General features: G+C 47.5%; 4 protein-coding genes and 1 long non-coding RNA gene across 12 annotated transcripts in view; 4 read left to right on the top strand and 1 right to left on the bottom strand.

The window, feature by feature from the left end:
• The first annotated feature begins 4,575 nt into the window (after positions 1-4,575).
• On the top strand, positions 4,576-22,151 carry HNF4A (hepatocyte nuclear factor 4 alpha). 3 transcript variants are annotated; one of them, XM_075022561.1, is made up of 10 exons: positions 4,576-4,810; positions 8,542-8,716; positions 10,586-10,680; positions 13,152-13,258; positions 15,809-15,964; positions 19,277-19,364; positions 19,889-20,044; positions 20,328-20,564; positions 21,243-21,365; positions 22,009-22,151. In XM_075022561.1, exons 1-10 carry the CDS (start codon positions 4,690-4,692, stop codon positions 22,149-22,151), a joined length of 1,401 nt encoding a protein of 466 aa, XP_074878662.1. In that variant the 5' UTR covers positions 4,576-4,689. The 3 variants fall into 3 exon arrangements, with proteins under 3 accessions (XP_074878662.1, XP_074878660.1, XP_074878661.1); XM_075022559.1 differs by having other exon boundaries at positions 21,243-21,369; positions 21,968-22,151; XM_075022560.1 differs by having other exon boundaries at positions 4,619-4,810; positions 8,539-8,716.
• A 10,229-nt stretch (positions 22,152-32,380) lies between these two features.
• Positions 32,381-41,619, top strand: TTPAL (alpha tocopherol transfer protein like). Of its 3 annotated transcripts, XM_075018540.1 has the most exons (6): positions 32,381-32,428; positions 33,686-34,138; positions 34,866-35,059; positions 36,957-37,067; positions 37,812-38,133; positions 40,175-41,619. In XM_075018540.1, exons 2-5 carry the CDS (start codon positions 33,700-33,702, stop codon positions 38,085-38,087), a joined length of 1,020 nt encoding a protein of 339 aa, XP_074874641.1. In that variant the 5' UTR covers positions 32,381-32,428; positions 33,686-33,699; the 3' UTR covers positions 38,088-38,133; positions 40,175-41,619. The 3 variants fall into 3 exon arrangements, with proteins under 3 accessions (XP_074874641.1, XP_074874624.1, XP_074874633.1); XM_075018523.1 differs by having other exon boundaries at positions 37,812-41,619; XM_075018532.1 differs by having other exon boundaries at positions 32,414-32,485; positions 37,812-41,619.
• A 405-nt stretch (positions 41,620-42,024) lies between these two features.
• SERINC3 (serine incorporator 3) lies at positions 42,025-50,904 on the bottom strand. The gene is made up of 10 exons (XM_075018513.1): positions 50,753-50,904; positions 50,032-50,193; positions 49,370-49,563; positions 48,164-48,243; positions 47,308-47,445; positions 46,277-46,446; positions 44,926-45,016; positions 44,376-44,553; positions 43,719-43,946; positions 42,025-42,955 (listed from the first exon to the last, which is right to left on the bottom strand). The coding sequence occupies exons 1-10, from the start codon at positions 50,789-50,791 to the stop codon at positions 42,817-42,819; spliced, it is 1,419 nt and encodes a 472-aa protein (XP_074874614.1). The 5' UTR covers positions 50,792-50,904; the 3' UTR covers positions 42,025-42,816.
• A 6,637-nt stretch (positions 50,905-57,541) lies between these two features.
• LOC142028724 (uncharacterized) lies at positions 57,542-59,147 on the top strand. Its single transcript, XR_012649676.1, has 2 exons — positions 57,542-57,726; positions 58,911-59,147. It is a non-coding gene; the product is annotated as an uncharacterized LOC142028724 (long non-coding RNA).
• Positions 59,148-66,651: 7,504 nt separating this feature from the next.
• PKIG (cAMP-dependent protein kinase inhibitor gamma) overlaps positions 66,652-69,437 on the top strand; it is an 18,363-nt gene continuing 15,577 nt past the window's right edge. Inside the window, exon 1 of one of the 4 annotated variants that reach the window (XM_075018491.1) lies at positions 66,652-66,731. The gene's annotated coding sequence lies outside the window, so the exon portion shown is untranslated. Of the gene's footprint in view, positions 66,732-67,097; positions 67,251-67,336; positions 67,551-69,437 lie in introns of those variants that run through there. The other 3 variants (XM_075018496.1, XM_075018485.1, XM_075018503.1) reach the window with 3 other exon arrangements.

Raw genomic sequence — 69,437 nt, 5'->3', positions numbered from 1 at the left:
GAGGGGGATTTATATTGACTTTAGAAAAAGCTATTCTTTAAAAACAGGAAAAAAGTTCATCCTCGAGCTGTGCAGACTGGCTGCTAGACCCAAAAGTCTTGCGCAGAGGCTTAAAGCCTGCCTGCTAATCTGTAGCAGTTCTGTGTGAGCAAGTCATGCAGTAAACTGCTCTCTGTTAATTTTTTAATGCAGAATAAACAGGTCAAGAAATGATTAGCATGAGAATAAGTTGAGCTTAATTGGGAGAATCAGAAAAGATGAGAGGGAAGAGGCAAATTGGAGTTATCAGTTAACCATACAGAGTGGCTCTGCCTTCACGAGCTCATGTTTCCTCTTGTTTTCCATCCCCTCTGAAGCTGCCTTTTTTTCCCCCTTCCCTAATTTAAATGATGAGCTAAAATTGCTGGTATAAGCACAATGGAAGCCCTTGTTTCTCCTTCTTGTTTTCTATCTGCAATGGCCGCCCAAATGAATTGCAGGTGATAAGGCTCCTACCTGGTTATTCCCGATGGTCCTTCCCATTCCGCGTGGAGAAAGGGAGCTGCTGATGTTAAGGTTGAAATGTGCAAAATCCGCTTTGTGTAAGTGTGAGCACTCTGCTCTGGTGCAAAAATTTCGGTGTGATCCTGGCAGATCCGGAGACTGAGCGGAGGCATCTGTGGGCAAGGGGAAGAGCAGCCCTCAGGACTGCTTGGAGTGGAGTTTGGTCAGTGGTCGGAGATCTATATTCTCAGATAGGCAGGACTTTGTCCACAAACTGGAATTTGAAATTTCAAAGGGGAAAAAAAAAAGGCAGAAGGGACCTTTGCATATGTGGAGATGACTACGCTGGCGATGTTCCCCTGGGACTTTTGTTCTTTATCTTGTAACTCGGCTTCATGCTTCCTCAACAGCTCGCTTGGCAAAACAGTGCTGGGCTGAGCAGGGGCTCTGACCTTGTTCAGGGCTTTCCTGCTCTGGAGAGGTTTCAGAGCTGAGCCCACCTCCGCTTCACTTGCATGCCAAGGAAAAGCTACTCCAGTCCCACAGTAGCCTTGGAGCTGTGAGTGACATGGCAGGAGCGATCTGGAGTCAAGGCTGCAAGGGGCAGCAGTGGCATCGCTGATGTAAGACGAGGTTGCTCCTGCTCGCTCTGGGCACTGGCATTTCTGCTGGGGATTTCTTGAGAGTGCAGAGCTGTAAGAGGGAAAAGCAATGAGCAGGAGGGCCCCAGGCTCCCAGCTGCAGCCTGACCACTGTCCATGCTCAGAAAGTCCACAGGTGACCCCAAACTAGGGGTTTTGGGCAATACGCTGGAGGGCAGGGCTGCCGTTCCACGGCAGGCTGGAGAAAGGGGCCAACCGGAACCACCCGAGTATAACCCACACAGAGGACATCGAGGGGATGGGGCCAGGGTCCTCGCAGCATGCATGGCAGGAGGAGGCGAATGGGCATAAAAATCGGAAAGAGTTTCAGACAGTGTCTAAGACCACAAGGACAGTCAAGCATCAGTTGCCTAGAGAGGCTGTGCAGTCTCCATCCTTGGAGGTGTTTAAGACCCGACAAAATAAAGCTCTGAGCAACCCACGCTGCTCTCACAGCTGGCCCTGCTTCCAGCAGGAGGTTGGAGTAGAGACCCCGAGGTCCCTTCCAACCTCAGTTATCCTTTGATCCTACAAAACCCTGTTCAACCCACTTGATGTGAAGAGCTAGCAAGCACGGTAGCTGATAGCATCCTTATCATAAATGCTGTATTAAATAGTCTATTCCTGATCCTCAATTACTGAGAAGCATGGATCTTCTTTTCAGGGAATCCCCTTTTGCTTTGGATTAATGTGCTAGTCAGGGATATATAGATAAGGCAAAATTAGTGTCATGATGTGCCAGTGTGGGAAAGGATTTACTGCTCAACACATAAAAATTAAATAATTGCTTGGTGCAGAACACTTCATGCCCTGGAGCTCTCATGGTCTCCTTTGCAGCCACCTCCTGGTGTAGGAAACAGTGGGTGGAGGGCACAGAAAATGGGGACAGGAGGAGAGAGGAGAGGGCCTGAAAGATGAACTTCCCCTGAGCATCTGGTCTGGGAACAGCCTTTGCCTACGAGTGGGGGTTTGCCAGCTTTGAGTTGTCTCTCTCTGGAATAAAAATGACAAAACATCTTCTGTAGGACAGAAGTGTTTGAATCAGCCCCACAACCAGCTAACTGCTGACTTGAACATCTCCAACCTAAAACAGCTGCAGGGGTCCTGTTAGCTAGTACAGGCCATGACTACTTTGGGAAGCTGTCTCAAAACCCACCGTGCAGGGACGTCGGAGGGAGACAAGGGCTCCCCAGGCAGAACACCCCCAGGGAGACATCTGTCTCCCGCAGCAGACCATGCCCAGGGAGCAGCCACCGATTTCCATCACAAGCCCACCTCGGGGCAAAGGAAGTGCAGGGTGTCCTTGGCTGGTCTGGTCCTCTACCTCCACACTGAGCCAAGGGATTTGGGAGGGGACACCAGTACTGAGAAAATGACAGTCAACACGACCCCAGGGCGGAAAGCACCATGTCCCATTGACAGTCCCAGCCTCGTGAGCCACCTAATGCTCTCCAAACTTCCCCACTCCTTATCTGCCGCTTTCCCGCACATGCTGCCTCTCCAGTGTCTGTTCCTGGCCCTCTTAATCCTTCCTGCCCAGGGAGCAAATGGCCTTTGCAGCCTTCCTTGCTCAGCAGGCTATTTAAGCAAAAGGTTTGTTTTGCTGAGCAGAGCAAAATGGGCCATGCTTTTACGATATTTTACTAGACGCTGTGGCAAATCCTGCACATATTTGACCTAGTGTCTGTAGCATTTATCTAATCAAAGGGATCACCATGGCTCGGCCAGGACTGGGCTGGAGGTCCCTGGGATGAGGCCACGGAGGGGGCTATGCTCTGCTCTACCTTAGTATCCCCATCCCAGTGTCCACATAGTAAAACCAATTTTTGGCTCAGGACTGTTCCTGCTGAAGGGAAGAGCCACTGGCACATGAGTGCGGAGAGCCTCTGGCCTCTCTCTTGGGAGCACAGACGGGATGACTGTTTTCCCTGCAGCAAAGTATCCTTTATCACCAGTCCCAAGTGAGAAAGCAGGGGCTTTCCCCTGTGCTCAGCTTCACTCCTGCAGACCTGTAGCCTTAGGGTAGAAGAGGTGGTTGGAAGTGCTACATAGGTCATAGTTTTGGGGGGCAAGGACTGCTTGAACAATCCCTTGTGCTCCTAAAATGTGAATAGCAAATCATCGCTAGCATCACTGCCCAAAGGCATGTGCTGCTGTGGAGCCAGAGACCTTGGTGTCACGTTGTGATAGTGATGCCACCGTGGCCAGGACAGCTCAGGGTGCCAGCGTAGCCAGGGCTGCATTGGGGTGCCTGGGAAGCACAAATATGAGCCAGTTGGGAGCCCGAATCAGCAGCGTGTGGACTCAGTCACCCACTGCTGGTTGCGAAATCGGGGGGAATTTTTCACCGCAGAACAAGCTGATACCGAACCATTAACTTCTGGTTCTCCTGTGCCATTCAGCTGATGCCATTCAGCAATCAACTAAATTCCCACTCATTGATCTTGCTGTTACACTGAAAAGTCTCTGTCCTGTCTAAAGCAGAGGAGTGATGTGCCCAGGGTCAGCTGCGGAGGAGAGCACCCAGGTTAGCTAGGAGGAGAGCACAGGCAGTTCTGCCACTTGCTCCGGTCCCCCCTGCCCAGTACCAGCAGGGTCGGACCCCAGGTCTGGGTGAGGTGGCAGAACCCCTGCCAGTGCTGGCAGCGGACAGCTGGCAGTGGCTGCATTTGCAGAAGGAAAAAATCCCACTGCAGCGTAAAGCTCTGCTGCATTGTAAAACGCCTAATGAAAATTTTAAGACGTGTCCGTCAAAACTGAGCCCCTGGGGGTGTCCAGCACAGGGTGGCTCTGGTGGTGGGACAGGAGCAGCCCCGGCAATGCCCAGGGCACCCATGCCACCCCCTGGCCCTGCTCACTGTTTGGGCACAGCTGCAGGGTGGGATCTGTTTATAAGGCATCCAGCCCCTGTAAAACTCAGTTTATAGGGAAGTAAAAGCAGTCGTACGTTGTTACTTTGCATAGCAACGTGTAAATTGCCAGGCAGGCGCTGACCTCCTCTGACAGGGAGGGAGAAAAAGGAAAAGGTGTGGGAGGGATGGAGGGAGTGAGAGAAGGGAAAATCAGGGGGAGAAGGCAACCAACTGTGGAGAGGGGAAGGCAATGACTGAAGTGAAGAGCAACCTTGTTCTCCCGGCGGGGTTTTTTCCAGGTTTTCCACCCCAGGTACAATTAAGACCAACGCCGGTAGCTCAGTATCAAGGTCAATAGCCCGGGAAGGTGTTCCCTGGGCGGCGAGTGCCTGCTCCCGCGGTCCTGCCTGCGCCTGGGAGCCAGGATTGGCAAAGCACCTCGAGACTCAATAACAGTCAACAAGAATCACTGCTGCTCCACCAAAAAAAAAAAGCTTAGCAGCGATCCGCAGTGGGCGAGATGATTAAAGATTAACCCCCTGCCTCCTGCCTCCACCCCTCTGGGGAGTATAGGCCTTGAGGCTCAGCAAATCCTTTCAGAGAAATATTTGAAATAAAAGACAACAGATAGGGGACGCAGCGAAGGCAGAGGGAGGCAGAAGGGCCAATAGCCTCGGACAAGGGAATCGGTACAATCTGGCCCGTGTTTGCTGATGATAATGCGCCTTTCCAAAGCCCTAATAGACATGGAGATGGCAGATTATAGCGCAGTGCTAGACCCGGCGTACACCACTCTGGAGTTTGAGAACATGCAGGTGCTGGCTATGGGCAACGGTAAGTCCCCTCCATCTTCTCCGCAGCGGTGGGACAAGCCAGGGACTGCAGGAGGACAAGTCCCCGGAGCAGCCGCTGAAATGCTCCTGGGGTGGGCTGGGGCATGGCGGGGGTGTCAGCTGTGGGGCTCCCAGCGGGGTTTCTGCTTCCCACGGGGAGAAATTGAGGTGGCGGAACAGTGCTGTGCTCAGTGCAGGTGGGATGGTGCCCTGCAGCCCAGACACCTTGGGGACGGGCACACGCCAGGAGCTGGGTGCGATGAGAGGTCCCCACCAGATATTCAGCCCAGGGACCGGGACTGGGGCTGAACACAGGGGGGATCTCACCTTCCTCAGCCTCCAGCCAAGAGAAAAGACCAGCCAAAAGTTTCCGAGTGAAATGCTGCTGGCGGCTCACCAGGCAGACGACTGCCCCTGTGGCTCCAGAGCAGAGAGCCAGTCCCACCCAGCAGCAGCCGGAGCTAGGTTTTCCCAGAGCAGAAAGCCATTTAGCACCTGTCAAGGGCAGAAATCGCTGCAAAAAAGCAATTCGGGCACTGCCCCCGCAGCTGCACTGAGGCCACAGCTCTTCCCCATGCCAGTGCTGGGGTGTGGGGTGGCATCCCCTTCCCTGCGAGTGCTGCAGGGCCAGGAGGCTCAGCCCCCGGGGAAGAGGGGCAAGGGGACCCGGCAAGGATAGATGAGCGTTCCCATCCCCTCAGGAGGGTAGGATCACACTTAACCCACCAGGATTTGCAACACTGGCCCACCCATTTGGGGACCAAGGAGTCCTGGTGATTAAATGCTCAGAGATAACAGGAGATTCCTCTCCAAGTCCCCCCTAAAGTCTCTCTAAATACGAAGTTAATGACTAAACGAAGCACACCACAGAAGATGACCCCCTGAGCCCTTTCCTCCTGCCTGCTGCGTCACCGAGGCTGCCGGGGCACCCCTGTCCCGGGAGGGCTGTGCCAGCGGCACGGGCTCTTCCCTCACAGCCTGTGCAGGTCTTCTCTTCCCAGGGTTATGGCTCTGCTCCGTCAAAGATGTGACACTGCAGTGCTGAAGTGGCTCTGCTGTGCAATAACCCCCTGCTGCCCTGGGTCTCAGCCCTTTCTCTGCTCGTGGGGGCTAGTCCTACCCACCTAGGGGTCTCAGGGCCGAGAGCAGCCCCCCTCAGCTCTGCCGATGCCCACCTGGACCCTCCGTGACAATTCCAGGTCTTGCTACCTCTCCATGCCCCTCTCCCACCCGGAACGCAAAAGCTCCTGCACGGGGGGCTGTGATTCGGCCCCCCCGGACCGAGTGCTTCACGGGGCAGAGGGACAGGATAATTTTATGTGATGAGATCATGTGCAATATGAAATACGCCCTAGGGGTGGATGAGTCACCTGGGTCAGGCAGCACCAACACCTCTCCTCCTCCTCCACCCAGCTCCAGACCAGGGGCAGGTCTTGCCTCCAGGGCTGCTTTGGCACTCCAGCAACTACCCGCACCTCTGCCCGCAAAACCTCCACCTCCTTTTCTGGCAGAGGACTGCAGGAGAGCTCAGCCCCTGCCCCGCACAGCTCTGCAGCTCCAGCCCAGATGTGGCTGCTCAGCAATGACCAAGTTTGCCACTATCGGAGACCAAACAGATCCTGCGTTCAGACAGGCTTGGGGGCTTCTCGAGGTCCTAACGCAAGTCTCAGCTGCGAGGTCTCAAACTTAAAGTCAGTTTTTTTCTTTCCTCCATTTACCTTAACTCCAAAACAATCCAATTAAACCCACTTCACTGCAGCAGCCAGAAGCCCACATTTCTGGCACTACAAAATAAACTTAATTGGAAAATTATCCATTAGGCAATAATTTCATTGTCGGTTGGCTATTAGACTAAGATGTCGTAATTTCTTTGATAATGGTGCCAGTTTTTCCTGTTCTATATTCATCTGATTACAGCATGATATACTGCTAAAAAGAGATTTATCTGGGCTGTCACAGATACGCAAGTAATGTGATTACAGGCAGATCAGCTCTTCCTCTCTTGTGCAAGTCCTATGTGTAGCTGAAACTGGAAATCTAACTTTCCTTCCGGAATGACCTTCATCCAGCTGAGCCCTCAGGATGCATTGCAAAGAAGGATGCTTTCAGAGGCAAGCTGCTCACAGGGACAAAAGACAGCCGGAATGGTCTTGGGAGGAGCTCAGGGCTTTGGAAGTGGAGAGGGGAGCTTAGCACAGGCAGTGCTGCACCCATGGAAATGCAGCTGTGCAACAGGCAGGCAGGAACACAGAGAGGCAGCAAACCATCTCAGAAAGAGATATAGGAGGGATACAAGAAATTAAAAAGACAGAAAGCGGGCAGGGAAATGAAAGGTGCTGCCAGAGCCAGGGAAGGAGCTGGCTCGAGATCCCCTATGCTAGCTCACTGCTGGAGCCACACCAGTTACTCCTGCCAAGGGATGGCACAAGCAGGCTGCACAGCACCTGCTGCAATACCCCTTTCTCTGCAAAATAAATGCTAAAATTGTAGACCTACCCCAGGCAGCATAGCCTTGGCCTCCCCCAACATCCATGCTTCAGCTGCCAAAGGGACCCCTCCTGGGATCAGCCTTTTTATAGCACCCAGCCCCCTTTCTGCTGGGTGCCAAGTGGGAGCAGCTGTGGCCCTCCTGGGGTGAGAGTTAACTGCATCCCTGCCAAAGCCAGAGACCAGGGACCAATGGACTCAAATATTAAAATCCCAGCAGGTTTCTATAGCTTTGTAGATCCTGAGTATCATTTGCAACTGGGATTTCCACTGAGGCAGGGGAATGTGCCTGTGCTGATACAGAAAAATGTACATGGGAGGGGACAATTAGATCAACTGAATTAAGGGCTGATCCCTTCAGCCTTGAGGTTTGTTTGGCTTGCTGGAGGGGTTTTAGTGTAGGGTTTCAAGCCTTTCAGATGTCCTTTCCTACAGAGGCTGCTGCAATTACCCATCCTCCCAAAAGAGCCCTGCAAGTGCCAGCCCCCCTCACTCTCTAAGGACTGTAAGACACATCAGTCTCAGCTGTGGTGCTACCAGACTCTGGAACATACGCAGCATACAGCCTCCTCCCTGATATAGCATCACCCTTTCTTTCTGGGTTAGCTTGATCAGTCCTTCTTTGCATGGGTAGTGTTTGCCCACATGAGTTTTCCAGCTGAAGGAATTTAAGTTTGTTATGCACTTAAAGTCTTGTTCTCCTGAAGAACTGCTGTGCAGGCTGGAGCTCCGTGCCTGGGGCTCTCCAGCAAAGGGAGCTGGTCACCTCATTTCTCTGATAGCGTCTGCTCAGGGCTGTCTTGGGCTTTTTCGGTGCTATAACACAAACACCTCTCTAATAAATCAGCTGCTCACCCTGAGCTGTAATACCTCAGCTTTAACTCTGTACCAGCTTTTTCTCTGGCCACGCTACTGCAGCCCAAAGCATCTGCAAATCCCTGAGGAATTTTGGCTCTGCTTTGTGACTCCTGCAAATGGGTTTCCGCTTTGTCTGAAGGCATCGCTGGAGTCAGGCCTTTGAGAAGAGCTGTCTCAGCCTGGCACACAGGGAGCTTTTGCACACTCAAATTGCAATGACTTAAGACACTTGGAGTACCCATCACTCCTTACACACCTCTCTGACCAGCCCCTGCCGCACAGTCTGGCTGCAGCTGCCTGGTTCCTCCAAAAATTAAGTCTCTCGCTGGAAACTGAGTTAGGAAATGTTGGCTGTCTGTCTCACTGTCTTCTTCCTTCCCCAAGCAGACACATCTCCATCAGAAACAGCCAACCTCAACACTTCCAACAGCATCGGGGTGAGCGCGCTGTGTGCCATCTGCGGGGACCGCGCCACAGGGAAGCATTACGGGGCTTCCAGCTGCGATGGCTGCAAAGGCTTCTTCAGGAGGAGCGTCCGGAAGAACCACATGTACTCCTGCAGGTAAGGACAGAGGGGACAGGTCGTGTGGCTGAGACAAAACAGTCCCTAGGAGCTGAACAGCAAAGCCCTCAAAGCGCAGCAGCATGGTGCTTCATTTTCTTCATTCTCCCTGCATCCTCCACCACCTTCCCTGACCTCACTCCCCGCCTCTGGGAAGGGTCAGAGACCACTCTCACTCTGGGATTGTCCTCCAGTGATCACTGGGGAAAGACCCTGGGAGCTATTGCCCCATTCTTTAGGGGCCATGCACATGCTCTTGCAAATGGCCAACTGTGGATGCGGCTAGCAAGCAAGGTGATGCCAGGGCGGAGAAGCCCTATTACAAGGGCTGAGCACCTTGCTATTCCCTGCTCTGAGTGCAGCGCAAACCCAACTCACTCCCTGGAGGCACTCAAATGGTCTCCCATCCCTCCTCCATCACGAGATGGAAGTGTGTCTGCCATCTACCTAAAATGCTGTCACTGCCTGTTACGTGGTAAAAGAAGATCTAAGGAGCAACAAGCTGGGCAGCGTAGCATGCACGCCTCTGAGGACGAGGCACCCATGTTGCTCCTGCAACTCATGCTCTGCACCTTGTCGTTGGTGGTAGCCCACGGCTCTCCCGTGCCATCAGTGGCTGTGACTTGCCTGCTCCCTGCTCTGAGCAACCCACACGTAGAAAGTCACAGAGGAAACCGAGGAGTCCTCGGCTCACAGTGTCTAAATCACTTGGGCTTTTTGAGTGAGTTACTCCTGATGGCCTGACAGCCACTTGGAGAGTGTGAAGAGCAACATTACTCTAAAATCTGAGTGACAGAAAGAAGCCCCAGGTTTATGAGTGCATGTGAAGCACATTATCACTTGCACCCCAGGGTTATTTAAGCTGGCTGCCCAGGGAGCCCCCTTCCCACAGCTCCAGTGGAAAAGTCAAGGTGCCCAGTTCTTTAGAGACTAGGGCTTTTATATAAGTGCTACAGAAATGCTTAAAAAGCTGCTTCCAGGCATCCATTTGGGCAAATCTTAGCTTCGGGCTTTAAAAAGCACGGTAGAAACAAGCCTTTTCAAAAGCTACAGAACTCGGCATGGCTGGGAGCCCTTTCCCAGCTCTGTATGCCTTTGTCTTTACTTTGCAAACTTGATCAATCCGCAGTAAATTAGAGCAAATTTGCAAGTGAAATTCATGCTGCAAATGGCCACCAGCCTTGTGGTGTATGCAAGAGACACACACATGGGAGATCAGCATTTGCCCCTCCATGTGCGATGGATTTGGTGATACAAGTGTGGAGGGAGCTGGTTGCTTCCCAAGTCCTCTCTGAAGCACAGGTGGCTCCAGAGCTGTTCACACACCAGCGATGCTGTCCAGAGGTCAGAACCAACCTGCCTGGATCCCAGACACAGCCCCGGAGAGATGCAGGGACTTAAACCCACTTCTTAACCTTACTAGCTCAAGAACAACCTTCTACCCTTTTTTTTATTCAGGATAAACGCATTCTTCCTCCCTTCTAACTGGGATCTTACTTATAACAGAGGCTGGCAAGCTGGCTCTGACCCTCCTGGCTCATGCTTTTAACTTTGCTGGTGCTTGTTAGTCCATCACGAGCATCCTATGCCTCGTGGTTAGTGAGTAACACCAGCAGCCTGAACTCCTGCATACAACTGTCAGCTCTAGCCCTTCCTTATTGAACATCCAGAGGTAGAGCAGAGGGCTGAGATGTTCAGTGCAAAGAAAAAACCTCAGGTTAAAGCAAGCGTGGAAATGGCACAGACGGTGGCTCCTTTCTCAGGGTGAGCCTCTGGGAACCTGCTCTGAGTGCATCTTGGAGCTCAGGGCTGTCTTGTCCTGCCTTCAGACTCAGTCTTGCTGCTCCTCACACCTCTCTTTCTTCCCAGGTTTAACAGGCAGTGTGTGGTAGACAAAGACAAAAGAAACCAGTGCCGATACTGCAGGCTTAAGAAGTGCTTCCGAGCAGGAATGAAGAAGGAAGGTGGGTGGCGGCATGGCTTCCCCACACTCCCCCCAGCAGCAGTCACGCTGGCTCCATATGTTTGAGGAAGCCCTCACAGCCCAAGGCCAGTCCCTGCCGTGTACATGCTTGCCCAGCCATCTTAGCCCCTCCACAGTGCTCTCCTGTGCACAGATCCAGACCCCCATCACAGGGGGGTTTAGGGAGAGTTTGGGCCTCCAGTCCTGAGCCCTGCATGTGCCCAACCTGCCCGCTCCCACCCACGCAAAGTCCTTGCAAGCAGCCATTGTTCCAACAGTTGAGGGCAAGGCATGGGGGCCCTGTGTGCTCCCAAATTCAATTTGAGGGCCCCTTCTCAGGGCACCTCTCAAAATGCCAGCAAAGACAAGCCCACAGGAGTGCCGCAGGGCCACGCTTGTGTCTCAGAAGTGCCCGTGCTTGTACACACAGATCACACCCAGGCCTCTTCAGCTCACTCTTGCTCACACTGACACACACATCACCTGTGCTCTCACAGAGCCGGGGCACCTGAGCAGTTTGGGAACACTTCTCAACATCAGTGAGAAGCAGAACCTTCAAAGAAGGCCTGGAAATTTGGAAACACTTTGGGAAAAACTGCTCTAAGTGCTGTTGACCCAGAGTCACCATCAAATCCATAGCTAGACAGGCGAGTCTGGCAAAGGCCTGTCATTCTGCGCTTTTTTTTCCTAATGTGCATATAGGTTCTTGCTGAGCCTCTGCAGAAAGCTGTTTTATCTGATACAGCAGCCGCAGCAGAAAGAACCTAGAGCAAGGTGGAGCATTTTGGCTATTTAATTCCATATGAAACAAGTAAAGATATGCACCCCCCTGCGTGGCCCAGGCTCACCCCACCAACTTCCCTGCCTCTCTGCCTCTGCAGCCCTTCCAGGTCCCCGTGACTCAGACACAACAGGACAGGATTCACCCCTTGTTTAGCCCTGCGTGGTTCTCAGGAGTGTTCACAGTGGCAAGGAAACCTGGGGCTGCTGTGGTCCTGCTGGTGGCCCTGCTGGTGGCCCTGTTGGTGGAGGGACAAACTGCCAGGAGCAAGCAGCCCAAAGAGCTGCCTGGCACCCTGCAGAGCTCACCCCATTGACTTCTGCCAAGGGACAACCAGGATGCATTTGGCCCTGTTGTTCCCTGTAGAGAAATTAAACCCTGTGCTCCCCGCAGTTCACAACCCCTCGAGGAGAAACTTTGGAGAAAAGGGGTCGTTGAAGACAATGGGGAAGTACTAGTGGTTCCTGGGCAGCTTCTCCAGGAACACCAGCCTGCAGGAACACTTCTGAGTGGGAACATTTCTTCCCTGCTAAAGGGGATGAGGTATTGCAAGGAACTTGGCTTGACTTTTCCTGAAGAACATAGGAATCCTCCTCTCCCTGCAGCGTCTGCTCATCCCATGCCCAGAGCTTTGCTGCTGTCTGTTAATATTCAATAGAAGTTACATTAGGTGCATGACCAGCTAATACTGAGCAAACATTTGGAAAACATCATGGCGTGACTGAACTCGGGGGCCTGCTACTGATAACAAGCAGCATAACCTTGAGAGCTCCTATTTACAGCCGCTGACTGCAGGGCTTTTCTTCTGGCCCAGCCTCATTATTGCTTTTTATCAGGCAGATTTATACATTGAGAACGTATCAATCCAGAGAGCCACCAGCCTAAGGCAGGGACTGTTCTGTTTCCCCTGCCATCATCGATACCTTATTTCAGCAGATGGCTTTGACTGGTGTGGCCATGGTGAGTTATGGCCAGCCCACGGCCTCGTGGCAGATAGAGAGGCAAATCCTCCCCCTCAGCACTACTGCTTCTGCTCTGGCTGCTGCCACCTCTAGACTCAAAGCCCAGGTCCTCAACACTAGACCAAGCAGGGAGACACACTGGGGTCAAACCTGACCTGGGACCCTCTTTACAATAAGGTATGAGAGAGCTCTGCTGCTCTGGAGAGATAAGGAGGAGCTGTTCCGCACTTCCTTCCTTGTAGCTTAGATGGAAGTTTTCCAGCTGCACCTATCTGGCGCGAGAGCTTCCCAAACGGAGCTCACAGAAGTCATGTGGACAGACAAAGAAGCCATGCAGATACTCCTCCATTTCACACATAAGCTTTGGGCTGCATGCGTGAGCATGGCCACCGTTTCAGACCCTGTATCTTGAAATTAAAAACCTTAAAAGCCAGATCCTTTGAAAGGAAACCTTCCCATTGAACTCTACAGGCTTTGAACCAGATGCCTGGGTTCTGTAATGATCCTGTCCCAGGAAAGCCTAATAAAGCAAATGTGAAAACAGAACTACCAGATGTAGTCAGCTCTCGCAGGCATCCCATCACAAACCAGACGCAGCTGCACCTCCGCCTGCCAGGCAGGGAAGCTGGGAAACTGCAGCTAAGGAAGGGGAATGCCAAACGTCTGTGCTAGTTTTCAGTGTACAGTGTCACGAACAACCTGCAGCTCAGCTAAAATACTCTCTTGCAGCTGTACAAAATGAACGGGACCGAATCAGCACCCGGAGATCAAGTTACGAAGACAGCAGCTTGCCCTCCATCAGTGTCTTACTGCAGGCAGAAGTCCTGGCACAACAGGTACCTCTTCTTTCTTCTTTGGCAAATACAAAAGCATCGGGCACTATCTGGCCAGTAGAGCAAGTTGAGTATTTAATAGCCGAGTCTTCAAATTACCACCTCTTTTTTAAGTAACTTATCTGCCAACTCAACACTGGTTTTTCAAAGGCATTTATTTGTTACCTGAAACCATCCCTTTAATGCTCTTTGGTCCAGAACCCAGTTGTAATTATATGCAATAATCTGTTCTGCTTTGATGGGACACATGAAGGCTGGAGAGCCTGCTGGAAGAAAATAGGGTAGAATCATTGAAATCTAAGGAGCTGCAGCTGCCTAAGCCAGCCGAGGGGCTGGCCTTGCAGAAGCAGCTTTCCTTCCCCATCGGCTGTTAGGAACTTCGGATTCTGGCTTCTTGCACAGTTTCACAAGGAATCAGTTTCATACTTGTTTTATGCAGATATTCTTTCCAGTGTTTGCTTGAAATTCCCCATTTCCACAAGCATACTGCCAAGACTTATTTCCTAGAGCATTCACCTGAAAAGATGATTGCGATTTAAGAATCTGCATATTGCAAACAGTGCACATCAGATCAGCACTCTCTGGGAGGACACAGGACATGATGGGAGCACACAGGCTGCAGGGAGGATTTGTCTGCAAGAACAAGTGATGAGGATGGGGCTGTGCTGGAGGCAAGAGCTGCCACTCTTCATGGAAGCTGGGAAGAACAGCACTCCTTGTCTCAGGGAAAATGAAGAGGGATTCAAGTTGGCAGTCTATGTTCTTCCTTGCTTCAAGGGTCACATCACCCTGAAGGCTGCCCCGGGAGATGCTCTGGGACAGGACACGCTGTGCTCTGGGCTCCATGCTAGGACTCAGGCTGTAAGCTCCACTTCCCCGAGGAGGGGATATGCCGGTCGGGCCAAGGGCCAATCCTGTACACGAGAAGCATATCCAATCTCATCCCATGCCTCACCTTGTCCTACACAGGCCCTAATATATTTATATACCCTATAAAAATAATACTGGTGCTGCTCCCAGAGGTGTGAGTTAATGGGGTCTCAAGTCACCAGATCTACAACGGAAGGACATTTCTGGGACTCTGAGTCCTGCAGCGGCTTCGTATGCAAGTCTGAAGCAGGGTCTGCTGATAAAAACTACAACCATCGTCAAATCCAGGGGAGCTCCTGCTCTCCCACAGAGCACAGAGCGACTCATTAAACAAGGCAGGCTCCAGCATGGTAATTGGTAACTTTTATGTGCCTAGCTAATTAGAACAAGATACTGCTGAGGAGCTGCCTTCTCCAAGATCTCAGGTCACTCACTCAGAGGTCTTTATTTATTTGCTAAGCCTTCCGGGCTCTCTGATTAGGGTAATACATGGTGAGATTTTTACAATCTTATTTATTCAATAATAGCTCGAGAGCTGGAAAGCTTCCAGGTAATGCAACCTGAAAAAAAAAAAAAAGCAGATGGCATTTGAATTCCACTTCCTTGGGGAGGCTGGCAGGGTCCAAGCTGAAAATGCTGGCAGGAACAGGACAGGAAGAGCTGATGTTGTACAAGAGCAGAGAGGGCAGGCAGAGGGCAGTGATGGGGTTGAGTTAATTGCTTACAGAAGCATGAGGATAAAGTAGTGACTAAGGGCAAACTTTTAGATGAGCTGGGTGAGCAGCTATGCATGAGAACCAGGCAGGAGGTTGGGTGCCTGGTTTAGGGGGACATATTCTTTCCAGCTCTGTGTGACAGTACTTGCAGAGTTGTCAGGCTTGTCCTTCACAAATGAAATGGCCCCATTTGCCTCTGCAATCACAAATAATTCGCCACGCAAAAAATGCGACCTGTGTTGTGGGCATGTTTGCACATGCGAAGTTTTGCCAAAAGGGCCTAAAAGCTGGCGGGAGGTGGGAGGTGGCTGTCTTTAAAGTCTGTCTTTAGCATTTCAAATTGGGTAATGTCAAATATTAATGACCTGGCGCTCACAGAAAGCAATGTCAGACCTGCGAAGCTACCTTCAGCAGAGACTTTTTGTGCTCATGCTGACTCAGACAGGAGGAGAAGTAGAGCCTGTGTGTCTCCTGTCAAAAGCGGACAAGGCAGGTCTGGCCAAGCACTGGCTCTGGAGCAGCATGGAAGGGGGAGCAGTTCTCTGCCCTTTGGTGGGACCAAGTAGCTCGTGCAGCAGCACTGGGTGGATGTGTCCTCTTTACTGGTGAGGCTGACTGCTACACGAGCCCCTCTGTTCCCTCCTGGACCTTGAGTGAGCACATTTGTTCAGTGGGAGGAAGACCTTGGCTTTAGAAACATTCTGCGCTTTCCAGTCTATTTAAGACATGACAGATTACCAAGATGATCCACAGACTCAGCTCTGAAGCATCTCATGTTCACAGATCCCCAAGTTGATCTCAATTTAATTGAGTTGTGCTGGGCCATGTATTCTGGGCGCTGGATGTGCAACAGAAAAAAGTAATCATTGGTGCTGGAGTCTGTATCAAAACAACCTGTGGGCTGGGGATTTTCCTGTCTGTTTCCTCTGTGGCACTGAAAGCTGAAGGATCTCTTTTCTCCTTCCAGATATCATCCCCAGTTCCTGTGATCAACGGAGACATCCGAGGGAAGAAGATTGCCAACATCTCCGACGTGTGCGAGTCCATGAAGCAGCAGCTGCTAGTGCTGGTGGAGTGGGCCAAGTACATCCCTGCCTTCTGCGAGCTGCCCCTGGATGACCAGGCAAGTCCCCCCTTCCACCCCACCTTGCTCCACCCTGGGGAAGGCAGTGGGGAGCTGAAGGAGAGCCAGGCTGCTGAGACCTTCAAAGAAAATGTGCATTGTCAACTCTGTTATCCTGACTGCTGCAGCTGATTGGGAACGGCATCCATACAATGCCAGCACAGGCCATTTGCATGTGCAGCTAATCAGTCGATGAGCACAGTCATGATAACACTGAGCTCAAGTTAGGTACACAATCAGGTGTGCATTTTGTATGGGTCTATCAGTCAATTATTTAATTATAGTTTGTGCAGCACTTTGAAAACCTGAAGTGCTATACAAATACTTAGTGTAATCAGACTTAGCAGGACAGACTTCTAGCCTAAGGTCTGCTCAAGACTTAAAACCAAATCTGCCTATCTTTCTTTCTACTTCTTGCCTGGGGATATGTTTGTATCCATTCCCCTGGTGTTGAATCACTAAAACTAAATACTGGTTTTCTCCCAAGGCAATAAGAAAATCTCTCTTTAGAATTAAAAAACAGAAATATATTTGCATTTGACACAAATTACTAAAATTATATTTGCTGATTCCATAACCGAGACAAGCACAGTGGCTTTGAAATCCTTTGTAAAACTATACTGCAGGATCTCAGGCAGCCTCAAAGAGATACAAGGAGATGTATCCTGTGTAAGTCTGAAGTCTGCAGCAGATGTTGCAGACATGATGTGTGCCCCGCCTTGAACAGCACATGTGGATGGTGAGGAGGCTCCAGAGGGAAGGGATAGCACTTCTGGCAGGGTATAGAACTTCTGGCAGTGGCCCGCACAGGTCCTGTTCCAGGTAGGAAGGTATTTCCAGACTTCCCAGTGTTCAGTCACAAAATCAGCATGGGTCTTCTTCAGCTAGGATCAGTCTCCAGCCCTGTTGATATAGAGATAATTTTTACATCATGAGGAAAAAGGGATATCCAGAAAGTGAGAGCATCCAGCTGATCAAAACCCCCTCAATCCTAAAACTGAGATCTTCAGTAATAACCCAGCAGCACAAAGCCCTGGGGAATTCAGCGCTGTTAACACAGAGCGTATTTCCCTCCTTACTGTGGTGTGTAAGGGCTAAATCATATAAATTGGCAAGAAATCTGTTAAACTCCTAAGGCAAATACAACTCAAAAATTATGAAAAACAAAATGAACTCCAATGGCCGATGACATTTACACAGCAAACAGGCTGCAGCCCAGCGGAGGCTTGGGCAGCTCTGCAATAACCCATTGTATCCTTGTGCCATTTGGAACAGAGGCAGTAAACCTAGATGGTTAATAACTCTGCAAACTACGGCAATTTCCACGTGAGCTCATTTTACATTTGTGGGGCTGCAAAATTTCTCAAAGAAGAAAAAGCCTCATGATGACATTGTCTGAAGGCTGCCTTCCCACAGAGGAGAGGCTGCTCTCAGTAGGCTCCACAGGCTTGTCTCAACTGAAATAGGTCTTCTGTTATGACCAGCCACCCCTCGTCATGAGCAGTTCCCAATCTGTCCCAAAGGGCTTGAGAGGAAAGACTGTGCTGCATTAAAATTAACCAATGAATGCCACCCATGCTTTTGAAGGACAGTACAAGAACAGAGGCAGCAGATACTCAAGGGAGTGCAGGAGGAAGGACAGAAATGCCAGGGAGCAGGAATGAACAAAACTACGTGCAAGCCAGCTGCCCAAGGGTCCTGAGAGTCAGTCAAGACATGTCTGGTGGGAACATTTAATGTTGGGAAACACTGTTACATTGTCATTAAAATATTGCCTGAGAATGAATAATCTCTGCCAACATTTTTAAAGGAAAGGTCATACCCAACCCCTCATTCTTCCTCTGCACCAAAATGTCAAAGTACTGGGTTTGGTGGGGCAAAGCCATTTCATTTCAAATTTAAAGTTCTATTCTGTTGTGCTACAACTTTTATGTTTATCCTAGTTCATAATGAGATGCTGTACCTCAGGTTGATCACTGCAAGAACAAATATCAAATGAGATGGTTTTGCCTTGTTGAAGTAATTTACTTTAACCCTGCTCAGACAAGCAAGTTTTATGGAAACAAAAACAGTGGTTTCAAACTGAGCTTTCTTGAATTTGCATTAGGCAGGAAATTTCTACGTGAGGGCTTTGCTCCGCCTTGGGACTCACAGTTTTTCCATCCTTTTCAAAGTTTCGTCAGATAGGAAAGCTCATTTTTTTGCAGCTCTGGTAATTACAAGCAGCTTGGCTAACACATCCACCCACGTTTGGATAGCGATAGAGAGAGGCTAGGTTTTGGCATACAGATAAAGGTTTCCAGGCATCCTGTGTCCAGTCTTTCTGCAAGGACCACCACTCTCTTTATTTTGCATAACTCTTTTTCACCCTCTGCAAAAAAAATATCCCTCTCTCAGACATCAGCATCTTTTCTAAGCAGAGCTCTCTTCTACGGGCGACACATTGTCCTGGCATTTCCGGTGGGATAAGACTTCTCTTGGCTTTGTCAGATGCTGAGGGATAACACACTGGAAAAATGGACCATTCCCATCAGGACACAGTTTTCAGAATCTCTCCATTAATGTTTAATGATTGTTTTCTCCAGCAGAGGCTCCTGGCTGGACATTAAGAAGCCTCTGTGTCAGGCTGTCCAATCGTTAACTTCTGTTTCTGCCTAAATCTCTGAAATTTTTAACTTAAGGAGGGCAAAAGATTCAGAACATTCTCAGCAGCCACTGGAGGGTGTAAAATGAAACACTTCAATCATTAACATCAGGGCAGAAAAACATCCCTTTGGCTTCCCTGGCCCAAATGCCCATTGCTGCGGAGGGAACAAATGGCCAGAGGATGACCCCGTCAGCCAGGTGGACGTGGGTCCCCATAAGCGTGATTTCAGTGGGAGGTGGGCACGGCCCAGATGGACAGCAACTGTCCCCAGCAGTGGATTGTACTTGTGCCCTCTTCCCAGGCTGGAGCATGGTTCCTGGTTCTGCACTTGGGAGGAGTTGCCTTGTCTGCAAATGGCCTACTGTGAACATGTCCCGCTGCTGGCTTGAGGTCCTGGGACAGTCTAGCATGTTCTTGCTCATGACATGTGCCATGAATATGGGATGTTTCAGGTGCTGTCTACTAGTTCTGCTGGATTTATAGCTGTTTATGCACAGGAGTAAACCACTTTTTGACCTCTTTTTCTGACTGTGACTGGACAGGGGCTCTCACTCCCCACCCTTGAGTGCAGTACAGGAATGCTGGGCTTTCTTTCTTGCTTATGTGAAATCACAGCTTTGTCCGTGTCTCTGCATCACCCAGATAACTTTTCCCTGCCCTTGCAGGTAGCACTGCTGCGAGCACATGCAGGGGAACATCTGTTACTGGGAGCTGCCAAGAGGTCCATGGTGTTCAAGGATGTCTTGCTGCTAGGTAAAGAGTGCACTCCTGCTCCCGGCCCATCAGCTTCTGTGAAGCTTCCCTGCCAGGGTGAAGGAGAGGGTAGTTCAGTGTTTGCAGGCATCGTTTTTGCAGGGTGGTGGCTTGAGCTTTTCTGTATTTTAGCAAGCCTAGCACAACCTCTGGGTGCAGCTAGGCCTGGCTGACATTCGCATCAAGGCCACGACATGTGGCAAAGTTGGGGGACTATCAACATTCACATTGCCCGCCCCTCCCGGTTTGTGTAAGCAGGCTGTGGTGTGATTGAGAAAAAGGCTCTCGCTCCTCAGTCAGCTTTTCCTCGCTTGAGTGACTCCTGTGTAAGGAGAGGCTGCTCTGGCAACACAGATCAGCATTTCTGGCGGGCTGAGTCAGGGAAGGGGCAGAAGGAGGAACTTCTTAAGTCCTCCACCCTCAAAATTATCTCAGCATTGGTTACTTGGGTTTTGAACTCCTTGCCGCCCTTGATAAGTGTTGGGCAATGACAAGGCGATGGTCTCTGTGCTGCTTGTCCAAAGGAAACGACCACATCATCCCACGGAACTGCCCCGAACTGGTAGAGGTGAACCGAGTAGCCATCCGCATCCTGGACGAGCTGGTCCTCCCCTTCCAGGAGCTGCAGATAGATGATAACGAATATGCCTGCTTGAAAGCCATCATCTTCTTCGACCCAGGTATGCTCCAGCTTGGTGAGGGTTACCTTCAGAGGGGACTAGTCTGGGTTATGCCAACTAGTACTGGTCCTGAGTTGTGGAAATGCTGCCTGGTCTCCTCTCTGGGCCAAACTGTTCTTAGAGGGAGGGGAGAAGTCAGCCTAAGAAGAGAAAAAACATCCATTACAGCAGAGGATAGAGAATCAGAGACAGCTCACCTCAGCCTGCGCCCAGACTTGATGCTATTACTGAGGGCAGCTCCTAGGGAAGCAGCCTGGATAGTTGGTTTTGCGGGTTATTTCAGATGCCAAAGGACTCAGTGACCCCTCGAAGATCAAGCGGATGCGATACCAGGTGCAGGTCAGCCTGGAGGACTACATCAATGACCGGCAATACGACTCACGGGGCCGCTTCGGGGAGCTGCTGCTGCTGCTACCTGTGCTGCAGAGCATCACCTGGCAGATGATAGAGCAGATCCAGTTTGTCAAGCTCTTTGGCATGGCTAAGATTGACAACCTGCTGCAGGAGATGCTGCTGGGAGGTGAGTACTTGAGGGTCCTACAAGAGGCCTCTTAGTGTTCCCTGATCACTGTCCCCTTGAGAACCTCCATAGCCATTGTTTCCTACCTGAAAAAGGTGGAGACAGCCTGTATGCAGGTCAGCCCTTGCCTCACACAAAATTATCTCCCCCTATCATTGGCAGTGGCCCCATTGGGGTCCCACATTTCTACTCACCTAAAGAGATGCATTAGTTGTGCATCTATTTACAGAGAGGCATCCCCAGCCCTCTGCGTGCAGACGAGCATTGCTGTGCAACCCCCAAACTCCTATCAGCCAGCCATTTCACTAATCCTTCTCTGTGTCAGAAGGGCGTCATCAAAACAAAAGGGACTGAAAGCTCAGGTTGAAAGTGTCCCAGATTCTCTAGTGGGAGCATCCAATGGGACAAAGCAAATTGAAAAGTTGCCACCATGCTATTCTTTAGATGGAGCTGTGACTCAGGAAGAGAGGAATACGATCCTGTATAAGTGGAAATGCAGGCAGAAGGCAGGGGTTAGTAAGCCCAAGGCATCCATGGAGGAAAACGGGAAGGGTGTGCTCCAATCACATATGCACAAGCTGATCACGCACAAAGCCTTGGACATTTTGGTGCAGTGGGTCTGCCCTTCTGAACTGTCTCCTGCCATTGTGACAACTAATGTCATATGCACGTTTTCAGGCTCATCAAGTGAAACACCGCATGCTCACCACCCCCTGCACCCTCATCTGATCCAGGAGAACCTGGGAACAAACGTCATTGTGGCCAACACAATGCCTCCTCAGATGCACAACGGGCAGATGTGTGAGTATCACCAGAGAAACAGAGAGCTCCCAGGAGAAACCGAGAGCTTTCCAATGTGCCTGTGGAGGTTACTCCTACCACACAAGGAAAACTTCCATGCGAGACAAAGTCTCTGATAATGAGTGTGTGAGAAATTCCTATGCAGAAAGGAGAGAAAGACAAACAGAGAAGTGGGTTAGATTAGATTAGGCTAGACTAACTGATTCAACAAAACGTTCCCTGGCAGACTGTAACTTCTATATAGCCCTTAAGGGGCTGAGTGATCCCATCCAGTGCACACTGAAATCAATGGAAAGGCTTCTTTCCCTTGAATGGTTCAGACACACTTCAGTTTGCCCTCTGCAAAAACACAGGGGAATCTGGTCCATCACCCAGGGCCACCACATGGGGCCACTGCTTCGGAATTTGGGCTGAGATGACCTCAGCTGACCAAAAAAGTGACCAGTACAGGTCCAAATGCCAGCAGCTCCCCTCATTCAATGCTCATTACTGTGGTTCTTCCAGGGCATCTAACTGTGCCTAAGCTATGGTTTTGCTACAGAGCCTCTGCCTTGCTTACACCTGAACTTCGCACAACTGAGGATAGGTCCCAGTGCTATCAGGTCCATGAGGCTCTCTTCTAATTTTGTTTCTCTCTCTGTAGCTACTCCAGAAACTCCACAGCCATCTCCACCTGCAGGCTCAGGACCAGAGCAATACAAGCTGCTGCCGGGAGCCATTGCAACCGTGGCAAAACAGCCCACCTCCATCCCGCAACCCGCCATCACGAAACAGGAGGTCATCTAGCAATCTGCAGACCAGATGGCCTCATTTAGAAGACCGTGTGGGACAAAAGCCCGAACTGACTCTGTCACTGTGAAAAGAGAAGCCATCCAGAGGTCAATGGGTGCAAACACACGGACTTGCTTATTGGACTAGTCCACCACCACCAAAAGCTGTCTTCCTGCAGCTACGGACAGCGTGTGCCATGGGCAGCCCTGAGTCCCAGAACTAAAGTTGAAGCCTTACTGAAACCCTCAGTCTTTGTTAGAAGGGCCAGATTTCTGCCTCCCTCTGTGGGGAGGTTGCAGTGACTGGCTGGGGACAGTGCACCTGGCTGTTCCCCCATTGCCACCTCTCAGCGTTGGTTCAGCACACACCAGTCCCTGCGAACAAGCAATTCCCTGTGCTATGTGAATGGAGGGTTTCCCTCCCGCAGCCATGCCAGCTCCCCAGACAGTCCCCAGTCCAGCCAAACTTGATGGAGATGGAAGCTCCCCCAGGAGCATCACAAAAGGTGAAGCACACGGGTTTTGCCCAGGCAGCACTGGCAGAACCACTCCTCAGCCTTGGCTAGTCCCAGGTCTTTGCATGGTGTCGCCTTCCAGCACACTAACTCCCCCAGCCAGGTCTAACAAATCTTTTCAGCTGATACTGGGGCAAAGTCTGGCCCACCAGGATTCCCCACTACTTGGATCCTTCTGCCTTTGAGGGGTTTTGTTATTTCCGTGCCATGACCACCCTCCCACCACAAGGCTCAAAGAGGCAACCACTGCCACACCCTTCCCTTACACCACTTACTGCCTCCTTGCTACCTGGACTGGGAAGCTGGCGGACCACCGGATTCAGGAGATTTCAGCTAATGGGATGAGGTCATCCCCATACAGGCTGGCAGTGGGCAGCACTGCCCAAAATATCAGTGGCCCCACTATTGCCTCTCAGCTGTCAGAAGACAACCACTTGATGCCTATTTGGAAGGAAGCGGGGGTAAGGACATACGAAGGGGAGAGACCTGTGAGGGTGAGAAAAGCCCGAGCTTCACAGGTTGGACCAAGGTCGTGGGCTGCCTAAGTGTTGGGAGCATCATGACCTAGGATCTCAGTTCAGACCCAGCTTTAATGCTAAAATATGCCATATAACCTACTTGTTCAGTCCAATGCCACTCCTTCAGCTTAGAGTGGTTGATAACAGAGTTATAGGTCTTCATAACATGATAAGAATTCATTATGGCTCCTTCAGACCTCAGAGGGTCTGAGGGCAGCAACCTCAAAACCACAATGCTTTGAGTCCTGCAGAGAAGAACAACAGAGGTCAAGGAAAGACCCTGTCTCACCCAAGCCCCTTGGGTCTGCCCCAGCCTTGGGTCTACACCCGCCTGCCCTGCTCCCCCCCTGCCACAGTCCCCGTTTCTCTGTGCCTGCCTGTGCCAAAACCCTGCAGATCTGACCTTTGGTTTAGAGCTGAAACCAGGAAAGGAGCCTCCCGCTCCCAGCGCATGCCTGTCTGGGTGCCAGCAGGGCTGGAGCTCGCAGAGCCCTGCACAAATTCAGGCTTAGAGTAATTTTTGGCAGCGCAAGGCAATAGCAGCTCTAACTAACCATAGACTATGTGGGGCGCTGGCCTCTCGGGAAGATGAAGCTGGTGGAACCATGGCTGCCGAGAGGTCCCTGGCAGGGATGAATCTGAGCCAGCCCAGCCAGAGGAGCTGCAGGTCTGTCCCTTGATTTCCAATGCAAAAATGAAACACCTCGCCTTGTGCTGATGGTGTCAGAAGTATTGTATCATCTCTCAATGCTGGTGGCATCGTACTGAGTAATTTATTGCAATGATGAATCCAATCATTTTCTGTAAATTATTTTGTAAATCATATTGATTATTTATAATTGGGAGATTAAATGCAAAAAACCCATAATAACCAGGCTGTCTTTTCCAACTGCAGCAACCTTTTTTCCTGTATGTAGACATACTCTGTGGGGAATCCTTTCTGGTCCATTTGCACCAAGCATTCCTCGATATTGTACATTAATTTTTGCTGGTTACTGCCTTCCAATGGAAACAGAGGAATATTTCTTCACTAGAGTTTGTATTCATGAAAAAAAAAAGAAATAAATGCAAAAATATTTTCTAACTTTTCCCAGACAGATGGATTTCTTTCTTCTGGGAAGATTTATTTTAAATCAAGGGGCTCACCTCCCTGTTGGTCTGAGCACAAAGCATATGTGTGTTGGGGAAAAAGCCCAAACAAGTGTTTGATGCTGTCGCCAGCTGTCACTATTTCCTGGCAAGCCTAATGTTAGCTGGTGTCTGTCCTGAAGCCATGTGTGCTGGAATCATAAGATTGAATGACAATCCCAATTTTCATTAAAAGAAAAACAAACATGAAGTGTAAATATTTGCTTTCATGATTCCAGGGAGCTTAAAGACTTGAAGTAACCACACTCCAAAAGCCAAGCAAAGGAAGCCAAAATACGTTATTAGCATTTCAAACATGTTCATTTTTAAGTCCTTCCTGTATTTCAAAGGTAATTTCTGAGCACTTTGGGGTGATGATTCTGCTTTGGTTCACATATAGCCAACGTATTGCTGGCAGCAGGTGCAGCCAAAGGCAGACTGAGCCTACAGGGCACAATAAGACAATAAAGTGAAAGTCAATTTGTCACTGGTTGTAAAGGTGAAGAAATACACTGACAATTAGAGAAGGCTCTTAATGACCTGCTCTTCCGATCACAGGAGCCTGCTCTCAGCTGTAGCATGCCCAGGAAGATAATGGGAAGATGGGAGAGAGGTCTAGATGGCTGTAAAGATTAGGTATCTGGGGAGGAACAACATCCACCATTTTTAGCTCTGATCTGCAGGAGATGCCCCTCATGTTCCCCCATCTCCGGCCATGGGAAATGAGGTAGGCAGTCTCATCCCAGGTATGAGAGATGAGAAGCAGTCTGATTTTCCATCCTGCTTGCATATCTAGTGGCCTCCCAGTGACAGTCACACTGGTGAAAACTGTCAGCATGTATGAGATGCAAGGGTGAGATTCAGACTGTGTTTGAGAACCATGTGGAGACAGCACTTAGAGCCTGCCTCCAGTCTGGAGCCAAGGACCCAGGAGAGTAGGACAGACCTCAAATAACATGTCCTCAATACCTGTGCACCCGTGATGACCCAAAGCCCCAACGCCATCGCTGAATCCCTGAACAAGGTCAGAAAAGGTAGTTGCAGGACCCATGTTATCTCAGATAACGACTGACTGGTTAGTCCAGTCAAGAGAAGGGAAAGGAGTTAGCTTCTTCTCTTTAAACTGGAATAAAAACCAGGACTCCTCTGATTGTCACAGGAACCATGTGACCCATAGTTGGTTTCACCTGGGTATATGCCCTAAAAACTCCATATATGTAATATCAAATCTTTGAAGCAATAAATTCTCCTGGATTCCTTCCCATGAACTGCTCTATCAAGGTTGCCCTTTACCTGGTTAATCTTAAATCAGTGCAGTACCTACAGGAGGTTTCTTATTGCTGGATTCAGCTTACTTAGGAAAAAACCCACAAACTGCCCCAGAGACAGCCTTGTCCTTAAGTGGCGTTCTCGATCCCAACCCTCACCTCTTTTGTCACTCCAGCCTGGAATCACCCTGAGACACTGGTCTTGCCACTCGTGGGCTGCGTTTTATCCTGCTGGGCTCCCTGGAGCCCACAGGCAATGACCCATGTCACATGAGGTGGCTGCCATAGAGACAGCTAGTATCGGCCTTTAAGACACAACTTCTTTACGTTGTTTTTGGACATGAGAGCTTTTTACTGACCTCATCTGTGCTTGCAACCTAGACTAAGGATGATTTCCTGGAGAGCAGTATCTCCAGCTGTGAAATCTTCTCACAATGTCCAACCAAAGATCTGTGAAAGTGGTATTTTTAGGTCCTCTGGCCACTATGAAATGCATTTTTTTCATATTCCTAACATAACCTTCATCTGAAATAACCAACAGGCTTTGGAGCCTTTTCCACAGCTTTCATATCTCAGTGGAAGAAAAAAAAAATGGCAAACGAATTTTATGGCCTGCATATCATCTCTGACAAAAGCAACTACTGCTGCTATTAAACTAGCAAGTACACACACAGGCACAGATAGTGATGAACAAGAGGCAGCAGGGACGGCTCAGCAACGTGGCACTGCTGAGCCAGGCAATTCTGTGTGCCAGGCTGGCCAGTCCCTCAAGGCTGGGTGCAAATATCACCAACCAATTTGGGAATTCAGGCCACACACTGTACAATCCCTTTCCACTCAGAGAGGTTGTAGAAGGAAGGGTAAGGTGTGGGTATGTTTAAAATCCCTCTCCCCATTCCTAATTGAGGTGTGACCCTGATAATCATAAACACACCTAGCACCTGAAAAATTGCCAGCCAGGCCAATAAAAATGGCAATACAGTGTCAGCTTCGTTAGGTGTAGAGTGAGCAGGAGAGCTTGGCACAAACAAGACTGCAGTCATGTCGTTCAGTTCAGTGTCCTGGGTAAGAGACAAGAGGCTGCTGGGGTCAACAAAGTGCTCCCAGTTCAAGCCCAGGGGGAGAAGAGTTCTGAGTTTAACCTGCGTCTTGGGAAGGAAGGTGGTTTGGGAGCTGTATCTCCAAGGCTTACTCTGGCTTTAGACCTGGAGTGATGGTAGGCTTGCCTGGTCACGGCTACTTCATCAGCTTTCAGAGGCCTGAGGCCACCCCTAACTTGGGAGATCAGTTGCAGAAGAAGATATGGATTACACAAACCACAGGGCTCTGCAGGCCATGCTCCATTTCAGTCCCTGGCATCTGGCAGCTCTGCCAGGCTGGGACCTGCAGTCCCTTGTGACCCCACGCACACATGAAGACCAGGGAGCCCTTCTGAGCCTGGGGGACCCCACACCAGATGACTCTGGTCTTGGGAGCTGTTGCGATTCCCTACATCCTCCTAGAAACTGCTATGGGTGCAATAAACAGTGCAAGAGCTGCCTGAGGTACATGCCTGGATAGACACCCACAGCAGAAAACATCGTGATTTGGACAGGAACTGCTCACTGCAGCTGCCAACCCAGGTGTTAGCACTGGCTGGAACATGACATGTTCCCCCTCACTGACCAGGAAAATCATTACAATAAAGTAACTCAATAATACACTTCTCTGTTCCTCTCCAGGATGCCCCAAAACTTTACTGTGCCTTAAAAACACCCATTAATTGATCCTACCAATAGGTTAGTATTACCATTAACCACCGACTTGGAGCGCACTGGTTCATCCATATCCTAGGATCCACTCAGAGCTGATTTGCAGAGGATACAAAGCCTTAAAGGTCCACCTAAATAGACATGGAGGTCCCCAGCTCATGCACCAGCTAAGATGGCAAGCAACTGACAAAAAAAAACTTGAGGGAGAAGCAGCAAAGAGAAACCTTAGTACCAGACTCAGAATCCCTGACTCTGGACTACAGCACTTCTGGCACAGATAAAGGACAACCATGAGGGTCCTCAATTCTGGGTGGGTTTTAGTCCTCTCTTAAAATTACCTTAAGGTGTAGGATTGGAGCAGCATCCTCTCACCTGGGAGAGCACACTGGAGAACTGCTGTGCTGCATGCCCATAGAGGAGGCAGTGGAGACAGCTCCAGCATCGCAGGCTCTTATGTTTCCATTGAAAACCTACTATTTCCAGGCTCCTCACAGCCCACCATGCAGCTGCATTCCTTCACCCCAAGGCTGTGCAAGTGCCTGAGATATTACTTAGGGGTTACTCCAACACCCAACCCTGCTTCACTCCTTCCCACTGATATAAGGGCTTGTGATGGAGACCACACTGAAAGCCCCAAGAGTTAAAGCATCCAGTCCAACCCAGGGAGCAGCAGTGCTTCCCTCATTCTGCCCCTGGAAAGTATCCTATACCATTTACCAACCAGGTTCCTGCAGGAGCAAACCTGAGTGTTTCTAACTGCTCTAACATGCTCAGCAGCGCTGCAGCCATTGCCATGAAGGGGCTGGCAAGGAGTACAGGTCCCTGAGCAGCACCTTCACAGCCCCCCGTGAGGGCTAATCCTGCCAGGGACCCATCCTATCACAGAAACAGCTGCTTTCCTTCCAGTGTGCAAGGGCACCACGAAACGCAATGAAAGACTGGGAAAACACTGGCTCATTTCAGAGTAAATTGGGGATTGGACTAGATGACCTTTAAAGGTCCCTTCCAACCCAAACTATTCTATGATTCTATGAAATTAAACTACGGAAATCCCGTAATATTGAAAACATTCAGAGGTCCTGCCAAGCACATTCCTTGCCAAGCTTTTGCAAAAACATTGCTGCTTTTGAAGCTAGTAAAGCCAAGAAGAGAAGAAGTCTTCTCTCAAAGCCTGGGCTGGGTACGGCTGCATGTCTGTGTCACACCACACGCTTGGCTTCCTGGTGGTCTAACTGCACGTTAGCATGACTTTACATGCCTGGGTGGGGGGTGCCTGCTTGTGCACAGCTGCTTTGGCAGCAGATGCTACAGATTTGTGTGCATTTGCATATTAGTGCCTGTTTCCATAGCTTTGCATGTGGGCCTGGCCTGCCATAACGTGCGTGGGGAGCGCATGTGCAGAGCAGGGGCAGTGCTCTGCAGCACGGTGTCTGCTTCTCACAACTGAGGTTGTCATCTGTGAGATCCCCTCCTCACACCATGACATGCAAGGGTGAGACCAGGCATGGAAGCCTGTCCTGGAGGATGTACACTTCCAGGCTTTGAGACCACGAATATTTATGGTAATTTAGGGCATATTTTCTTAGTCACTTCACCCTTTGAGAGCAGAGGAATAGCTGTTGGATTGTATCACAGCCAAGCGCTCCACGGGTGAGGCTCCATGTCTGGAGCAGGTTTACACCAGCCTGGTGTGGCCTGGCCTGGGAGGATTAGTAGGGTCTGCCATTTCTCTACAGCCCTTTCCATTCTGCTGGACAGGTGCAATAGAAGAAGCTCAGGCTTGAGATACAACACGGCCCCACGCACAGGCAGACCTCGCCCAGCATTACAGGACTAGTGGCTCTCTGTTCTGATGCTGAGCTGCCCAAAAGTGTTCTGTAATTTGTGGGGACCAGAGGTCCCACCTACACCCCAAGTACCAGAGCCCCTCTTGGCCTGAACTGCACATAGATTATCTTTATTACAGGACTGTTATGTTTGCACAGTTTAGAGATTTAATATCAGTTTAAAGCCTTCTCTGTGAGCAATGCTGTTTGAAGTCATGCTGTTTTCAGCCTCAGCTTGCCAAGACTGTAAAATGTTTATTACTAATGGTAGAAAAGCTTAAAGAAGCCAAGATAACTTTCCCAGGCTGGGTACTAAGACTGTTCGGTTAAGTAAATGAGTGAAGAGTATTACATGGACTTCATTAAATATCAACCAACACCAACAGCCATTCATTTATAACACAATGGCAGGGCGTGGGAGCACCCGGGAGCAGAGCTCCTGTATGAATTGCATGTGATAGGAGACATGAACATGAGAAGGGCTGGATTCCCCATGGGGCTTCCAGTGTGGCTCCCAAGGTCAGGCAACACAACTCCTGACTGAAGCTCCTGCAAATACTGTAGATTTGGAGCTGATGAGTGGCAGAGTTGGTGTGGTTCATCTCTCGGCTGGGGAGGGTTGCATGCATGCAGTGCAGTATGTCCTTCTCCCTCCTGCAGCTGTGGGTAAGGACAAAACTCTTCAGCTAGGGGACAACTGTCAGTGCCTGGATGTTTGTTTTCAGTTTTTAGCTTTTACTTCCTTATAGACAGGTTCTGCCTTTACTGGTTTCTAGTCACAGGGTTCCAACACCAGGTAGAGTAAATTACAAAAACTCTTGCTATCGTTCCTGTGATTTCATGTGCCAGTACTTTAAAACTCGCCCTACAACTTGGCTTGGTGCTTGAACCCCTCACTTGCACTCACTACCCACTGCTCAACTTGAGTTCAACATTCCCCACATAAGGAAAACTGAGGTAAGATAGTTACTTCATTTGGAGACCAACCCCAAACTATATTTCACCTCCAATCCTTCTGCACTATGCAGTATTCTCACTTCTACTTTCCTTCCTTATTCTCTCTTACCTGCCTAAGGCTCTTGCTCTTATTTTAATATCCTTTTTCATATCACTCTCAGTGTGATTGCTACTGATTCTCACTTGTTTCCTGCCCTTGTTTCCCAAAGCAGAGCTTCCCTCACATGCCACTCCTTTCAAACATCCCTGCTTATTCCTAACATCCTGTTGCAGCAGCTATTAACCAGGCAGGTCTGCAACTGCCATCTCCCTGCTAAATTTTCCTCGCTTGAGGGGTGCAAATTCCAACCAGATTTTGCAACCTGTAGCACAAATTCCTGTTTGCAGCTCCAGTATTTCCCAGCTGTTTGGTGTTTTGAAGCCTTTTATCAGATCAGCCCTGCCTCTCTGCTAATTTCAGCAATCAGCTGCATCAGGTGCATCCAGGAACCTCCTTCATCCCTTCAGCTGTGAGGCCACAGACCCACGTCCCCAACACACACCTTCTCTCTCCCTCCAAACTGTGTCTGCAGCTGCCACCTTCAGGCTCTTACCTCTGCCCAGGGACTCCAGGTCCCGCCTGGCTGCTTCTCTCATGCTTGTGCTTCAGATCTCCGTGCCCAGGAGTGGTACAAATGGAAATTAGAGCAATGTAAGGTCTCTTGTCCTCCTGAGGCCCCTTCCAACCTCATTTATCTCATGATCTACTGGAAAGGGGACGGCGCAACATCACAAATAGGTCTAATTCACACAGATCCAAGCTGGTCCCAGCTTAGGGCTTCAGCTTGCCAGGTTGCATACAGCTCTGAGCTGGCTGGGCCCAAAGCAGGGCTGGACTGGAACATCAGCATGGTGTTGAATCAGTGTCCTCCCCTTCTCTGAAATGTCTCTCTGCAGGTAAACACCTGTGGCACACGCAATTTGTTTCCATGCTAGTGTATGTCTTGCCAGGCACAGTGTCACTGAAACATTTTCCACTTTGGAAGGATGAAACCTTGGAAGATAAATAAATCAGAGCTGAATCTCAGATGCTGCAGAAGGGCCTTGTTTCCCACTGTGGGCTCCTGGGATTCCCGCTCTTTGTCCAACTATGTTTGACTCCCTCTCCTGGCTGAAAACCCGGGTTACAGCCAGGAAAAAAGAACAGAACCCACCGAGCTCGCAGGGACCCTCCAGCTTGGGGACAGTCCCTAGCAGGATGCTGAGCCCGTTTTGCAATCTAATTCTGCATCCATTGATCAGTGGGGTTAAAGAGGTGTCATTTCCCCCCCCTCCCCAGCACTCCCTGTTGAACCCTTTTTAATGCAGCAAGCCTGGGATGACCATCTTCTTTATTTTTATTACACATTCCATGCAGAGGTCAGGCATCACCATCTGAACACCTGTGAGATACGGCTTTCTGTCCTCACAAAACCCAAACTTAAACAAAAGAAAAAAACCCAACCCACCCAAATTCTGCCTTTATTAGCATTTAGTCCCTCTGTTGACATTTAAATCCAGGCTACAGCCAGCACACCTCTTGGGCCTCGCTCCCATCCCACCATAGGAGCCAGCTGCACTTGCCTGGACCCTTCTTTGAGGTTCCCCTAGCTCTGACCACGTTAATTCCGCAACTGCTCTGGCTTTCACCTCGCTGGGGAGCTCTGGCTGGCAGGGAGAGGCTCTGGGGCCCACACATGGTGCTGTGAGCCCATTCCTGGCTGCCTTTCCCCTCTGTTCACAGTCTCTGAGGTTGCTGCTGTCTCAGAGGTACCAGCTTGGCCACAGATGGGGGAGGAAGGCCCAGCTTTGGCAAGGAGAGTCCCTGAGGACATGTCAGGTCACCGTGCCAGTGCTCCTGCTCTCAAAGGTCAGCTCCAGGCAGGCTTTACATATATAATATATAACTATTTATGCCTTTGCGGCTCACGGCTGGAGGCAATGAAATGTCGCTATGAAAGAGGATGAGGTGGGATTACAGGGCAGAAGCAGCCCCTACGAAGCGGGTTCCCTCACGCTGTACTGGGCAGGTACCAGAGACGGGGGAACACCCGCATTTTGGGCCTGAGGCCGAACCACACCCGCACCGCGCGGCGCTGCCCAGCCGGAGGGGGGCTCCTACGGGGGTGAGGACCCGGCGGGAGCCGCCGCTGCCGCCGGAGAGAACCGAAGCCCGGCACGCCGAGGCACGCCGCGGCCCTGACGGCCTGGAGGCCATCGCGTCTGCGCGTCGGGTGCGCCATTTCCGGGCGGGCGTTGTACTTCCGGGGCGCCGCTGCCTGGAGACGGCGGTGCTGGGCGGGAGCGCTCCGGTACGGCGGCGGGGCTGGGCCCGGGGCGGAGGTGGGGGGCCGGCGGAGGGCTGCGAGGTGCTGCTGGGGCTGAGGGGAGGGTTGGGGGGGGGGGTAATGCCGGAGCTGAGGGGGCTGTGGGGCCCTTCTTGCCCCTATACCCACCTCAGTGCCAGAAGCACTGGCAGGGCACTGAGGCTTCTTTGGTGCCCCCAGGCAGACGCTCGGGATGTCAGGGCAGGGGCCAAGGGTTTGGGTCCTGCACAGCCCAGGCTATAACGAGGTGAAGCATGTCAGCGCCCCAGGACCTTCCCCGAGGAGCCTGGGGAAGGTGTGGTAGAAGTAGGCAATTCGGGTGTCTGTCACTGCGGGAGGAAGCTGGTTATGTGGGACAGGTATTATTCTCACAGGTGATTCCTGTGTGATACCCAAGAGTGGTATAGTGTGCTATGAGTGACTCTGAATAGGAGTAGCTCAGAAAAAAAAGGCGTGTTTTTCCCTTCCAGTCCTAGGTCAAGCTATAGGAAGTACACCAGGCTTGTAATCTTATGATTTTTCACTTGCCTCTATCCACTTGCTACTGGATTTGGAAGTTAAGTTCCCAGTTCAGAAGTATGGGCAGCACACTGAAAACTAGATTAAGCCTACCTTAATACCCACGCAATGCTGGCATAAGAGTCTGTAATTTTCTCACCTGCTCATCCAGTCTTGTGAACTGCAGCTGTTTCTTATATTCCTGGATGCTGCTCCTCCTGAATTGCTCAAAACATTCACGTGGGCAGACGTGCTGATCAATGCGCATATTTGCCAGAGAAGTTAGTGAAAACTCCCGGTTGTCTAGACTCAGCTAGGAGAGGTTCTCAGAAGAGGGTGTAACTTGACCAAATGTGAGAATCCTGCCTAAATGGGATGTGTTTACTTTCTTTAGTTTCCATTTGGACATAGGAAATAAATGTTAAGGCAAATTAAATTTTGTGTTTTGCAAAGAAGCTGTATAACTTTGTATTTTAATTTTATTTATTTTTTTTTTTAAATTTGGTTAGGTTTCTTCCAAGGTGGTTTTCTGTCCACTATGCAGGATAAAGAGATTACAGAAACCTGCACTATTTAATCCTAGGAAGAGAATTAAAAAGCCTGAACTGTGCTTCTAGCTGTAGTGCCAGTTTTTGGAAAGGGCTGGGAAATGGAGGGATACAGGACATAATAAATATGAAAATAACAAATATGCTTGTTAGTCTGTGGGATTGTTTATCATGTGTAGCACTTGGTTTTTGACAGATTCCTGCTACATTATGTCAGGAGACAGCGACTGCACCAGGACAAGTCCATCAGCAGGGTCTCCATCAGACAACGAGTTCTTGCCAGATCGGCCAAAGTATGTTTGCTCACTGTCTCCTGATCTCATTACCAAAGCCCGGGAAGAGCTCCAGGAGAAACCTGAATGGAGGCTCCGTGATGTGCAGGCACTCCGAGATATGGTGTGCAAAGACTATCCCTCCCTGGGGACCTGCCTGGACGATGCTTTTTTGCTAAGGTTCCTCAGAGCCAGGAAATTTGATTATGATCGAGCACTTCAGCTTCTGGTGAACTACCACACCTGTAGGAGGAGCTGGCCTGAGGTCTTCAATAACTTGAAGCCGTCTGCAATAAAGCCTGTCCTAGAGTCTGGTTTTGTCACTGTGCTGCCTCGTCTGGACCCAGAGGGACGCCATGTCGTCTGCATCCGCCCAGGTACTAAAATGCGTGAATATCTTTGTTCTCCGTCTTTGAGGTGTGTCTGGGCCAAAAATCTGTTTCCTACTTTCCTGTGAACAGTGGTTACTCACACAGAGTATGTGGATTCTCTTTGAAATTTGAAAAGCTAGCTTGTGAAGGGACACGTTTGTTGTTAGCCAACATTATACCAGTTCCTTTTCCTGTGTCAGCAATAACTGCAGTTATGTCAAAATGAAAATGCAATGAGGTGGGTTGATGAAATGTTAGGTGATTCAAGAAAAATTAATTAATATGTAGTAACTCAAATTGAAACAGGGCTGCTGGCCTATGGTTAGAAGCTTGTAATTTGTTTTGACAATAAGTGGAGAGAGGAGCCTATGGCTTTGACTCCCATGTAAACAATCAGAGCCTTCCATGTACATTTGGTGCTGCCAGGCTTGCTGTAAATTTGTCTTCATTTGTTCTCCTCTTTTCCATTTACCTGCTTTCTTTCTGAGCTGAAACTGTTTCTAATAAGCTGTGCTGGGTGGAGAACGGGGTTCTTAAAACCGTTGCCTTTACTCCCTGAAGTAAACATGAGTTGCCATTTATGTCTTGCTTAAGAAAGGCTGCTCTGAACTAGGACTGTGGCTATTAAAGACTAACTTCTAAGAGTCCAGGAAAATGGAAAATCAGTTTTTGGAATGTGTATTGTTAGCTTATATTTACTCTTCGACTTACCATCCATGTCTTGTAACCTCAGACAGATGGACACCCAGTAATTATCCGATTACTGAGAACATTCGTGCCATATACTTAACGTTAGAAAAACTCATTCAGTCCGAAGAGACCCAGGTGAATGGAATTGTAATCCTGGCAGACTACAAAGGAGTCAGCTTATCTAAGGCGTCTCATTTTGGTCCTTTTGTAGCCAAAAAAGTGATTGGAATTCTTCAGGTAAGACCTGAACTGGTGGGAAAATAAGCTTGTGCATTGTAAATGACTGCTTCTGTGTCTAGAGTTCTTTACTATGTCACCAGAAACTTAAGCATCTTGGCTTTTACTAGCAGAGGTAAAACATGTCTCTGCCCAACCAGTTTCTCACACCCTTGCCAACTTACCTCACTTGCCCTTTTTTTGACTTTTGCATCCCTAAAACTAAATTTGCATTAGAAATTCAAACTTTGAGTTAGAACAGGAGAAAAAAGTAGTTCTGCTAGGTAGTGGTAAGGAAGAGAGAGAGCAATGAATTACAGTTCGAGAGAGAAGACACCTTTTTGCCTGAATGCTGAAGAATGGCTTGTTATTTAAATGGTTCCTGTCAGCCAAGACACTGGGCAAGTGCAAGTTCAAGTACTGCTGCAAAAATTTTGCAGAGAGGACTTTTGAATGGGTGTGATTTGAGGAGGATTTCCATCTGCCACCTGAAGGAAGAGAAGCTTCTTCAGCACAGGGGGCAGCAAAAGAAGAGACAGTAATAAAAAGGATCTCCGACTAGGTGTTTGGAAGGAAAATGTTGGAGAGCAAGTTAGAGCAAGGGTGTAAGCACAAGTGGAGTTGTACAAAATAGGAAGGTGAAAGGAGTGAGGAGTAACCTGGCCAAAGTGGCAGGAAGGTCTAATGATTTTACTTGATGTTCTACCATACTATCTGGAAGAGTGAGATGAGGAAAACTTCTCTTGAGTGGGTTCATTCCCTCATTACTTTTATTCTGGCCTGAGCTAGTTATGTTCTTTGTTGCTTTGGGGGGGGGGGGGGAGGGGAATAAGGAAGGATAGAGGGAATCGGGTAAACTTGTGGAAATGAGACTAGTGAGTTTATGAATGCCTATGTAAGAACGTGCTCCTTGAAATTATGATCTAAATGAGTCATTTAACTGTATGCGCCCATATTTAATTTGCACAAATAAAGTGATGGGTGTCCTGCTGTTGTTAGTGGAAGCTATTCACAAAAGCTGAACTTGGTGAAGGATGTAAAGGTATGGGTGGTATATAAACATGTTGCATCAACCTTGCTGAGCTGCATCTCTTGTAAAGATGAGCTAATTCACTGACCTTTGTAAGCAGAAAAATAGTCCTGTAGTGCATGTTATCTGCTTTTCACTCTAAGCATTAACTGCTTGCTTTGTCAATGTACAGCTGGTTACAAGGGAAGGAAACTTGACCATGGCACATAAGACCTTAATTGATGATCATGAGCTTTTGCCTTGGAAAAATGTTTCTGCAAATAAACTTCTCCAGCAGAAATCCCATAACTAACTGTTGTTTTAAACTGTCTTGTATAGGAGACACTGTGTGTTCTGCTGGCAGCGCAGCCTGTTTATCTTTTGTAGTTAGCATGACAGAATAGTTGGAACGGCAGAAAAATAGTGATATTAGATTTATTCCTTGTATAAAAACACATTTTGGAGTATCTTGGGCACCAAATCTTGTAGTTGGACACACCGCTAGAACCAGCCTGCTCTGGCTCTGAGCGTGGTGCACTCCTCAGAAGCTAGGGTCATCACTTTGTAACTGCATCCTTATCATGGTTGGGAATACCCAAAGGACAGTGATTACCTAACTGTCTTTGTCAGGGGAGATGAAGAACAACATAAAAAATTAAGATTTACTGACAGCAATATATTTCTCAACGCAAGGTTTTCTTGTCTCTTGACTTTATTTTTATGCCCATGGTTCTCATCCTAAGACTACTCCCTATTACAACGTGCATTTCTGTTGCCATATTGGTACCTCAGATGAAAGTTTGGGAGCCGGTGGGTTGTGCTGGCAGTCAGTCTCAGGAGATTTTAAAAAGAGGAAGGTGGCAAATGTTTTTTTTAAACTGCATTATAAAAATCTTCTTTACCCTTCAGGATGGATTCCCCATTCGAATAAAAGCTGTTAACATAATAAATGAGCCTCGTATATTCAAAGGCATTTTTGCAATCATCAAGCCTTTTCTGAAGGAGAAGATAGCAAACCGGGTAAGATTCGTGTCATTTTAACATTAACGTTTATAAGTTCCTTGCTTGGCCACTGCAAGAAAAAATTGTTGAAAAATCTCACAGCTAGAAAAATGTTGGTGCTGTTTACTTGATCTAACTTGTCCTTTCTGCTTTAATGTTTAAAAATATACCTGTTGGGAAAATTCTTCACGAGAGAAAAGTTTTGAGGAATTTAATATTGGCATAACATTAATATGGAACTTTAGTACCTATGCTATGTATTCAGGGCACTAATTCCATCCCTGGGGTTGGATTATCTTGGCAAGTAATGCTTTGTTTATGAGATGGTGTCACAGGAAATCTGTGTTGCCACTTCCTTGCTCTTCACCCTTACTCATGCCATGCAGGATGCTTGCATATCCTCTCCATAGGACTGGATGTAGCTGCAAAGGATGATGATTTTTTTTCCACAAGGATAAATACTTCTAATCCCATGAACAAACTTGGGGATGAGTTGAATTTGGAACCTCTGCACAGACTAGCAAATGTCAAGTCTCTTTTGCTGGGATTTAGGCTGCACTAGACTTGGATCATCTCAAGGCTTCTCTCAGTAGTGTGTCTAACTGCACCTGCCCAATGTTGTATGCTGCCACTTGCCCATAAAGACATCACTTCTAAAATTTGCTCTTTAGCTCAAAATAAGCTTGTTAGCTTACTGTTTCAGTAATTTGCTGTAAAGTTTGATATGCACTGTTCAAGCTATCTTTTGCTTGCTTTCTTCAGTTTTTTCTTCATGGCTGTGATCTGAATTCCCTTCATCAAAACATTCCTCCAGTGATCCTTCCTGAAGAGTATGGTGGTACTTCAGGGAAGCTGGACATCTCTGCATGGAATGAGCTGCTGCTAGCCTCTGAAGAAGACTTCCTGCATGATTTCTCACAGCTGGTTCTCCCGTGTGACAGCTCTCCCCATGACATGCTAGTGAGCGGGGATGCTGATGAAAAGCAATGTGATGATTCTCTGCGAGGCATGAAACCTCAACTCTATTACTGTTATTAACAAACCAGTGAAGGGAAGTTTTCCAGCACAGTTAAGATCTGTTCTGGTAGGTGATGTTGTGAACTCTGCCTTACTCCTAAACCTGCAGTTTAGGAACAGACCGCTGAGGCACTTTATACTGTAGAACCAAAGGAAGCTGAAGAGGGCACAATGGGGGCAGGGCAGAGTTCGGTGACGATAAAAGCAAAGAGCACAAGTTATGTAGAATAGTTGAGGCTCATCAACCTCTGTGTGAATAATGCAAACTGGCCTAGTCTTTCTAATGATAAAGACAAAAAAAAATCCTGCAGGATGGTAAGCTTGATGGCTTCTTATCCCCTACTCACACAGGTGAAAAGTGACGACGATTATTTACTAGCTTTTTGACCATCTGTTTCCTTCCCCTTCTGCAAACACCAGTAATCCAAGACAAGAAAACTGCTTTTGAACCCTGCAAAATATAGTTCTGTCAGTGAGGATTGCCTAAAAACATAAAAGTCTAACTTGGCCTGTCCTTTATCACTTGGTTCAGATTGTGAGTTGGTATTTCTGAAATATCTCAATGAATATTTGTCTCAAATTAGAGCAAAACTTTCTTATCCATGAATATCAGTATGGAGATAATCTCTGAAACTTCCTCACAGTCGGAAGAACTATAACTGGTCGATTAACCGCTACATCTATGCCAAGGCTTATTATAAACAGATGCAATCTTCATTTTCAGAAAACAGGAAGTCTTTCAGGTAAAGTACTAAGGCTTTTGATTAGATAACAGCTTCAAATAATGAGGTTCAGGACCAAATAAGAAAAAGCTATGGCAGCCACCTTCCCACTCTGTCAGTTGTTCTTTTCTTCAGCTGGTTCTGATGAGGAATTGGGTAAGTAACTCATACACAGAATTTGTAAGGAGGCTTTGCAGCAGTTGGCATATGATGTATAGAAGGCAATACTTCATGTGAGACAGCAAGGTGCTTCTTTAGCTTGTTACTTTGGGCAGAATTTGAGTTTAAGTCTGTGAAACCAAATGCAGACAGGCTATTTGAAAGCACATTCTTAAATTTCCTGGTATTGTAGCATTTTGTTCACTGTGCTTGTCGGCTCTTTTGTGAAATGTTACAACTTTGTTTTCAACTTTGTCGACCTCTTTTGTCTTTGGTTATCATGTTCCTATATGAAGTTAGACTTTAATCATCTCTGTAATATTTACCTGTAGCTTGTATGCCTGTGCTTCTAGGTCTTTGTCTAGAGACAGAACTATGACTCTGATGTCAAACCAGGGTAAGATAACTATGTCTAAATAAGCTGTTCCCACTCCCCAAGTTCAATCTGTTTAATGGTCTTGAATTAGAACTTAACTCTCAGCACACTCTTTGCACATGTTTTTCTGCACTATAATAGTGTGGAGATGGGAAACCTCATTAGGACCAGGAAAGCACACCCTGTTATGTAAAGGTGAAATATTTCACTATTTGGTGAAAAAGAACATTCATTGTAATTGGAGATTTATCTCTAAAGCATTTTCTGTGGATGAAATCTTTATTTAGTGCCAAGTGTGACTACAGGTACCAATTATGTTTCTGTAAATTAAAACTAAAGCATCTTGAGGATTTCAGACATTCATTTTTCAAAGTGCCAAACTCTGTTTTGAATGTCTGTCTTCCTTTCAGTCCCCCTACAGCATGACTGCACTGCCAAAGAGAGACTCATCTACCACTGTAATGACTTCCTCATCTGGCAGCAGACCTTGTCCTGGAACTAGGGGGTAGCAAATGTTATACCTGTCATCCAAGCATTATAAAAGGAAACTGGGTTTTGAGAAGGGATAATCCATGAAGCTTTATTCTGGGTGGCAGTTCAGAATTTGTGGGAGTAGGGAACTTATTGCTTGAACTGTTTTAGATTAAAGGTGGGAAGAGATTAATTTTCCTCACTGAAAGCATCTGATTTTTCCTACTTCTATAAGTCAATTCTTACGCCTCTCTGACAGCTATTACCTTTAGTGCCAGGGGAAAAAAAAACCCTACCATTTTCATCTACTTAAAATAACGTAAAAGAGTACTGCTAGCCACTTGCGCATTTCTGACCAGAATGTGCTGTGTGTTTTGCAGAGATTAATTCAGTTCTTTGTGCCACCTAGCAAGACAGTAGCACACAGCACCAGGACTTAGAAAGGTAAGTGGCTGCCCATGCTGTTTAACTGCCAGAACATAGAGAGTGGTGTTTATGTTTGTTTAGTGCCTCTTAATTCCAGCCACAATGTACAATTAAAAATAAATAAATAGGATGGACCATTTTTCCTGGAGGTGAAGGCATGACTGGTATTTAATACTCTTTCCTTAATTGTGCTGCAGGGTTTGAAGTGGTGGTATTTTGACAGTTAACCTATAAGAACAGCTAATTTGATCCCCTTACATAACTACTGGAGAGGGAGGTTGAATATTCAAAATTCAATTTAGTGTCCTTCAAAAAGAAAAAAATCTAGTGGCGTTCAGCAGAAGGCTGAGGAGCCTCTACAGAAACCAACCCCTTTTTCAGGCTTTTGTATTCTCTTATATGCCTTAAATAGCAGGCAAACTAGATCCATCTCTCCTTCCCCTTTTCTCCTCTGCTCACAGAGCAACTAAGAATAAAGCGTATGATTTAAACATAATAGATAAGGCTACGTTATCAATGCTGAAAATAGCCTATGTTATGCCTCTAGAACTTTTTTTTCTTAAAGCTGGCTGCTGGACAGTTGATGTCAGGATGCTTGAATTAAACCAGGCTTGCTTTTATCAAGCATTGAACTGTTACTTCTAATTTGCTCTTTCTTGACTTTAGAACTCAGAGAGTTGTGCTTGGCTTGTCTTACAGAAAGCACAGCTCTGTCTTATATGCGCCTGACTACAGAGCTGAGAATGCTCTGAGCTTTGCTAGTAAGTGGTAAAGAAATCAGTTTGTTTCCAAAATTTCTTATGTCAGCATTTGGAAAATAAATACTTGTTTTAAGTATAGAGTCTCCTTATCTGCAAATTAAGAGACTAGATAGATAGGAAAAGCTTACAGGTTGGGGGTTTTGTTTGGTTTTTTTACAGCACTAAAACTGATCTGTTCTTTTTTCCACCTGAAATAACTTTGTTTCCAGAGTTTATATGCCTTGCCCAGTACATAAGCCAATGCCAAATCCAATGCATAATAAGGAAAGATACTTGAACTGCAATGGGCAGCCACAGCTTTTGGCATTAAGTGGGACAAAAGGTAGCTGCATACTATACATAAAAGTACTTGAATTTATACTCTTGCAAATGGGTGTTACAAACCCTGAGGTATTTTCAGGAACTGGGTGAAGTATTGTTTTTGTTAAATCTCATTTTGGCATGAGTTAATCATAGTGTTATTCAAACTAATAATTTTGCCTTCTGTTATATTTGGGCCTAGAGGTATTGGGTGGTTAAGTGTACATCTTATTTTGACAGAATTTATTTTTATATTGCATTTTATAAAATGGAGTGGTCAAAATGTGTAATTTTATGATGCATGACTGGGTGATTAAACACATTGTAACAGCTGCTAATTTGATATTTTAAATGTTTGCCTTGTGTCATGTTGGGGTATTTTATTGTAAAACGCAATAGCAACATATAATTAGTTCCACACTAAACACATAGTTGCAACTAAGTATAATTGCCACAGTGTTATATCAGAAAAAGGTGTTGCTTTCTACTGCAGAACTAAATTTTACTTGAATAACTGTACCTGAGCAACTTCAAGGAATATGATTTGACATTCAGAGAATCACACGGAAGATGCTATTTGGTTCAAAGGAAATATATTATGACTTACTATTTGCTGCATGGAAAAAACAGCCAGTCACATCCAACTGGACACTGCAGCAGCTAATTATTATTTTAATCGTTGCATGTAGTATTTTGTACTCGAGAACAACTGCTGCTTCTTAACACTTCTCAACAGAGCTGGGACAGTTTCAGTAGTTAGTCCACTTTATTCAAATGAGGTTACAGTGCAAATGCCTTAGTGCCAATAAAAATCATTTCATGTACATTATTTTTATAAGCATATTAGACAAGTGAAATCAATTAGAAGCTCTAGTTTTCCACCATAATCAAAGTTGTTTAAGCTAGTCATACACTTGCCACTCAGTATTTGGCAAACATACTAAAAAAGAAGTTACCATAGAAGTTGCCTCTTAGAAAGGGCAAGTTTGTTCTTAAAAGGAATTAGAGTTAACCAGTTTTTCAACCTCAAAGTTCTGCTCTTTTGATGAGGAATAAGGGGGGTTTTGCCACAACACAGGAAGGTAAGTAAAATTTAAATAAACTTTTGCAGTGGAATGTAGAAATCAAGCAGCGTGGCTTACACTTCCAGGAACTGAAGCATTAGCATACTAGTGCATTATGCTAAATATAATTGTTCTTTAAAATATATTACTTCATATTTAGCTAAATGTTACTTCTGTTCAATAGAAAGGTTGTGGCTATTGGACAGAACAGATATTTTCTTTTGTGCTTTGACAGCACAGGTGTAGTGAATTTTAAAAAGGCAGTAATAAGATAATCATGACAAAGTTAAAATAGAAAGATAATTTTGATTCTTCATCAAGCATTATGCAATACATAACTTTCTATCCACCTGCATGTTAATATCAACATAAGAAACAGTAACATAGGCAGTGTAACTAAAGCAATACATGAACATTTTGGCTTTCAGCAAAAAGTTCCCCACTTTTGTAAGCTCAGACAGGTGCAGCAATTTAACTGAAGTCCCTATTAGTAAGGACAAAAGGAGCCACTAGGGTCCAAAGATATAGAACGAGACAAAACCAGCTGGAGGTTATCTTCACCCACACGGCTGGCCACTTACTTGTCATTGTCTTAAAATCTGCATCAGGGCTAAAAAGTAAAGAGGTCAATTAATAGATATAGAAGGCACCTTCCACTATTCTTTGCTATTGCTCATATGAATCTGAAGTTAGAACAATGATTTGTGACACTCCAATGCAAAAGCCTTTGCAGGAGCACAGCGAGACAACTAAACCAGCAATTTCCTGTGTCTCCTTCATAAGCCTGTTGTTCTTGGTACCCAGTTTTCAAAATCAACCTGCTTGCAAATGTTAATGTGCTACTCTTAAAGGAAATAATTTGAGAGCACTATGTAGTAGACTCCTGATGGCTGCTGCTCTGTAAATATATTTGCTAGTTTACACAATATGGCCGTCCTGGGGAAAGTAGTTATAAGCTGCAGCAGCAGAGGCTATGTCCAAGTGCTCTGAAATCATATCTCCATTTAAGTGGCACGTATGGCTGTCCCTACACATATTTACCAGGGTGAAGAGCCAGTAAGTAACATTAGGCTGGCCTTGGACAAACTTCCCAGGAGGCCACCCCAAGCCAATTTCAGATGTATCCTTCCTGCTACTTGCCCATCTGAAGGATGGTAACCACGCTTCCTGCCCTTGCAGCTGTGGAGCAGTCTACTAGGACTACAGCTGCTGATTTTGCCTTTTTTCATCTTAATTCAGCAACACAAAATTGAGAAAGTGCAACTGGCATAGGGACAGCCCCTTAACCAGCTTGGCAGGAGTAGCTGAGTCTCCTATTCACCTAGAAACACTGGCTGGCACATACAACCCATCACTTTCTGTCTTGCTCTTACCTGTACCAGTTGGTGAGTGTCATCATGATGTAAAGAGAGGCAAGGAAGAGCATGAAGTGAAAGAAGGTGTAGCTATACTGAACACCATCCTTCTCATTATCCATGACACGGCGCACTTCTCCTTCCTCTGCAGTCCCACTGCCTGTTCCCAGAGTCTCCTCCAGAACAGCAGTGTCACTCCCAGACAGTGTCAGCTTGTTCACCTGGCTGTTACTTGAAGAGCGAATGCTGCAGTGTAACCCAAAGACAGACATGGTTAAAACTCCCTTTTCAGTTAGCTATGTTTGCTAATAAAGCAAGCAACAGACCACAGTGAATGTCTGGGACTAGCAAATGACATTTTTTTAAAATCCATCTGGAAACACAAGGAAACTCCGCAGAGAGATCTGTTTTCATCCAAGCTCTTGTTAACCTAATTAAACAGTGTTCCTAGTCCAGGTCTCATAACACATTTTGTTCTGTTACCTGAATTGAGTTAATAAAGCCAATCCTCAGCCACAAAACAGAATGCAGTCTTATTAGCCATATTTGGGCTTGGGACTGAGACAGCAGCTGGATATGAATAAATGCAGGTACATTTTTCACTAGACCCAGATTCAAACAAAAAATGCAGACAAATCCCAATTGTTTCTCATTTGATAGCAGTGCAGATCCTACCTGGAATACAAGAGGCAAAGGACAAAGATAACCAATCCAACAACACTCTGGGCATCCCACCACTGAAGGGACTTGGGTGGAGCTGGAGTAGCAGGCACAACAGTAGTATTTGCTGGACCAATCGTGGGTGTAGCTATCTGAGTAATGATGTTCAGCAAACTTGGGTTACAGTTTCGTTCTGAAAGGGATTTCAAGGCAGATTAAAGAGAGATGAGTTTTGCCAGCATTTAGCTAAGATGACAGGTAAGCTTGCAATTTTTTAATTTCCTTTAACTGCTGATCTCTTTGATTCCCCAGAGGCAGGAATGGCATGGAATATTCTTCCTTCCTGTGAGCTAGGCAAGGTTGTAATAAATAAAAGAAATCAGAATGCCCTGACACTGTTTTCTTTCCCCTCACAAATACCCCATTTTAGTTCTGGAAAGAGGCAAGTTGATGGTTTCAGTAAAGTCAGCTTTACTGCCTCACTAGATTTTATCTACACAGTTCAGCAATCCCCACACAGTGATCTGTGATAACTATGAACCCCATCACAGCTTCTGTTGCTTACCAGGCTCATTGGACATGGCTGACCAAGTGAGATACATGGTGTAGAGTGTGATAACAGAGGACTGGAGGAGGCCAGAGCGAGGCAGATGTTCCTGTTCAAAGACAGAATAGCAAGCCAAGGTCAATAGGGCAAGTTTTAGCAACAGTTGGATAGTTTTACCCTACTGCCACAGAGTCAACATTTGTTAGCATGAAAAACTTTTTATTTTTTAGAAATGCATTGGGCTTTGTTCTATGTTTAAAAGACCAGAAGAAGCTCCTTAGAGTAATACAATTTATGCAGTGAGCAACTCAAACATGGAAGGAATAAGCAAACCAAATCCAGTTTTTTGGTGCCCAAGACTGAGTTAATCCCAGCTCACTTAGCAGTTTTGCAGATATGAATCTAGCGTGTGATTTATTTCATCGTAGAATCCCAGGTTGGAAGCAACCTCAAGGATCATCTGGTCCAACCTTTCTTGGCAAAAGCACGGTCTAGACAAGGTGACACAGCACCCTGTCCAGCTGAATCTTAAAAAAGTGTCCAATGCTGGGGAATCCACCACTTCCCTGGGGAAATTATTCCAATGACTGATTGTTCTGATTGTGAAAAATTTTTCTCTTGTGTCCAGTTGGAATCTCCCCAGGATTAACTTGTACCCATTACCCCTTGTCTTTCCCATGTGATTCCTTGTAAAAAGGGAGTCTCCATCTTCTTTGTCACCACCCTTTAAATACTGGAACATGGTGATAAGGTCTCCCTAAGCCTTCTTTTCTCAGGGCTGAACAAACCCAGTTCTCTCAGCCTTTTCTTATACAGCAGGCTTCCTAGTCCTTTGATCATCTTTGTGGCCCTTCTCTGGGCCTTCTCCAGCCTGTCCACATCTTTTTTGCAGAGTGGGGACCAAAACTGAACACAGTATTCCAGGTGTGGCCTGACAAGCGCTGAGTAGAGTGGGAGAATTTGAACAATACCAGTTGAGAATCAAGCAACATGCAAGCTTCCTCTCCTATTAAACATGCTCACCCATACTTTCAAAGCCACAGTATTAATCCAATAAATTCCCATCTTATTTTGCTTTTCCCTAATGGGTTTCTCTGTTCTGCCAGAACCATCACCACTAAAACCACACCAGCAGTGCCCCACATGGAAACTAAGTCCAAAACAACGTTAGCCAAAAAAAGCCTATCTTCAGAAAATACATCACTACATAGTGCATTGGTTTCAGAGCAAGATATTTTTTTTTCCAAATGTTCCTAGCTAGCATAGCTAGGATAGTCAAATTTTAAAGTTCTTATGTCTGAATTGGTACTACATCTTTCTTACTTCCCTGCTTTGTATCTCAGAAGAAAATAGCAGAGAAAAATAATACCTGAACTTTTGGAAGGACGGAAACGATGGAGACAGCAATGCACAGGATCATATTAATGCTTATGAAGAACTTGTTCTCAGTGCAGTCATCAGGCTTTGTGTAGAAAACATAGAAGAGAACAACAAAAACCAGCGACAAGGCATAGAACAAGCTTGTACAGGACAGCAGAGCTGGAGGGGGGGAAAAAAGTAACTGTTACAATACGTATGTATTTTAACAGTACATCTAAGATGATTTAATGACCAGCTACCACTGTAGAGAGACAGTCCCCCTTCCTCACTTGGAAGTCTGGTTCAGAAAGCTAGACTAGCAGAATGCATTTTTTATTAGGTATGGCTAAATTTCTGCTTTAGCTTACTAAGTAGCGTAGCTCAGAGGAAAGCCAATGCTGCCATCAGGGGAATAAGACCTGCCTTTCAGCAGCAGTTTAATTTGTTTAACTGATGTCAAGTCACAGTGTCAAAATGCAAGTGCTTTTTGCACACTTCTCATGGGCTATTTATAAGCCCTGAATTGCCCCTGCTATGCTAGAGGCCACCCATTTTCATTTCCATTCTGCTATGTTCTTTATAAGAAGCTACAAAATGGTGTTGCACTATTTGTAGCTATGAGCAAAGAACCACAACAATTAGCACTTTGTAATTTAGTGGTCAGCTTGGGAACATGGGCTGAGGCATGCTTTGTGTTGTATTGCAGCCACTGTCATTGACATAACTGACTTCCTGAGGAAGGGGAGGTGGCAAAGCTAAGTTAGAGTTGAAGATATCCAGGCAACTAGCTCTGCACTCACACTGCAAACTAGCCAAGTCTTGTTTGTTACGACTGTCAGATTTGCTAATCACAAGCCTAGAATATTTTGCATTTTATTTAATGAGAAAAAGGCAACACTGCAGCTATTAATTCCAAATGTTTATAGGAGTGACTCAAGGAGACCGTGGAGTGTAATTCTAGGTATGTTTGCAAACTAGTAAGTGATACTCTGTAGAGTACTGGCCAGCAAAAACAAATCCTTTACAGATTAAGATTCCTACCTGCGTACCAACATTTAGAATTTCCCTCCTCCATTCTCTTAACCCAGCTCTCATTCCAGGAGTGAGTAAAGTCCACAAGAAGTACCAACTGGATAAGAATGAAGCAGAAGGCTCCACAAATACCAATAGCAAACCAAGCTAGAAAAAGGGAGCAAGAAAAACAGGGTTAGCTTTCATCATTTGCATGCTACCCCAGTTTAAATAAATAAATAAGTAAACAAACTCCTAATTATACCAAAGACAAATAATGAAAAAAATCTGAAACTATATTTAGAAATGCAGATGCTGTTAATCACTTTGGCCTCCATCCTGCAGAAGCATGCAGGGAGTCCCAGCTATTCAAGGGTGCAGCCTCTGCTAGTCAAGCTGAGCCTGGGAATGTTTAGCCCAACATGTTTTCAGAATGAATGCAAGATCTAACAAGAGACATTTTTGTGTACATAAGTACCATCATGCCACATTTCTTTGAGGATCAACGACCTTTTCATGTTCCTGTAATGTGGCCAGACAGTAAGTTTCTTGCACAGGTTTTTCAGAGACTGGGAAAGTATTTAGCACTTGTCAGTGTTCTGAGCTGCTTCTAATCTAAATAGTGTCAGAAGACTCAGCCCAGTAGTGATCGTGTCATGGAGTACCAAATTATTTATACCCAACACCTATGCACTTGAAAAGAGATTGCTTATTGGCAGTAACTTCAGTTGGTCACCAAAATACCAGATGCACCAAGGTACTCTGAAATAGGACAGAATCTGTGTCTTCTACAAGATAACTTTCATTATTGCAACTAGAACCTGGTAAGTCTGTGAAAAGGTTTGAGTTTATTAAACAGAATTCCATAATGACATATTAACTGTACCTGTTGTGAAAGGCCCTTCAGGGATGTAAAACGCTCCAACCATGATAGCCACAATGGCAGCTATTTTGAAGAACCAGAACCTTTAAAAGAAGATACAAGTTGAAAATACTGGTCTTACTCTGCACACAATAGTCATGTTTTACATGATCTGCAAGCAGCTTGCTGTACATAGATAAGTATCTAACAGAAATTTAAAGAAAATAAAAGTTGTGTTCAGTGGGATAACAGAAAGATGTTCACCAAATCAGGGGGAGAGAGTGAAGGAACGGTCAATACATTGGCGACATGGACTGACAGAAACCTCAAATTTCAACAAAAGCAAATACACAGCATTGCACCTGGAACAGAAGAACCCCGTGCAACAGGACAGACTGGGAACCAACTGGCTAGAAAGCTTTGCTGAAAGAGGACTCCTGCTCCAGCAAACGGAACATGAGTCAGCAGCTCATCCTTGCAGGGAAGAAGGCTAACTCTGCCCTGTTCAGCTTGGAGAAGGGAAAAGGGAGGTCTAATTGCTGTTTTCAACTGCCTAAAAGAAGACGAAACCAGACTCTTCTTGCAGCTGCACAGTAGAAGGACAAGAGGCAACATATGCAAGCTGCAAAAAGAGAAACTACAATTAGATACTGGAAAAAATTGCACAGGGTGCCCAGAGAGGTCAAAGCATCCCCATCCTTTGAGACATTCAAAGCTCAACTAGACAAGACCCCGAATAACCTGCTCCACATTTTTCCTGCTCTGACCAGAGGGCTGGATCATGTGATCTCCACAGGTCCCTTTCAAATTAAAGGACTATGAAATTCAGTCATCTAGCCCAGAACTAACCCAGTTAAATCAGTGAATCAGAAATCAGAAACCAGTTTCTGCTGGCTTACTGAGTCAGACTGGCCGAGTGAATGACCCAATGAGATCTAGAGTCAGCACAAGGATGGTGATATAAACTAGCTGAAATCTAGCATCTCTGTGGAAACACAGAGGGGTGCCCAGAGCACTGCCCTTTTGGCTACCCAACCTCAAAGCATTATCAGTACATTGAACACATTACATAAATAGGAAGCTTCTTAGGAAACTAAAGCGTTACTCTGTATTCAGTTCAAAAGAAACTCAAGGCCGTCAATGTATTCATAAACAATTTGCCACTGTGTTCCACAAAAACTTGAGAGAAGAAACAAGTTGGAAGACGAGACAGCTGGCTCACACACATACCCATTGTGTACCGAGGCTCTTGGATCATTACTTGTTTTCACTTCTATCATAAGCAGAGAGAGGAGAAAGAAGAACACTGCCATGGCAAAGCTGATTCGATAGACAGCTCTGTATCCAACAAACACATCGCAGCTGACAAAGCCATCCATATGCGGTATCCGAGTGTGAAGCCCCTCATCACAAAATCCAGGTATCTGAGTAAAGACACATTTAGTTGTGAATTTATGTCTGTGTTTGTGATTACATTCTTTAAGCACTCTTAATAGCTAAGGCTTTCAGTCAGCTGTCTTCTGGGAGATCTGATAACAAAAGACCTTGTGCTCAGCCAGCCTGCACAGACCTTATCATTGCCTTTCTTTCCCCATGTCATCACTAAAAGCATCCAGGAAGATTAAGATACCAAAGCAGCAGGCCTCTGATAACAACTGGCAACCTCCAGGTCTGGTCAGGTTTCAGACACCAGGCATGTACTTAAAAATGTACATTCACTGAATTTGCTATTTCAGCTAGAAGCTGTTTAGTACACACAGCCTCCTAACTTGGGGGACAAAGCACATTTGGGTGTTTGTGTCTCTCATGTAACCCATTCCAAGTAAAGAGAATCGATAGTCACTGGCACAAGTAATGGTTCTGCAAACAGTTAGAGGTTTTCCCCTCCATACCTTTTTCAGCTGCTCTTCCATCCCTGGTGCCAGCATAATGCAGGCAAGAGCAGTACTGAGGAGGAGGAGGAAGGCATAGATAAGACGCGTCACCGTTGAATTCTTGCTGTTGGGGCAACATCGGCACAGTAAACACGAGGCACCGCTGCACAGACAGGGAATCTGAAAGACAGAGACAGAAATAGTGAGGGCATTCCCCTCGCAACTGACACCAGGGTGTTCAATGACACCGAGAGAGGAAACCCCAAACTCCATTTAAGAGACACCCCGCTCCCTGCCGGACCACCCAGATAAACCGTTTAATCGACGCTTCTGACCGACACCGTGTTTGAAAACACCCGTGGATAGTCTGGCTGTTCAGCCTGGGCTCTGTTCCCGGGGGTCCGCCGCCTGGCAGAGGTCAGCAGCGAGCCGCCGCTCCGCAACCACCGACACCGCCTCGCAAGGGCAGGACCCGCCTCCCGGTCCGGCGAGCCCCGCGGCCTCAGGGAAGGCGCACGGTAGCTGCTGCCCGGCGCCCGCTCCGCGGGGCCGAAGCCGCCCCCGGCGCCCGGAGCTGGCGGGACCAGGCTTCTGCCCGCAGGCCGCGGGAGGGGAGCCAGCGGGGTCACCGGCCCCGGGCTCCAGCCGGGCCCCCGGCGGAGGCTCCGGGCCGGGCCCGCTCCCCGGGGTGGTGGGAAGGGGCCGGTGTGGCAGCTCCCGCCGCCGCACCGCCACTCACCCAGCTGGCCAGCGAGCAGACCCCCAGCGCTGCCCCCATGGCGGCGCCACCGCCGAGACCCCTCCGGCCACTTCCTGCTTCCGCCCCACCCCGCGGCGTTCGGCGACAGCCGTTTAGCGCCGCCGCCGCTCATTGGCTGTCCCCGCGATGCTGGCGCGCGCAGGGGCGACCGCCCGCCAATGCGAAGGCAGGATGGAGCCGGGCGCGAGCTGGAGGGCGGGCAGTGGACGGCGAAGGGCTGGGGAGCGGGAATTGTTGTTTAGGAACGCTTCTTCCGCCTTTCCGACGCCAGGCGGACCTGAGGAGCAGGGACGCTGACTGGTCGCAAGCGTCGGTGGGTGGGCGGTTCCTCCAGCAGGACAGCCAATGAATGAGGCTGATCGGCAGGCCCGGCAGCCATTCGATACCTCCCTCTCCCGGAGGCCGCTGGGGGCGCTCGGCGGTGCCTTGGCCCTCGGCGGTTGCCATGGCAGCAGCGCGGGCGGGCGGCATGGCGGCGGGCCGGGCCGGGCCTGCCGCCGGGGCTGTCCGCGGGCCGCCCCCGCCACACGCGGGGTTTGGGGCCGGACGACACGCTGCGTTTCCCAACTGCCTGCAAGGCAGCCTGGCGCGCCCCGTGCCCCGTCTGCACGGGTACAACTGACCCCCTCGGGTTCCGGGGGGGACAGGGCGTTACCGGGCGCGGTGACAAGCGTCACGTCCCGGCAGAGGTTGCGTTGAAGCTGTATGAGTTACTCCTGCGTCACGGCTGAGGCACTGACCTCACCGGAGGGACGGTGACAAGCGGGGTGCCTGAGGGAGCCGGCGGGCGGCCTCCTGCCGCTTCACGTACAGCGGCCCTCTGCGGGTCCCGGGGGTGCGAGGAATGGCCGCGCTGCTCGGGGGCTGGGGGCACGGCCGTCACCTGCCCTGCCTGGGGCCCAGGGGCTTGCTCAGCCTCTCGGAGCTGTTTGACTGGGGCGGGGGAATCCGTAACGCCTTCCCACTCGTGTCCCATCGCCATACGGACCCAAGCGCTCGTGCAGCAGAACGCGCGTTGGGCTGCTGCCCCTCTTTTTTCTGCATGCTTTGCTGAGCACTGAACGGTGCCCGTGAGCTTGGGCCTGCGTAGTGGTGTAACGGGGCTCTGGGTGGAAGTGGGAAAGCTCGCGAGCCTTTGAGAGGTGCGGTTTCTCAAGGAGAGACACTTCTGCATCAGTTCACGGGAGGCTCAGTTCATACTTTGAAGGTGCACGGCTGTAAAAGCTAGAGATGTACTCCTTTAAAATGGAAGAAGAGAGAAAGGAACCATCTGAACACAGACATTGTTCTGCTGCTGCCCAGAGAGCCGGGGCTTCTCTGGTTTTGGATTGCCAGCATACTGCAGGACTTGCAGTCTGGAGGAGTTAAACAGCTGAGTGACTACACTCCTCATTGCTAAAGTCTGGGAGGAAATAAAATGGATGAGAGGTGACTGTGAGGATAGAACAACAATGAGAAGGTGACACAAGTTTCCACAGAAGTTTAGGAAAGCGGTTTGGAGCTATATTTAATTAGCATTAGTGTTGCAATATGTCAGAGGGCAAGGTCAGAACTGACCAGTTGGAGTTAGAGGATGTGTTCTGGCTATAGCAATTCCAGCTATTGCACATCACTTCTCGCTGTGTCAGACCCTTCTTTCCTTCACACAGTCCCTTTCCAAAAAACCTGCTTCCATCACAGAAAGGGATAAATAATCAGAATGACAGCTTTATTGCCATCTAAAATTGCCAAGAAATGACAAAAAGCATCCAGTAAACCAGCCACTTATTCTCCACAGCAGCTTTAACACTCAGAATATATGAGCATTATGTTAACAGTATCATCTCTCTTGTAATCAGCCTCATTCATGAAGACATACAGGGTTCTTTCAGAAAAAGATCACGCCATAAATGATTGAAACTGTGCTTCCTTCAGACAATATATGAGCCCTTATTATTAACATATTTTTATTACCCTTTTGGGCACACCAGCTGGATCTGTAAGAAGGCTTTTGCCACATCCCTGCTACTTCACATGAATGTATGCAGAATAAAGGCAGAATCAAAAATTCTGTGTTCCCTTCTCAGTAATCCTGGGTGAATCATTTCATAGGTATATTACCAATGCAACGATGAAAGTCAGTTAAATACTGAGTCTGAGAATGTTTTCTTTACAGGAAATTTATAAGACTAATAGTTTTGTGAAGTACTGTGGGATCCTCTACTGGATTATGCTAGGGAAAGACAAAGGATACAGATAAAAAGCCTTTTCCTTCCACTGTTCACGTAACGAGGTTTCCAAGGGCTTATTTTACTTCCCAACATAAACCCCCTCTGATCCTGCATAACATCACCTCAAACCACATGTGTTTAACAGGAGATAAGGGTGAAGTCAGCCTAGCGACTGTTGGCTATGGGAACAAGACAGGATATGGCAGGAGGTTATCCTAGTTTGTACAAAAATACCCTGCTCTGGTATGTTAATCAGTTCTGACAGCAGAATGAAATGGTGCACCCCTTGTGTATCTATACATTACATCCCATACATATCTATATGTTAGTTGAAATGCCTAGAATAAAAACCTTGAAATTAGGTAATATTTAAAGGAAATGTATCAGATACAGTCATTTGAAAGTAGCTCTCTGCAGTTTGTTGTGCAACTGAGCTCATAAAAAAATGTCACTCAAGCATTAGTGCTATTCTTGTTAATCTCGAGGGTCTCCCTTTTGTGATAACAAAAAAGCAGAACTTTTCCCCATGTTCCTCAGAGTATTTGAGGGTCCCTGCTCTGCATGGGCTGTATTTTTGCAGGTAACAGATCCATAGACAGGTTATAATCAAATAATCCTTTGATCATCCAGAATCTTTCAATCAAGTGAAGGGAACAGCAAATTGGAATGGCTGAGTCAAACCAACTGTAAAAATTAAAAAATCATACGTAGCCTGTGTTTCTACAGTAGTGTTGCCTTGACCCATATACAGGTCTAAACATCTTACTGTGCTCTGGCCTGCATAAACTTCCAAATTTTGAGGTACTGGCATCAGCTTTCTAATATAACCCTCCTAATTATTGGACTTCTGTAAAGTGTTTGCCTTTAAACAGTATTTATAACTGTGCTTTGATCAGATCTCCAGAGCATAAAGAATTACAAAGTTTTCTTTAGGGACAACTGCTTTTCCAGCTGTTTAGTTGAGCTTTATTCCACCATCCAGATTTTAAACCGTGCTTTGAGAATAGCCATCAAAGTCCTCCATCTGTGAGGGAGTTATTGGATAATGGGCAAAATACTGCTATGACTGAAACCACCTGTGGGTTTAATAAGTCTCTAAATGGCCAGAGTTAATAGCTTCTACAAAATAATGATGTTCCAGCAGGGTAGAAAGTCCTCCCAAGTATAAATATTGTTAAGTTTATGGAGCTCCCAGATGACTTTCACTGGGGTCTAATCTAATCGCGTGCTGTGGATACAGGGACTCGCTCACCACTAACATGCAAAGGCCAATGTGTGCTGTCTGCTGCGATTCCCCAGGGAAGCCCAGGTGACCGGTGCCAGCAGCATGGCTCTTCTCTGTGCACAGGCTGACTTTACACTCACAAGCCCCTGCAATTTGAGATCAAGAAAAATCAACCTAGTCCACACTTTCGAGTCTTCAAATATGCAAGTGTCTTTTTTCTGCAGTCCTTTGCTCACGATTTTATAATTCTCGTCTTTCCTTGACTGCGTGCTCTGTGACTGCATTAGCACCTGCCTCTGCACTTAGACTCTCTATTTTCCTATCATGTCATGGATACATGAGTCATCTTATTTGTGATCTGCTGAGCTGAGTGAGAGTCATAGTAGAGTTGTGTGCTTCAAGGCCATTAGTAACGCTGCTAAAACTTGCATAATATATTCTTCTGTGTCTAAATCCCTGAGAGATTGAGTAACTGTTTTCTTTTTCACCCCAAGTGACTGTGCAACCAGATGAGTCACTGCTGTTATGATAGAGGAATTGTAATCTTTGTCTCTTTCCAGTTTTGTTTGGCCAGAAATTTATTATATAGGACACCTTTGTTCAATCTCCTTTAAGTCCTTGTATGTCACCAGGGACCTTTTCATTGACTTCAGTTCACTTTAGATCATGTGCTCTGGTCTGGAAACTGCGTTAGTTTAGGTTATTGGTAAAACAGATGGAGAGAAACGTTCACCTTTATCCAGCACCCTGGAATGATATCAGAAAGCTCTTTCATCTCATTATTTATGGAAGCGTTAGTGAAACTTAAATGTATTGAAAAGTATTTAAATAACATTAAATAAAAGCTTATTAAAAAAAAAAAAAACCAACCAACAAAACACAAACAGAGATACGCTGGAGGGAATATTTTGTACAAAAGATCTGCAGTGACATCTGTGAATGAACCATGGAAGGGACTAGCAACAGATGGCTGGTAAAAAGGAGGAGGGAGTGAAAGGTGGCCTTTTGTGATAGGTGAATACGGTATCCCTGCAAACAGCATGGGATGCTCGGCCAGGGCCCTTTGGGGAGCAGGATCTGACCTAGAAGGGGCTGGCACTGTTGGAGCAGCCTTAGCCCTGCACTGACATGAGCTGGTAGTAACTGTCCCAGGAGGAGCCTTGCAGCCAGTGGCATTGCTGGAGCTTGGCACCTTCCCCCATCGCTGTAGGCGAGACAGTGTTAGCGCAGAGCCAGGCATCGGCCCCTGCTCCACCTGGCAATGCTGATCTAGGCTTGGTGTTGGTGCTAGAGCACCTCAGGCTGTGCAGGACATCAAGGATCCTGCTCTTAAGTAGCCACTTCAAGAGTGGGTGGCCACAGAAGCCAATCTTCTACCTGAGCGTTGTCCAAGCACACTTACAAATGTTGCTGAGTTTATTGTTTCAAATGTTTTCATGATTTTTCCTTGCCTGATATATTTTTCTTAATTAAGCCAGGATTTATTTACCCTGTCTCTGTGACCCCATCTCTCCCATGAGAGCCTGCACTGAAATCCAGCTGGCCAGCCTTCTTCTATCAGCAATCACTGCAGCAGAACAGCTTCTAGTGAAACAATAGTGGGAGGAAAAGTCAGGAATTTCTGGATTTAATCCTGCCTCAAGCAGTGATGAGTTGTGTGGCTTTAGGTGAGCCACAGGACTATGTGAGTCAATATGTAATGTGAGAAAACGAGCATATCCCAGAGTCATGGCAGGCTCTGTTTGTTCATCTTTCCCCACAGCTTAAAATCAGATGAGTGCCTGACCCCATTTTTTCTCATACTAAAAAGAGCAATGCAGGAATATACTGGCCATGGTAATTTCTTCTGGCTGAAGATTCCTTTTCCCCTCTTTTTCCATTGTCCCCCACACTGGTGCTGCTGCTTTCCAAGATGCTCTGAAGCTAGTGAAATAGTTTTTTCTCATCAATCTTTTAAATCATGTAAATCCTCTGGGCGTACCAGCTGACATTTTAGATGTTGCATTTTTGCACTTGTGCCAGGAAGCATTTAGCATGTTACAGTTGCTTATGTTGTATTTTTTTAAAGAAGGGAAAACAGTTCCTTCCTCTTGTGTCTCCAGCAGAGAGACTGTTTCTCCTTGAGGAAGGCATTCACATGATCATATAGATGCGTCAGATAAATCCCTTCCCACGTTTGATATTTGGTAAGTTGAATGATTGTTATTCCAAAGCCAATAGCTGGGATGGTTGTGTGATTTAACGTCTCCAGAGCAAGTTTTTCTTCTGTTCACAAGCTTTAAGGAAATGAAGTCTAAAAATGAAATCCTTCAACTTAGAAAGACTCATTAACCAAACACTCTCGACCATGTTATCTTGACAAATATTTCTCCCTGCTTGTTTGTTTAAAGCTGGCCAAGAGTTCCAGAAATACTTTTAAGATAACAAAAATGGGCATCCAGATTGGAAAGGAACTCTGTATTTAGAAACTCTGAAATACTACCAGGGGGTGGCTGTGCTGTTAACTCTTTTCCGGTTGGTCTGAACCTCCGTGGCGTTGGAGAGTGAGTCATGGCATTCTTCTTTATATAAATCTTTTTTCCCATCCTAAATGATTTAGAAAAAAAAGTACCTTAGGGGAGTCTAATAATACAATACCATCTCTAGTCACATCATTGAGTTCAATAGGGTTATTGCCAGAGAGAGTCTAAACCAAGGAGTTTCCTGAAGGCAGCGTAGGGCAAGAGCTGACAAGGCTCAGTATTCACTGCGCCCATGTGCATTGGGGGCAGAAACAGCTATAAGCTTAATTCTGGAAGGGAAGGAAGGGGAAGAACTGAGGGCTGAGTGTTGGTTTATCAGGGGATCTTACAAGCCAGCTCTCTGCTGCAGAACACACTCGAGAACACTGAGCCTTTACTACAAATTCGCACACACAAATTTTTAAAATGTACGCTGAGGATGTCATGTTATTGCAAAACTGAGAGTGCCCATAGGAAACAATAGCAGGGCACCTTACTAAGCTTGACCTCCACAGGCATTTCAGTAGCAGAAGCAGAATCATTTCCTCCTAATATAAGTAATAATTCAGTTCTGAATTTGCTGTGTTTGTGAGATAATGGCAGAAGGTTTTTTTCAGGCTCTAAAGGATGGCTTACAATTTTTAATTCAAATGTGTGTTAGTTAACTGTATTTGTTACCGTGGGTTTAGGGGCTTGTGCAGAACCCAATGCCTTGGCAGGCCCGCAGTGTAGTTCTTGTGGGTATTTTCTTTTCAAAGCTGTTTTTTACAAACATGTATTTAGTGTCATTACAGTTCTCAAACAATTTCATGCAAGAGCCATCAAAGCAAAGCAGAAATGGACACACTGGTCCCCATGTGTATGTCAGAAGATTTCACTGCACTAGCAGTGGTTCCTGGGCTGAGAAATAGTCCCTGCAAGAGCACAGGGGCCTTTGGTGAGATACAACAGTATAAACGAGGTGTCTCTTCTCCTTTCCTGCTTGGATGGGTTTCATCTCTTGAAGCTGCCTACAAGGTAAGTATCTAATCCACGGTAGTTACTGAGCTCTTCCTCTAGCCAGTGACGATGGACAGAGGGGATGAATTGCTTTCTGATATCTGATCTAACACCGCTCTCTTAGTCCTGGCCTCTACTTACTGTCACAGGAACTTTGATGTCTTATTTTTAGATGAGTTTTTGTGGTTTTAGAATGAAAGTCTGATTGTAGCTGGATACTAATTTCAGTGAAAAAAATAACATGTAAAACCTGACGCACGCTGGTCAGCGAGGAATGTGCTGGGCAGTGGTAATCTTGACTCAATTATCTGTCTGTAGGGGTTGAAATTTAGTTAGCATTTTATGGTTAGGCACCAGGTGGTGTTAAGATGTTGCTTAACTGAAGAGCCATTATTTACTGGTAATAAAACTGATACCATGACACATTCCTTATGGCGTAGATGTGCTATCATATCTTGGCAACGGTAGCAGGAGGAATTATTCTGCCTGGCTTGCAGTCTTGTCTTCATTGTAAAAGGAAAAATAATGAGGCTGTAATTACCCAGCTTGGAACTAAATGAACCCAACTGAAAATGCTGAATGATGAAAGATGACTCCTAACAGCTTCCCAAACTTAGCTTGTTTGGATACCATCAGTGATGGTGCCATTGTCAGCTCCTGGCTCTCACTGGGCTGGATCCATAGCCAGCAGGCACAGCTCAATTGTTTGGACTGTGGTGGTATCCCAGTTTGAAGTGCTGTTGAACAAATAGAGGTATATATACCACAAGCCTTGCCAAAATTACCTGCTTACATGAGGAAGTCAGTGTGCAGCAAATTAGGATGAAATTCATAGCACACAAGCCCCTCTATATTAATTCTTGAGGTGAAGTACCCTGTCATGTAGTGGTTTACTCCAAATGAGTAGTTACTTTGCAGGTGAAATCACACACTCCTCCCTCCAACATCCAACATTTCAATATCAAATCTATGAGGTTTCTCTAATTTTGCATCTTAAATTTATCTAATAAATCAGTAGATTAAATGAGTCTTTTTTTTTTTCTCCTTTGTGCAAATAAAGATGGGAAAAGGGGGGTCTGTTATTCCACTAATTCTAGTTCTGAGTTTGACACAATTTCTTGTTAGCTAGCAATGCAAGAGCTAGCAGACTTACTGCCCAAATTGGTTTAGCTACTGAAAAGCTGGTGACCTTCTGCCTTCAGCACAGGAGTGGTGTGTTTGGTGGAGCTGTTGGAGAGACGAAGATGAACTTCCCAATGCAATGAAGAGTCATAAAGGAATGCTTCTAGGTGCTCAACTGGCTACATTCTTGTTCAACTCATCCTTGAAGACTGCTGAGATTTGACTGTATTATTAATGATATGTTACTGTGCCTGGAGACGTGGATAAATAACAACTAAAAAGACCTCTTAGTAAAAATAAAGAGGATTTTCCCTCCTGGTTGCTCAGTTTGAGCCCTGATTTCTGCAGGAAAGCAGGCAGCGCTGCTGTGGAGCACACACCTCTTGTCCGAACAGTGAGATCTCCTGCTGGTTGCCATAGGGATGGAGAGAGCGGAGGCCATTTGGGGCAGCAATTCTGCAATGCAAGCGCCCATTCGGTACAGCATCCCCTCGCTTAGCAGCTCAGTCAGTTGGCCAGCTTGAGAAGGGCAGCTTGCAAAGTGTCCATCTATAGTGGGCCATTTTACAGATATTTAGCTTGTTGTAGAGGTTGCTCCCTTGAACATGCCTTTACAGGATGGCCAACATATAGAAGTATGTTGAAATATAGAAATATATCTGTCCATATAGAAATAACGGCATAACTGTCGCTCCAATGGCTTTGCAGCATACACGGCAGGTCACAAATATTGCAGCTATCTGTGCATGCAGGGAGGAGATATTAGGCAGCACAGCAATTTGGACAATGGGTATTTTGGACAGTGACAGGCATTTACACTTCCCTCAGTATTAGAGGGTAAGGAACCCAGACCCAAACTCAGACTTTTAGATCAAATATGACTGAAACTTTCTGACCCAGGACAGCCTGGATGGTGGGCTTTTATTAAAGGGTCTTCTGCAAGACCTTCTATAAGATATCTAACTCAGGATTGCATGGAGCTAAGATTTTAACATGGCTTGAGGAAGCTGATGTCTATTTAAATGCCATTGCTAGATTATTCTTGTGATGTATAATCTGAATAAAGATACTTGATGCTTTATCAGGCCAATTTTTATAAAGCTGAAAACAATCACTTGAGAGATGTTATAAAAGGAAATGATTTAATCCACAAAAGTGAGTGGCAACTGGGATCTGTATGAAAACGTTAAACTCTATGTCCAAACTCTGTAATCCTGCATAAAAGTGAAAATTTTACACATGTCTAAAAAACCCCAGCCCAGCTTTGGGAGGAAGCAAGAACCTGAAACAGATACCGTGAATTAAGGGAGTAAGCGGAACCCTTTAAAAACTTGGAAATGCTAGAATACCATAAGGGAATAGTCATGGCACAAAAAGCAGTAAACAAAATACATCTCAAGAGCAGTGGGGAGTGAGATTGGCTGTTATTAGATGAGGAAGGTCTGCTGGCATGCACCCACAAAAGCATCGGGCTGTCCATCTGCGACAGACGTGGAGGAGCTGCCAGTAACAGTGTGGACAAGGTTAGTGTTCTGGGCTGGGTGATAATCTGTCTCTGTAGCAGTCATTTAGCCTTCTGTCCTTCCACTAGCCGACTGCCAAAAGGAGATGATAATACCTCTTTTCCTTTCTTTTTGTCTGTCTTGGATATTTAAAGGATTAAGCTTTGTGAGGCAGGGACTATGCCTTAATATCTACTACTACAGTAGGGATGGAGCGTGGATGTCAGTGTGAGACACTGGTGTAACACCACCAGGATCACTTGAGAATTGATGGCTCTGCCTCCTGGCAAATCCCATTCCCCGCAGCATCCCGCATTCCTTTCAGGAGCCAGCACCGTACCCTGCCCACACAGTCGGTAAGGAACAAGAGGGTTTTGTCAGCCCCTGAGTCCACCCTGGGGTGGCAGAGCCCTTCTCTGAGCCCCCCAATATGCAGGGTGTCCCCATCACTTTGCTTACGCTTCCCTGTGTCTGCACACCTGGGCAACACCTGAAGCCCAGGGCAGGTTCCCAGTACAGTGCTGGGAGCAGAGGGCTGTATGCAATGCCGGAGTGAAATGCTCCCGGGTCACTAGGCCAACCCTGTTTTTATTTCATGTACACTGTCAGCACAAACAGAATACTTTGTTCCCTGACCAGCACATGGAGCTCTTCCCATGGAGTGCCCTGAACTCCTGCTGCTCTCAGACCAAATCGCAGGGATGCTGCACCTCCCCAGTCTTTATGGCCTTGGGAACAGCTAGAACAGATAAATAGCACCATGTCTAAGGACATGAGATGGCACGGGACACAGGAACAGCCTTGTTGAGCTTATCCTGGCTGTCACAGTGGCCAGCTGCTTCACGAGAAGGCATCTAGTTACATGTACCCCATTAATGAACCGACATGGTGTTGTGGTTTAACCCCAGCCAGCAACTAAGCACCACGCAGCCGCTCACTCACTCCCCCCCCACCCAGTGGGATGGGGGAGAAAATCAGGAAAAGAAGTAAAACTCCTGGGTTGAGATAAGAATAGTTTAATAGAACAGAAAAGAAGAAACTAATAATGATAATGATAACACTAATAAAATGACAGCAGTAGTAATAAAAGGATTGAAATGTACAAATGATGCGCAGGGCAATTGCTCACCACCCGCCGACCGACACCCAGCCAGTCCCCGAGCCGCAAATCCCTGCCCCCCCCTTCCCAGTTCCTAAACTAGATGGGACGTCCCATGGTATGGAATACACCGTTGGCCAGCTTGGGTCAGGTGCCCTGGCTGGGCATGAGAAGCTGAAAAATCCTTGACTATAGTCTAAACACTACTTAGCAACAACTGAAAACATCAGTGTTATCAGCATTCTTCACATACTGAACTCAAAACATAGCACTGCACCAGCTACTAGGAAGACAGTTAACTCTATCCCAGCTGAAACCAGGACACATGGAAAGCAGGGGATCGTGCCAGGAGGTTAGGCTGAATTTTTTCCTGACCTTAGGTAGAAAGTGAGTGTGTATGGTGAAGCCTGAAAGTTGCAGTCCTTTGACTTACAACAGAGGATTAATAACCTGAGTGTGATGCCTCACCAGGAGCACTCCATTCAGCATCCATGGAATAAAATCACATGAAAGTCCATTTAGCTGAGAGCACAAGTCAGGATCAAAATATTTACATGGCTTCTGCACATCTGCAACAGGAATCCTTGTCTTGCTGCCAAACACCAGGGAAAAATCATAACCGTTGGCTGGATGGCTCTGGCATATATTATAAAGCTGACAGAGATAACTATTTTCTTCTCATTTATTAGCATAGCCCTTTGCTCTCCAAAAGAGAGAAGCACAACTGCCAACCCAGCCTGCTACTTGTTTTCTTCCAACTACCCCTTCTAGCAGAAACAGAGGGACAAAGCAAAGGAGTACCTGTGTGTGGACCTCAGAAGATCTCCCGCTTCCCCGCCAGCAAGACCTGAGCAGTCAGTCACGATCAACTTAAGCAATACCTCTCCTGTTGCACCTTCTCATCCTGATGATCATTGTTAGCTCTGTCTGTGTATCTGACCCTTCTTAGCAAGCAGAATGAACCTATTTTAATTAATAGTTGCATATTCTCCCCCCCCCCACCCCCAAATACATCCCTGAGCAGACAGAGATGTTGCTATTCACCCTGTGTCCCAAACAAGTAAGCTTTTACCAGTGGAATGATTTTCTGGTGAAGCATGTGCTGGATGCATGACCTTTGTGGGTTTACACTGAAGAAGCTTCTGGATTCCTTTAGACAAACAAATCCCTTACCAAGCAGGATTTATGCTTGTTTTGTAGTCTTTGTGCCGCTAGCCAGCTGCCGCGCTTTCTCCTATCAGCAGCAGGTAAAGTGCTTCTTATATAGAGTGTGTAAGGGAGTTTGTAATGGGCTTCAGGACCCTTTGGGTAGAACATGGCATAGGGCAGCGCGGTCACTGACTGACGACTCTGGCTTGCCCTGAGATCTGAGTTTGAGACCTGCTTGTATTTGTGTCAGCTGCAAAGAGGTAACCGTCAAGTGACTTATTTTGCAAGAGCCTTTGGACAGAAGGAATTTTGCAGAAATGAAGGATTAGAGGGTGCATGTCCACGATGGGCTTTCAGCAAAGGCTTTGAACCGGACTTTGGAGACTACCAAAAAAAAGTTCATTTCTTTTCCAAACTGAATACATCCTCTGGGGAAAAAGGAAAAAAAAGTAAGTTTGGACTGAGACTCCAGCCTATCTAGCCAGGACAAACCTTTTGGAGGTGTTCAGCTCAGCAGCCAGAGGAGATAAGGTCCCTGGGGAGTAGTGGCCGGGAAGGGGGAAGGGACGAGCTTGTGGAGTGAAATTGCCCAGAAGGAAAACACAGCCACTCACTTTGCAATGAAAAGCTTTATCATCTCTGCACAGATTACTGGAGCTAAAAATAGCTCCAGCACAAAGTAAACAGTTTTTTGATTGTGCTCTGCCCTGCTGGCACGTCAGCCCCACACTGAGCTACCGTGCCAGCGGCCACGATGCACATCCCCAGGGTCCCAGCACCGAGAGGGACTCCCCAGCGCCACGCTTGGCTCTTCCACCCTGCCCACTAATAGATGTGACCTTGGAGGGGGTTTGCTAATGAGTTTAGCCTCATTACAAGCTTATTTTGTGTTTCACTTGTTGATGAACCTTTCCGGATGAACAACTTCTATAAAAACAAAACGGGTCTGAATGCCAAGTAATTCATTCAGACGTCCCGACACCTTCTCTCTCTTCCCTAATCAACAGCAAACTATGTCCTTCCTTTGACAGCAAAAAAATGGCTTGTCACTAAAACTGCTTTTACCTGTCAGTTTCTCCTCTTCACATGAATCCCTGAGTGCAAGCTGTTATTTGATGGCTTAAGACATCCACACTTTCGGTAGGGAGCCCAGCAGACCGTTGAAATACGTTCTGTGGGTTTTTTGATCAAAAGTTCATTTTAAGTATTTATTTTTGGGGAGGAAGTCTGGCAAAAAATCAGGTTGTCACATTTTTTCCATGCATATCTTGTGCCATTCCGCATTTCCTTGCAATCTTGATGACATCAAGTGACACGGAGAGCTCAATGCCTGGGAAACATGGTGGGAAGCTGCTCCTACGTGAGGAGGCTTCACGCTACATCAGTGGGCTATCGCAGCGCTGCTCTAACCCCGTCAGCACGAACTTCTGAGGGAAGCGAGGCTCAGGCTGCAAAAACATTCAGGTCAGAGGCAGGTCAGATCCTTCTGAAGTGACAGCTTTTCTCCTTGGGCTTCAGAGCTTCCCAGAGGGTCCTTTGTGCTGGTGGTTTTTCTTGCTGGCGCAGGCAGTGCACAATTCAGCAGCACAGCGCTGCTCTAGGGGTGGGTTTCTTTACGTTAGCACCCTCGGGGATACTCTCACCTCGTTTTGACACTTGCCCTCTGAAATTGCTCTGGCTTTGTCACTCCTCCAGCTAAAGGTTGACAGTCAACCCATGGGACAGCTTCTTGCTTTTCCCTGAGCTGTGCTCTTTTGTCCTGTGCTGCACCAGAGCAGTGAAGGTGGCACCTGCAGCACGGGCTGCAGGGCATCCTAGGACCATCCTTTTCCTGGGGTGTTGCTTTCTGCATCCCACTCTGTGATGCAGAGCTAAAAAAAATCACCGCAATTCTCTGCAGACAAGCTGCATGGTCAGCAGCAGCCGACAGAGCAGAGCCAAACCTCTTGTTGTCCAGAGCGGCAATGTCATTACCACCAGTCCTAAACCATGCAGGATAGCACAGTATAAAGCAGATGGATGCAACAGGCAGCAAAAAACACTAAAGACAAGCATATTAGTAAAGTAGAAGCCATTAGAGGCTGACTGTGGCTGCAGCTGAGTCAGTCAGCTTGAGGCTGTATGTAATACCATCCATCATGAGGAGCGTGCCATTCCAGGCCGCGATAACTTCTCATTATAGCAAGATAGGAACTGCATTTACTCATAGCCCACACCTCCGGGTGAACATCTTATGGTGTACAAAGCAATAGGACAAGAGATGGTGAACCTGAGAATTAGCTAGAAGTTTGGGTGGATTTCCAGAGAAAGATATCAACTTCCATTTAAAAATAAGAAGACTGAATACATTGAAAGCCATGCATTTTTATCCTAATGTGTTAAGATTTCAGGCAAACTTTTTGGCATCTCAGGATTTATTTTTTTTTCCTTGTAAAAAAAAAAAAAAAAGATATGTTCTGTAGAAAATTCCAAACTGCATTTTTCTACTTAAAAAGAGTTTTGATGGAAAATACTTGACCGGTCCTTGTAGGGGATAGTATTGTACAAGGAGGTCACTGTAGGGACATGTAAGTGTGTGCAGAAAAGGACAGACTCTTTGACGGATGCTTTAGGGGGCTTGTTCCCAGGACCAGACACACAGGATTGGGAGCTTTGAGTAAGACAAGACACATATTATTTGAAAAGTACATATACTGTGCTCCTGGCTTTCCAAAGTACTTTGTTGTTGCCATTGCTATATATTGCCTGCACTGTAATGGTGCTGGCCACAGGCTGCCAAGAGAATGCCTGGGTTGCTGGTGTAGCATTTGCATCCTTACCAGATTTGGCCTTCAAACCTCGCAGTCCAAGTGTTAGCGTAAAGCTGTAGCCTTCTGGATTGCTTTCAAATGCGATCTGGAGTAAAGAGAAAATTGCAGCCTTGGCTGGGCCAGCATAGCAATCTCCCAAGACTGTACTGGTCCCTCAGCACAGCGTGGCAGAGCCTTCTCCCTCCGTTGTATCTCATGAAGACAGGCAGGGCGTTGTCGTGAATCCCTTACCGTTACTTTCGGGTAAGTAGTAACGCATGACTCAAGAGCACCGGAGATAGATGACTTTCTGCCAGGTGGTATGTCTCAGGAAATCAAACTGGCTTCCTGGGGCTGGTTTTGAAATAAAACCACATTGAATCAGGAGGCAGAGCTACACAAGTTCAGTTTTGGGATGCACTGAGCATGGGTATGTTTTGCTCTGTTGAGGTCCGTTCCCCTTCCTCCATGCCTCGGTATTGTCATCAGGGTGTTTCCTGCGCTGCCTGCTGCTTTTGTTGGTGTTTTTATCTCTTCCTGCGTGCGATGGCAGGGGTGTGGGTATCTACCACAGCAAATGGCACGTTTTCAGGCGTTCACGAACAGATTCTGGCTGAAGGTGGTGAGGCCAGTGGAGGTGGAGCAGGTCCGGCTGCGCAGCCGGTGCTGGGGCGAGGGGAGAGGCTGGTGCTCCTCGCCAGCACTGAACATCTCTGGGGCCCATCTGTCATGGGAGAGCTGCAGGATGGCAGAGACGCCGCTTCTGCGTCTGTCTAGTGCTCAGCGAGATGGCAGGTTGGGAGAGCCAAGTCCTCCTGGCTCGCGCTGCTCACTTTGCACGCAGCCTGAAATAAAAGCTCGTCTAGCTCCAGTGGGGACTGGGTCTGGTCCTTGGCTAACACCCTTTGTGCTCTCCAGTTGAGTCGTGCCACTTCTTCTCCCCCTTACACGACTGAGGACTGGAGTGCCCTTACAGCCCGGATGAAGTGAGTCTTTCGCTCTCTCAGCAAAGCAATTAGCGCTAACGAGCCCTGTTCCAGTCTGGGTGTTCAGGCAGGAGCAGGCAGCAGTACGTACACCCTTGTGTGCTCACACACCTTCCCACCACGCTGGTAGGGCTGGGCAGGAGCGTGGGCCACGAGGACGACTGGGGACCTGGCGCTGCGACCAGCTTGTTCGTTCGGCGTCAGCCACCCAGTGGTGCCTGTAAGGCTGATGTGACACAGAGAGGTGACACCACCCAGAGGGGTGTTCCTGGGCCCCTGTGGTGCCAAGAACAGCCAAAACTTCCTCTTCTCCTGGAGTGGCCCCGAGCTCGCTGAGAGCTCCCAGGCAGTGCTTCGCAGCAGGGTGGACGCAAAGGTACGTGCTTGATACGCGATATTGCCTTGACCTAAGCACCTTCCCCGCCTTAAATCCAGGTGCTGTCACCAGCTCTGCATTTCACCCCCAAATAAGGCTGGCACCCAGGGGCAGATGAGCTGAAGTACGCTTAGATTTTACCCCGTGGGAGTCAGCGGAGCAAAAGGCACCCCCGAAAGACACAAAGCTATTTTTTTTCTTGGGAGGCGCTTCCCTGGCGCTACACCTGGTAAAATAGCTCACGCTGCACGGGGTGCGATGGTGCCCTTGGCCAGGCCCCGATGGAGAGGACGAACGGTGGGATGCAGCTGGGACGTGCATCCGAGCGATGTGCCGGAGAAACCTGGGGGAACGGCGGGCGGGAGGGCAGGAGGAAGCGCCCTGCAGCAAAAGCCGCAGCACCCGAGCATCGAAGGAAGGATGTTTGGGCACATGCAGCTGCCGGGAGATGGGGTTACAAGGCGAAGCTAAACAAAGATTGCTGCGAAAAGGAAACGGATCCCTCCCGCCGACTGTAAGGTAGGAGCCGAGAGCGGTGGTGGCTGCTTGACATCATCGGGATGAGCATTGGATTACAGCAGGCAGGGACTGACTCGGGAGGGGAGAACACGCCCCTCGGCCCCAGAAGTGCAACTTCATTTAGCAGCTCCCAGTACAAGGAAACTGCAAGTCTGAAACTGGCTGCGACTCCCCGGGCCAGCTTGGCTGCTCGCCGCCCTGGGCAGAGACGCCAGGAGGGTGAAATCCAGCCTCGATTTCTTCCTCGGTGGCGGGACCGCGGAACTTGGCGTTCGAGAAGCAGCGGGAGCTGGGGTGGCCGTAAGTAGGGCTGTGCACGCTGCTGCGGGCATGTGGGGCAGGCGACGGGGTGGGATGGTCGGTGGCCAGGAGACCTGTCTGGAAGCGCAGCGAGGGGCTGCTCTCCGGCACGGGAGCCAGAGCCGCGCTACGAAGGGATGATTTGTTTAGAGAGACAGTTAACTTTTACTTAACCGACTGCGAACAGCGAGATTTTTGCTGCCCACAAACCGTGGGCTGAAAAACTAAGCCGCATCCCAGTTTTTCTGCTGTTGGGAGAAGCTGTTTGTAGGCTGATTGCAGGGAGGTGGCTGCTGTTTCACTTGGAAAATAACGCGGTTCAGTACTTGCTGCGAAGGGGTAGCAGGGAGAGCAGACTTGCTTAGAAATCACAAAGGACCGTGGATCAGTGACCCCCATGGGGATTTCTGGCCTCATTTCTGACATGTGTCCGTTTATTCCGAGCGACTTGCCGGAAGGAATCCCTTACGGCATCGGGGTGGCTGCGTGCTTGCACAGGAATGGATGCCAGCCCGCAGGACAGGCACCTGGCGTGCTGTCTGTGCAGGGCCGTGGTGTGAATCCGTCCTTAGGGCTGTTGGGAGCTGCCAGGCTGCCCGAGGCTCCCCTTCAAACCACGAGCAAGGGCTTTGCAGAGCGCGGTGGTGGAAATGGGCTCAGAGACTTGCTGGCATCCAGCTTTCCAAGCAAATGTTTTAAAAGGCAAAGACTTGGGATAAAAAAAGAACTGCTGTGTGGTGGTATTCTCAGGAGGCTTTGCAAATTCCTCCACCTCAGAGCTGTGTGTCTTTCCTTCCTCTCTCTGGATTCCCCTAAGCAGCTGGTAGCAAGCCACGGTGGTGAGCTTTCACATGCGTGCTATGCCTTGGCCCCAAAGGGGTGTTTAGGAAATGTTTCCCTTGCTTGAAAGGGGTAAATGGGTCCACAGAACAAGAGCCAAGCGTAGCTGTGAACCCAGCAGCAACGCCCTGGGTGGCTGGGCTGGTGGCATAAATTAGGAGGAGGACACACTGGGATCAAATGAGCAAGAGGCAGCCGCAGCGGGAATGCTGTGGCAGTGCAAGGGTGAGAGGACACTCGTGGTGTGACAGAGACCCTCAGATGTTTGCAGCCCCTCAGGCTCTGGGCTGTTTGCTTGCAGCAAGGTTGGCATGCCTGGCATGTGTAGCTGTGGGGCAGACCCTGGCTTTTGAGACTCTTGACTGGAAAGGGCCACCATACTGAGAAATTGTCACGTTTCTGCTCTCGTGAGGGATGGTGTTTGGGAAAGAAGGATGCATGAAGAGACCCTCAATGGCTGGATATAGTGCAGATGTAGGGTAAATGGCCATTTACAAACATGGATGTACCAGTAGCGCTTAATATACCTCAAGCACAGAACAAGGCATTGAGTCCTTCAGACAGAGTTCCACATGGATGTACAAATCCCCCACGCCGTCGTTTCCAGGGACACTTTCCAGAGAGTGCAGAATCAGATGCCTCAAAGAACTGGAGACTATGAAATATAGTACATAGGCTCCCAGTGTAGGCAGCTTCGTCATGGAGAGATGAAAACCCAAGAATGTTCATAGCTACACATCTTCCAACCACCTGGTATTTCTGTACCCAGTGGCCGATTCTGAGGAGGTGTACAGGCACATGGTGAGCTAGTATGAGGATTTTTGCTCTTTTCCTTTATCCTCATATTCCAAAGAAAATTAAATCTACTTTTGAGCCCATTCAGAGGAATACCCAGAGGCACACAACCCTACCCCCAAAATAACTATGGAAAACGTTTTCCAGGTTGCTAACATTTCCTGATCTCTCACATTTCAGAGCCAGTTCCTGCAGCATACTGCTGTGCATTATCCCCTCCAGCCTGTCTGGGCAACTAAACACCAGTGTTAT

The sequence above is a fragment of the Buteo buteo genome, chromosome 2, assembly GCF_964188355.1.
Source record: "Buteo buteo chromosome 2, bButBut1.hap1.1, whole genome shotgun sequence".
Classification (NCBI taxonomy): Eukaryota; Metazoa; Chordata; class Aves; order Accipitriformes; family Accipitridae; genus Buteo; species Buteo buteo.
This window is presented reverse-complemented; position numbering and strand designations above follow the sequence as displayed.

Bases quoted from the DNA above. Each gene is read 5' to 3' on its own strand.
- TTPAL (XM_075018540.1), top strand. From the start codon at position 33,700: ATGTCAGGAGACAGCGACTGCACCAGGACAAGTCCATCAGCAGGGTCT. The intron at 34,139-34,865 runs GTACTAAAATGC...TTGTAACCTCAG, and splicing joins TGTCGTCTGCATCCGCCCAG to ACAGATGGACACCCAGTAAT. The intron at 37,068-37,811 runs GTAAGATTCGTG...TGCTTTCTTCAG, and splicing joins AGGAGAAGATAGCAAACCGG to TTTTTTCTTCATGGCTGTGA.
- SERINC3 (XM_075018513.1), bottom strand. From the start codon at position 50,791: ATGGGGGCAGCGCTGGGGGTCTGCTCGCTGGCCAGCTGG. The intron at 49,564-50,031 runs GTATGGAGGGGA...GTCTTTACTCAG, and splicing joins TGGAAGAGCAGCTGAAAAAG to ATACCTGGATTTTGTGATGA. The intron at 43,947-44,375 runs GTAGGATCTGCA...GTTACACTGCAG, and splicing joins CTTTGCCTCTTGTATTCCAG to CATTCGCTCTTCAAGTAACA.
- HNF4A (XM_075022559.1), top strand. From the start codon at position 4,690: ATGATAATGCGCCTTTCCAAAGCCCTAATAGACATGGAGATGGCAGAT. The intron at 20,565-21,242 runs GTGAGTACTTGA...GCACGTTTTCAG, and splicing joins GCAGGAGATGCTGCTGGGAG to GCTCATCAAGTGAAACACCG. The intron at 21,370-21,967 runs GTATCACCAGAG...CAGTGCTATCAG, and splicing joins CACAACGGGCAGATGTGTGA to GTCCATGAGGCTCTCTTCTA.